The sequence below is a fragment of the Emydura macquarii genome, unplaced genomic scaffold (assembly GCF_026122565.2).
Source record: "Emydura macquarii macquarii isolate MOO-44397 ecotype Brisbane River unplaced genomic scaffold, CSIRO-AGI_Emac_v2 contig_573, whole genome shotgun sequence".
Classification (NCBI taxonomy): Eukaryota; Metazoa; Chordata; order Testudines; family Chelidae; genus Emydura; species Emydura macquarii.
In genome coordinates this window covers 257,801-316,532 of record NW_027130710.1, presented here as the reverse complement: position 1 = coordinate 316,532, position 58,732 = coordinate 257,801, and the positions used below count along the sequence as shown (strand labels likewise).

The 58,732-nt window shown below is 50.6% G+C and overlaps 3 protein-coding genes across 3 annotated transcripts; 2 read left to right on the top strand and 1 right to left on the bottom strand.

Moving 5' to 3' along the window:
• Positions 1 to 503: 503 nt before the first annotated feature.
• On the bottom strand, positions 504 to 8,928 carry CIAO1 (cytosolic iron-sulfur assembly component 1). The gene is made up of 7 exons (XM_067540276.1): positions 8,606 to 8,928; positions 8,289 to 8,437; positions 6,856 to 6,967; positions 4,679 to 4,767; positions 3,970 to 4,171; positions 3,117 to 3,204; positions 504 to 1,453 (listed from the first exon to the last, which is right to left on the bottom strand). The coding sequence occupies exons 1-7, from the start codon at positions 8,742 to 8,744 to the stop codon at positions 1,213 to 1,215; spliced, it is 1,020 nt and encodes a 339-aa protein (XP_067396377.1). The 5' UTR covers positions 8,745 to 8,928; the 3' UTR covers positions 504 to 1,212.
• Positions 8,929 to 9,511: 583 nt separating this feature from the next.
• Positions 9,512 to 26,948, top strand: TMEM127 (transmembrane protein 127). The gene is made up of 3 exons (XM_067540275.1): positions 9,512 to 10,036; positions 22,124 to 22,288; positions 23,382 to 26,948. The coding sequence occupies exons 1-3, from the start codon at positions 9,793 to 9,795 to the stop codon at positions 23,687 to 23,689; spliced, it is 717 nt and encodes a 238-aa protein (XP_067396376.1). The 5' UTR covers positions 9,512 to 9,792; the 3' UTR covers positions 23,690 to 26,948.
• A 3,552-nt stretch (positions 26,949 to 30,500) lies between these two features.
• Positions 30,501 to 55,600, top strand: STARD7 (StAR related lipid transfer domain containing 7). Its single transcript, XM_067540274.1, has 8 exons — positions 30,501 to 31,184; positions 42,727 to 42,929; positions 43,283 to 43,332; positions 46,930 to 47,040; positions 47,131 to 47,213; positions 49,205 to 49,304; positions 51,760 to 51,844; positions 55,159 to 55,600. The coding sequence occupies exons 1-8, from the start codon at positions 30,751 to 30,753 to the stop codon at positions 55,350 to 55,352; spliced, it is 1,260 nt and encodes a 419-aa protein (XP_067396375.1). The 5' UTR covers positions 30,501 to 30,750; the 3' UTR covers positions 55,353 to 55,600.
• The last annotated feature ends 3,132 nt before the right edge of the window (positions 55,601 to 58,732 follow it).

Here is a 58,732-nt window from a genome sequence, read left to right as displayed (position 1 = left end):
AGGAGACATCACAGCACCAGCTTCAGCTAAATCCTGAACTGGAATATTAGACTCCCCCGACCCCACCCTTCCTTGTCTGCCTCTTGTGCAAACTTCTGGTGTGAGTTTGCCAGGCCTCAGCAGAGCACAGCGGCCGGGTGCTGTGCCCATGTTTCTGCAGCAGCAGCAGCGCTGCATTGTCTCTCTCCTGTCCCCGCCAGGAAGCAGGCTCAGACTTTAACGGCTGGAGCCGTCTTCCATTACTGTGTTTTCTCCGAAGACGACCGGTCGGTAGCAGCTCCTAGCGAGGGCGGTTCTAGCCATGCAGACTAAAGGCACAGGAGAGGGGCACTGCTGCCCATGGAAGCGCGAGCTCCGTTACTTGCCGTGGCTTTACCAAAAGGTTAGAGTAGCGGGGGCGGTGACTCACCGCCCATGGAACCTGGCCCACACGGGGGGCAAAGGTTTTATCAGCGTGAGCATTGCTGGGTCCAACCCTCTCCCCTTTCACCACAGCCCATCTCAGGAGCAAGCCAGAGCTGGGTCCCACCGCCCGGCTTCTCACTCCCACAGGCCACTTCAGCACCATTATTGCCATCCAGCCTCCCTCCTGTCTAAGCCCACTTCACCCCCAGCAGAGCAATCAGCGGGGCCGGGATAGCAGAGGATTATTTATTCAAACTCTGGGTTCACACAGATTGACGGCAGCAGGCAGCCCCTTCCCCCAGCTCCAGGACATCCCCCCCCTGCCTGATTGTACATGGTCCCCGCCCAGCAAAACCCCCAGGCAGGAGATGCTGGTTTCAGGTAATGGGCAGCCCAGGAAGTGGCTCCAGAACTGGTGCTGGCCCCGTGCGAGGAGTTGCACAGAGCCTGCTGCTCTCAGCTCCCGCCAGGAAATCACTGGGCCCGTGCAGCCTGCGCCTGCCCCCTTCCCAGCCAGATGCCTCGGCAGAGCCTTTGCTGAGGGAAGCTGTGTGGAGACACCCCAAAGCGTTCCCATAACTCCTCCACGGCCCCAGTGCACCTGTAACTTCAGCTGGGGCTGGGATCCAAGGGGTGGAGCAATCCAGGCCCGGGGCAGGGGGGTGGAGAGGGGGGACTACTCCCCACCACACCCCAGTTTGGGGTTGCAGGGAACATTAGCCTGAGCAAAGCATTTAGCCGCCGCTGTGGCAGACGAGCCCCAGGCCAGGCCCATCGGGGGACGAGGGAGGCCCCAGAGCAGGTTTCTCAGCAAACCTCGGGCCGCTGGTACCGCCAAAAGGCCATTTCTCCATCGTCGCTGCAGGACGCCAGCAGCCCCGGCTCCTTGGGGTGCCAGGCCACGCAGTTCACGTCCTGCGAGTGAGCCCTGGGGACGTGGGCGGTCAGCGCGAAGGTGGGCTGCTGGGGGCTGGAGAGCTGCTCTTCCTCGAAGACGCGGATGGCATCGTCACCGCAGGCCGTGGCCAAGGCCCCGATCAGGGGACACCTGCGGAGGGCGAGCAGGGATGGGTGTTACTGCAGGCAGGCAGGGGGTGAAATGGTCTGGCCAGCCCGAGGGGAGCAGGGGTCCAGGGGGGGCACAATGAGCTAGCTGGGAAACCGGTTTGAGGAAGGAGAGAGGCAGGGGCATGAGCCCACCCTCAAGTCCTTTCCTCCACTGGGGCAGGCTTCGTGTAGCCAGCTTCCTTCCAAGGCCCCCAGGGGCATAGCCTGGCTGGAGCTAGGCACCTCGTGGCCCTGGGGAAGGCAGCTGGAGCCTGTCCCGGGGACCAGGGACAGATACTCCGGGGGGAATTCTGTGCAGATGTGAGCTGTGAAAACACCACAGTGTCATGCCACCCGTTCCGCTATTGTGGTGACGTGTTTCAAAGCACCAGCACGTGGGGACAACCCACCAGATTCCCCCAGGAGCAGAGCGTTAGACAGCCCTACGGCAGCCCCTTTCCTGTTTCTCTGTGATGCTTTTTGGTGGGTGCCTCAGTCTGGGCATGTCACAGGTGCCAGCCGGGCGTGTCTTGGGGAAAAACTCGGCCCCTTCGGTCTTTTAGTCGAGTCTCGGTTTTTCACCCTGGCCCGTATTTCAAGTGCCCCAATAAAGGACACGGCCAGGGGCAGGTGGAATTTGGGGAGTGCTGGAGGGGTGCGTGTGTACTGGCAGGGAGGATGTGGGGGGCACTGGAGGGGGCTGCATAGGACCCCCCAGCCCAGACACCTGCACCCCCTCTCCTCCCAAGGCCAGCCACAGGTTGCACCCTGCCCCAGATGCCCACCCCCCAACCCTTCTCAGCACAGCCCAGCTGCAGGCTCCGCTTCGCACAGCTTCGTTAGTGTCCCATCAGGCAGAGACCTGCTGATAGTGGGGGGGGGGCACGATTTAAAGGTTCGGTCATCCCTGGAACAGCTTGAGTCATGCCCCCCCACCCCTTCTCCCCAGTCTCCCCAGCTGGAAAGCAGCAGCCATTCCCCACAGCTCCCCGCTGTTGCTCGGAGGGAACCAGGCCGCACCATGTGACCGAGCTGGGGAGCCAGGCTCTGCCAGGTCCAGCAACCCCTAGTGGCTGCCAGCAGCTCTGCAGCACCAATTCTGCAGGGAAAAAAGGAAATTCTGCACAGAACATTAATTCTGGGTTGCGCAGTGGCACAGAATACCCCCAGGAGTCAACTGGAGTCTCTCTACTGCAGAGTCAGCACCATTTTAAACATCTGACAGCAGGGGCTAACCGGCCTGCCTCCCCCGCTGCTACATGGGACGGGTCCTGGGTCAAAAGCAATTGCGGTCACATCCTCCAGCCCTCAGAACAGCTCCGTGCCAATGCTTCTTGGTGCCCTCCAGCTCCACAAGGGGCCACTGCTGCCAGAAGGGAGCTCCTCAGAACTGCAGCCCTTCTGGCCTGCCCCAGCCCGCTCACCCAGTGCGCTAACTGGATCACAGTCCCACTGCCGGGGTGTTGGCCAGACCCCAACATTCCCATCATGCTCCAACTAGGGGAGTGGCTTGAAGCGGCTTCTGGCAGGCAGGGACTCAGCTGCATCGGCCTCAGCCCCTGCACTGCGTAGCCTGCAGTCCCAGCGCTCAGGGGGTCCCGGCAGAACAAACCCTCCCACCCTGCTGTGTGGATTGGACTGAACGTTCACAGCCCCAGGCTCACCACGCCACGTCGTAAATGGTCCTGGTGTGGAAGCCGGACAGGGTGCAGACGCATTTCCAGCTGGGGTCGGCGTCGCTGCAGACCACCCCTGAAACACACCAGACAGCAGTCAGAGCAGCTCGGCCTGCAGCTGCCCCAGAGGCATGAGCAGCCCTGGCTCCCAGGTTCCAGGCCGGGAAGACATTCGATCACACTAGCACTGCGCCAGGATCCGGTGGGCAGGGGCAGCAGAGTCCTTGTTACAGCACATGGGGAATGTCTGCCTGGACTCTCGGGCAGGGAACATAACTCCGGTCGAGAGGGTGTCGGCAGGCCCGGCTGACAGATTGCTGTCAGCGCTCCCCGCCCCAGGGGAGCTCTGGAGCTCTGGCCCGGAGCAGCGCAGCGGCACCGAGTGAACGGGAAGCAGAACAGGGCAGGCTGCAAACACCATGCGGGAGCCGGCTGCTCCCACAAGGAGGGGCGAGACCAGCAAAGCACAGGTAGGTTTCCTCGGAGGCGGGTCTGCAGAGGGGCTGGGTTAGCGGTGCTAGGCTGCACGTGCACTGGCAGAGGTGGCGGGGGAAGCTGGCACAGCACCCGCTGGAGCCGTCCGTCAGACTAGCCAGGGCTCTTTGTCGCTCAGCCAGCCAGCCTGACCCAGATCAACGCTACATGTGCAGGGGAGCGGATCTAACGGTTGGAGCTGGGGACGAGGCGTCCGCAGTCCTGCTTTCTGTTCTTAGCTCTGCCACCAACCCCTTGTGCGACCGTGGGCAGATCCTCTCCCATTTCCGCAGCTGTCCGTACTAGGGACGGTCCCGGCGCCCGGCTGTGGGGGAGGAGACCCTGCCCCCTAGTCCCGCCTGCTCACCTTGCTCGTTGCCCGCTTTGTACTGCCGCCAGATGCGCACCGTCTTGTCGTCGCTGCAGGAGGCCAGGCGCTCCCCGCTCTGGTCAAAGGCCAGGCTCCAGACGGTGGACTCGTGCCCCTCCAGCGTGGCGCAGCACACCCAGTCGTCCTCCTCTTCGCGGTACAGCTTCACCGTGTCGTCGTAGCTAGCGGAGGCCAGCAGCTGAAGCGGGAAGGGGAGGGACAAATGAACTCTGGAGCAAGACAGCCAGGACGGGGGGGCATCACCCGGGGCTTTGGGCACCCATGCAAACATGGCCTTCCAATGACCCCAGGCTGGAAGGAGAGAGACGGGCCAAGGGGAACACGGCCCTGGGAGGCCAAGCCTGGAGGAACATGCGGCGTCATCCCAGCAGGGCAGCGTTCCCTCTCGGGCAGAGCTACCCTACACTGGTGGGGCTGGGGTGTACACCTCTTGCTCAGGGAGATGGATGAAAGGAAGCCAGTCAGGTGATCGCCTCTGTGCCTCTGGATGCCTCCCCCCCCGAAGTCAGACCCGGTGGATTCCTCTCCCAGCTCTACCTGCACCACAGCACCCACTCCCTTTGGCTCCCGCCCAGGATCACGGCACCGCAGGCTCTGCACCGGGACGGCAGATGCCAGGAGCTACTGAAGAGCTGGCCGGGAGGGGGCTAGGGAGCCCTGTGGTGCCCGTGGGAGGAGCCCTCACCTCCTGGTTGGGATGCCAGACCACGTGCTTGACGTCCTGTGTGTGGGCGTTCAGGACACTCACACACTCGTATTCGTCCTCTTCGTCCACTGCGAGAGAGAAGGTTTGTGGGTGAAGGCAGCCAGGGACCTCCCCCAGCACCCTCCTGCACCCCTGTGACTGCCCAACGGAAGGGGCAGCCCTGCCCCCGCAGTGCCCCACCTGAATGGGTCAGCACAGATAACAGAGGCTAAGGGGCAGCCTTCCGCCTCCCCTTCCCAGACCCGTCCGTTCTGCCCACATCTTTCCCACGATCCCTCTGCTCTCAGGTCCCATCCCATGGTCCTTGACACACCTGGTGTGACATCAGTGCCAACTGGCAAAGGGTTCACAGGTCTTGCCAAGTAACTCCTGTCTCAGACCCAACAAACCCACTACCCCCAACACACCACTTCCTTGGTAGCACGTGAGGTCTCTACGGAAAGCCTGTCACTGATCGATACTCGTAACCACTGGGAGATGCACATACGGGCGCTAGTTAAGTTATACTGGAACTATATTGAGAATTACGCCTTCTGGTCTTGGAGTAAAAGTCAGCCACCGGGGAGCCGTATGTCTCGGTGACAGGCCATTCCAGCCGGAGGGAGCTGTCATCCCTGCCTGGTCAGCTGCTGACGTAATGCAAGGTTCAAGTTAGGGCTGTCAAACGATTAAAAAAATGAATAACGATTTCGTGACATTCTAATCGCACTGTGAAACAATAATCGGATTCCATTTGTTTAAATCTTTGGGGATGTTTTCCACATTTTAAAATATATTGATCTCGATTACACCACAGAACACGAAGCGCACAGCGCTCGCTTTATATTATTATTTGTATTACAAATATTTGCACTGTAAAAAAGAGGGAAGATGGTATTTTTCAGTTCAACTCATACAAGTAACTGTAGTGCAATCTCGGTGTAACTTACAAAGGTAGATTGTTTTTGTTACATAACTGCCCTCAAAAGCAAAACCATGTTCAGCTTTAGTCCACTCAGTCCTACTTCTTCAGCCAATCGCCCAACCAAACACGTGTGTTTACATTTACAGGAGATAATGGTGCCCATGTCTCATTTACAACGGCACCTGAGAGTGAGAATAGGTGTTCGCGCAGCACTGTTGTAGCCGGCACTACATGTTGTCATTGAAATCGCTGTATTTCACTGCTTCCCAACCTTTTCGGCTCGAGGGCCACAGGTATCGTTGTTACAACCCTGAAGGGCCACCAATCTCTGCCAGCAGCCCCCTCCTCACCCCCCCACTGCAGCCAGACGGAAGGAGTTCAGAGAGGGGGCTGCCTCCCTCCTCGCTGATCTCCCCTCCCCCTGGCTGCAGCAGAGAAACCACATGCGTCCTGTAGTCCCGTGCGCTCCACCTGGGTCCCTAGGCAGTGGCTCCCTTCTGCAGCCTGGGGGACGGGCGATCAGAGCTCCCCTCCCTCTGGCTCCAGCAGGGACCCCAGCGCCTAGGGACCCAGACACAGCGCTTTGCCGTGCTCCCTGCTACAGCCAGGGGGAGGGGAGCGCTGATCTCCCGTCCCCTTGGCTGCAGCCAGGAGCCTGCACCCGTCTTGTAGCCCCACGGCAACGCGCTCTGCCTGGCTCCTTAGGCCGCGGCTCCCTTCTGCAGCCAGCGGGAGGGGAGCTGCGGGCCACTTTAAAAGCCCCCGTGGGCCACTTTTGGCCCCAGGCTGGGAACCACTGCTCTACTGTAAAATGTAGAAACCACCCAACATATGGACATCAGTGGTGTTCGATTAGTGCTTTACAGTGCGATTAAAACGGCGATTCATTTTTTCAATCTCATGATTAACCCCGAGTCATGTTTTTAATCATTTGATGGCTCCACTTCCTCTGTTTTCTTGTAAGCGCTCACAGGGGCTGTGTGTTGGACGGGAATGGTGGTTTATGGTCAAACTGGCGAACCGGGCTCCGCTCCTTTGGGGGCAGAAGTTGTTATAGGAGTCCGGTGGGTAGCCAGTGTCGGGGCTGGATATCAGAGGGGAATACTTCAAAGGGCCCCGAGGCCTGGGGTGCCCCCAGCCGCCATGGGTGGGTAACAAGCTGGAGATAGGGGGCGAGAAAACCGTCACGCCTGGTTCCCCACGCATCTCCCATGGTGCTCCTACTACTCCCGCCCCCAGTCCCGTCTCTCACCTTCCCAGACCCAAACGCTTTTGTCTCGGCTGCAGGTGGCCAGGAGGCTGCCGGATGGGGCCCAGGAGACAGACTTCACCTCGTTCTCATGTCCCTCCAGGGTGGTCACACACTGTCAGAGGGAGAGAAGGAGCCGTGCGTAAACCAGCCCCAGGACGGGAGGAATGGGGGAGCTGTCCTGAGGCTGCCTAGCCCTGCCACACGCTCCCCTTGCCCCCTCGTTGTTCCTGGGGAGCCAGAGGGTGCTGGAGAAGAGGCGAGTGACTCACTGAAAGCAGAACAAGGAGGGCTCGGACAACCCACCGTGAGTGATTCAGAGCCCTGTGCCAGAGCCCCGGCAGCTGAAGGGAGAGAGGAACCCTTCTCCCAGGAAGAGCTGCAGCCAAGAATTCAAACAGGCGTTATGGGAACTCTCAATGCAGCTCTACACGCCAGGCCGCAGTGCTAGAGGGACCTGCCGTCTGTCCAGCCTGGCAATCCCTGCATCTCTGATGAGGGACGTTGGGGACGTCCCTGGGACTGTGCGGGACATGTCTGTATCCCACCACGAACTCCTGGTTGTACTGGATGCCGAACAAGTCCAAGCCAGCCCATGACACTGTATGTCGGACAGCACCCAGCCGAGGAAAGGGGCTCCATGCTAGCGCCGGACCAATAACTGATTCTGCGGTTTGCTGCACTTCCAACCAATTGAAAAAGGCAAGAGAAATTGTTTCAACGTTTTGTTCAACCCAAAGCAAAGCGTCCGGATTGACGTACCACCGCCACCTCGCGCTCAGCTTTTCCTCAGCACAGCTGAAAGCATTTCGTAACCTGTGACGTGTTTGTCATCCTTCCCCAACACCCCTGCAAAGGAAAGGCAGGCCCAGCTCCACAAAGCGGGGCTGGGGCACGTGTGCATGGCGGTTCGGCACCCCTGCGTCACTGGGTCCGAGCGAGAGAGAGAGACTCTGCAGCCCGGGGTCGGGGCATCCACTGGGGGCCGGGGACCTACCTTGAAGTCCCTGCTCCAGCGACCGGCTATCGGCAATGGCAGAGCCCTCACAGGGGAGCGGAGACTCGCTCCAGAGCATGGCACAGCCAGTGGCCAGGGCACCAGCACCACTGGGGGGGCCAGCCCTTGAAGCAGGGGGCCGGAGGGGGGGTCCCCAACCACGGCCTAAAGCCCGGGCCGGTCCCACCCCAGGTTGGCGGATGGCGCCGGGGGCTCAGAGCCTTGGGGGGGAGAAGGGGAAGAGTCACTCTGTGTCCTGGGGCGCAGGGGCCGGCGGGCGAGGCTCTGCCCGGTCCCTGCAGGGGGATCGCGGGGTGCGGACGGGCAGGGCCCGGTGGCCCCCAGCCGGGCGGGGGGAGGGTGGCGGGTCCCGCCGCTCTGTCCCCCGGGCGGGGGGCACCTGACCCCGGCCCCCCCGCAGCCCGCGGGGCCGCCTCACCTCGAAGCCGTCCGGGCCCTTCTTCCAGATGCAGGTGGTGGCGTCGAAGCTGGCCGAGGCCAGGTAGCTCCCGCACGGCGACCAGGCCACCTTCCGCACCGTCCGCTGGTGCCCGTCGCCCAGCACCGCCTTGCAGGCCCAGCCGGCCCCTGGGCGCAGCGGGAGAGAGGCGTCAGCCGGAGCGTCCCGGCCCCCGGCCCCGATCCCGGCCCGATCCTCGGCCCCGATCCCGGCCCAGCCCGCGGCCCCGATCCCGGCCCGATCCTCGGCCTCGACCCCGGCCCAGCCCCAGCCCGCGGCCCCGATCCCGGCCCTACCCTCCTTGCCCCAGAGGCGCACGCTGCGGTCCCCGCCGCAGGAGGCCAGCAGGGTCCCGGCGGGGTCCCAGGCCAGGAACCAGCAGCGCGAGTCCGGGTGCGCGGGGAGCCGCGCGAGCAGCGACAGCGCGTCCTTCATCCCGGCCCGGCGGCGCCTGCGCAGAGCGACCCCGAGCGGTCACCGCCCCTTGCGCCGCGCGCGCCCCCGGCCAGAGTGAGAGACCCCGGCCCCGGCTCCGCCCCCGCCGCCGCGCTGCCTGCTGGGAGCCGCCCGCGGGCCCGGCCAATGGGAGCCCCGCACACGCCGGCTCCCGGGTTGCCCCGGCGGGCGGGGTGTGACGCGAAACACACGTAGTGCGGCGTGACGCAACGTAACGCGGGGCTGGCCGGCCGGGGCTGAGGGAGGTAGCGCGGCGGAAGCGGAAGCGGCCGGGGCGTTCGGCGGCGGCTCCTCACTCTCTCGCTCTCGGGCCCAGGGAGGGTCGCTAATCGAGGGGGGACTCCGGAAGTGCGGACCGCAGGGGGAACTGTGAGGCGAGACCCTCCCGGGCCTGGGCTTCCCGGGCTTGAGGGGGAGGCGAGACCGTCACCTCGGGGACCCCGCCCCGTACGGAGCCCGGCCCCGGCTCGGCCCCGCTTCTCCCCGCCGCCTTCCCCCCCAGCGACCCCCGTAGGGACCGGCTCGGACCCCGCTGCGAACCCCGTAGGGAGCCCCCGGGACCGGCTCCTCCCCCCGCACTGGGACCCCTGGGGGACCCCCCATAGGAACCCCCCGGGGCCGGCTCAGACCCGTCTGTGCCCCCCGAACAGGGCCCCCCCGGGACCGGCTCGGATCTTGCTGCTCTGCTCTCCTCTCCCCAGTCGAGTCCCAGCCACCTGCCGCACCCACCAGCTGCCCACGGGTTGCCCACTCAGCGACCCCAGCACCCTCTGCTTCTGAGGCTGCCCGCAGTCTTCCCTCCTTCCCCAGTGCCTGGAGGGAGCCTGCGGCGCTGTGCCCCTCTGGCACCCCCCTCCGGCGCTGAGATTTCCTCCCTGAGCTTTGCCTCGGCCTGCCACGCACGCAGGTTGTCCTGGTTGGCGTTCATGCCCTGCTGAGGACCCAGAGCCGCGCTGTCCACGGCAGGTTGCACTGAGCTCCTTTGCGCCCCTCTGTGCTGGTTCCGTCGCGGGGAGAGGATTCTGGCATGTACACCCCAGGTGGCTCTGGCTTGCCCGGAGGGCGCAGGCGGAGAGGGCAGAGCGGAGGAGCCCTGCCAAAGCAGCCGGAGAGGAGCCTGGCCTCGGCGCTGCCCGGTGCCCTGTCTATCACCGCTCTGTGTACTGCGCTGGCGGAGCCTGCCTGGCTACGGATTCATGGGGGCACCTGCTCCCGTCAAGAGCTGGGCGTAGCTGATGTACTTGGCTACGTTGACCCAGAATTGCTTCGAGGTGAGAATGGGTTTATGCTGGGTTTCTCCTGGGATTGGAGGTGGGCAGGTATGTGATTGGGAAGGACCCCGGTCCAGTGAGCAGGCATTAGTGCCATATACTGTAACTTTAAAAGGGTTGGAAATCCCTGTAGAAGGACATCAGTCACTACATTCTCTCTATGACGTATTTGTACCATGAAGGCTGACATGGCTTGATCAAATCATCGTCTTTATTATGACTGGCTTCATCTCCCATCTGCTCGGCACCAAGAACTGAACAGCTTGAGCCTTGCCTTTAGACTTTGCTCTTGAGGCAAAATTCTGCACATTGATCGATCTGTCAAGTCTTTCCGCTCTAGTATTCTGCTTTTCGCTAAATTGCCTGTGGCATCAATGGCAGTTCCATGCATGTTGTTTTTAACTCTGTGCTGTGTAGCTCTGCAGGTGGAATTTTGCCCTAGGTTGGCCTGTAGCCAGTTTGGCTGAGTAGCAAAATGTTTGCATGCACCATAACTGGGAACCACATGTTCTTATTTTGATAAGATCGGTGCTATTTCACCCCAAGTTTTTAGTGACTCTCATTCAGTGTGTTCCATCAGAAATTAGACTGCGCTTTTTGGAGCAGAACCAGGATTTCATTCATGGTCCCTTTGAAAGTCCATGGCATTGACTTAATAGGGTTAGGATTCTGTATTCTAGTCTATTGCGATATTTAGAAAAGAGTTGACTAAGGGGTAATATGATAGAGGTCTATACAATCATGAATGATGTGGGAAAAGTGAATAGGGAAATGTCATTTACCTCTTCACATACCACAAGAACTATGGGTCACCCACTGAAATTAATAGGCAGCAGGTTTAAAACAAACAAAGGAAGTACTTGTTCACACAACTCCCAGTCAACCTGTGGAACTTGTTGACATGGGATGTCGTGCAAGCTAAAAGTATAACTGGGTTCAAAAAAGAATTAGATAAGTTATCTGAGGATAGGTCCATCAATGGCTATTAGCTAAGGTGGTCAGGGACATAACCCCAGGCTCTGGGCATCCCTAAACCTCAAACTGCCAGAAGCTAGGACTGGATGATGGGATGGATCACTCAAAATTGCCCTGTTTTGTTCATTTCTTCAGAAGCATCTGGCACTGACCACTGTCAGAGACAGGACACTGGGCCGTTGGTCTGGACTCATAATGGCTGTTCTCATGATCTTATACCACATTCATCACCCTAGTATCCAAGGTAGTGCATTAAACAACGCGTCTGACATCTGTCACATACAGTTCCCAGCAGGAGAAGCGTGTGCTGTGTAGTTTCTTGCTTTGGTAGGTTTTTAAATGTACATGTTGCTCTGTATTTATGCTAGAGAAGGGGGTTAAAAGAAATGCACCTTGCATGGAGAGGAAGGTGTTGAGGTTTGTGATGGTCCTTAGTTCCAGGGGGGAGTTCATTCCACAGGATTTCACCCCAGGTCTTTGCATTTCTCTACAGTGTCTGACCCGCTTCCGGGAGCTGTGTAATCACAGTGTAATGTGTAATTACACATCATTGGAAATTTGCATTAGGTTTAAAGACAGCACAATATATGACTTAAATTGTATAAAATGAGTGATATACCACTTCCTTGTTTAGTTTCTTTATTAGTGAAAAGTAAAGGTGGGGGAAAAAAATGGGGGAGAAAAATTGGTGAAAAACTTCAAAAAAAACCCAAAAAAACAAAAAAAAAACCCAGCAAAACTTAGTAACTTTCATTCCACGTTTTTAAAAGGAACTGTTTTTTCACTTTGAATTTTTTTTTATGGACATTTATATATTTTATTTGCAACAAAATTGTGTTTGGGGTTTCCGTCTCTCTCTTTGTCTCACCCCTTCCCATGGTTACCTGAGGAGGTTGTGGAATCCCCATCATTGGAGAATTTGAAGAATAGGTTACACAAACACCTTCAGAGATGGTCTAGGTGTACTTAACCCTATCTCAGCACAGGAGGTTGGGCTAGATGACCTCCTGAGATCCCTTCCCCCCATACATTTCTGAGATTCTAAAACATTCAGCTTCATAAAGGATCCACATTATCAACTTTTAAACCTTTATTAAACCTTCTGCTGAGTGTTATGTATTTCTACAAAGTGAATGCCGCAGTGGGTTGGTAAAGGGTCACCAATGGGTGTGTTCAATATTGTTTACTGCCTATCTCATAGCTACTTAGTTCATCTGTGTGAAATGAATCAATGCTTCTCTAACTAGATCCTAGTGGGCAAGTGTCTGTAGCACAAATGCCTCCCTTACTGTCAGACTTAACGGAGAGACCAAGGCCTGAATGGTCCATGGAGAACTGAGAAAGGATCCCTGTAGGTCTGGATTGAGGCATTTTAATGTGGGCAATTTGCTTTTTGTCTGTGTGTTCTGCATCTACTTTGGAGATAAATAGAGGACTTCATTTTCAGGTCTGTCAGTTCAGCACCTTTCACTAGCTCTAAATTCCTTTTAAATAAAAATCTGTCTGAAAAGTACCACTTCATATGATACATCCTTGGGATCAGCTTTGTTCTTGGCACTGGCTGGGAAAGCGGAAGGGGATGTTCTTAAGAAGCCAAGAAATACAGAAACCTTGGTGTAGTTGTTTTTTTTTAATTAATTTACTGTTTTAATCAAGCTGCTGTCTGATGTGGCTGAGAGGTTGTTTATATTGCTGTGTGATTATGTCATGTTTAGATCTGAATCCCTGTCTTCTATTGTATATCTGTTGTGTCTTGCTGCATGTTTCTGCAGATTGCGTCAAAGACATTAAGTTCCAGACATCCCGTTAGAGCAACCCCTATGGTTCAGGATATTAAGTCACTTGGAGTCTTTGACTCCTGTATTTTGCCCTGTTCCTCATTTTAAAAACTAGCATCCCCTGGGTGGGTGTCAGTCGTGAGATGTTATCTGTAGTGGTAAGTTTTGGAGTTGAGGCTGATCCAGCCAGCCCCAAAATCCAGATCCTAAGGTTGTGGCTTGTTTACACGGTGCATTAACGTGTACCAGTGGGGTGTGACTTCAAGTCCACACCAGCACGCTGTGCACTAACTGGCGCATGCTAACCGTTCCCTAGTGCGCAGTAACACGGTACTGGTTGAAATGGGACTGTATCAACGTGTGCTAGGGAACTTTTAGTGCATGTCAGCAGGGTTCACATGGGCCAGCTGGTGCAAGGCACACACTGGTGCGAATTAGAATTCACACCCCACTCTAGGTGCTAACATACTGTGTAAATAAGCCCTTTGGACTCATCACAAGTCACTTAGCTCTTGGGAGACGTTACCAGCATGAGAAGGCTACTTTAAACAGCTAGCCAGCAACTGCAAACTTCCAAATATGGATTTGCACTTGCCTCCTGGATCTGTGACCCTCCTCTCAATAGAAGCGATCCAATGTTAGCCAGGCCATGACTGCAAATGTGTTGCTAATAATTAAAAACTTGGGTTTTGAGAGTCCTAAAGTGGGGGAAACCTATATGTCTATTGTAAAACCATGTAATTAGCCTGGATTGATTTTCATAACAGAGAAATCTGAGCTGCAGCTGCCTGGTATCTGTGGCTCTTTCGGGTAGCGGAACCGTAAAGTGTGCGACTCAGAGTGCTGAGCATATTAAAGGGTGAATTTCAATAAAGTGCAGCACTGATTACGCTGCTTAACAATGGCTCCCCCCTTTTGGAATCCTATTAAAGAGCGTTATTTCGTTAAATATGCAGGTTCAGCTTTAAAGCATTAATCCACGACTTACTTATTAGCCACCATTTCCTTTGTATAAACTCACCCTCCGTGCTCCAGTAGCAGCCATATGTTTAGTGCTCCTGCAGTTGGGACGACCGCTGATCTTCTGAGCTGTGGTTTTAGGGAATCCAAAAGTGCAATGACTTCCTCACACTGTCAAAGGCCGCCATCACCTTTGTAAGGCTCACACTTCCAGCTGGACCAAGTAGCAAAGCTTCGAGGTTGCTTTGACTCCTCTGTGATAACACAACACCTAGTGCCACCTGTTTGGCCACTGTGCTAATTCAAGTGAGCAGTTTTTAAAAGCACAGCTTTAAAATTCTCCTAGGTGGCTTATCACTTCATAAAGCCCTGGGCTGCTTCTCGGGGCAGGAGGTGTTTTAGAAGTTTTGAAAGTGCTTCACAGTTAATAAGCTACAGTGTTTTTATAATATCTGTCTTCTGGGGGGCTTAGGAGACGACCGTAAAACTGCGCACAGGTGAGCCATGGAAGCAGAGATAACATCATAGAAATCTGCCCCATGGTGCATTGATTCCTGAGATCACGGGCACATGAACCCTGTAGTGTCCAGCAACAGAGTGTTGTGTATTTGCTTTCTGATGAGTTGAAGTGAAAAGTTAGGTCAAACAAAGAAAGGAAGAGTATTGTGTTTCTGATTTAAGCAGTGCAGCTCTGTGTCCTGCATCTAATCCTATGTTTTCATGGTTGAATTCTGCAGCTACAAACTTCAGTGTGAGAATTGCCTCAACACTGTTAAAATCCTAATCAAATCATACTCCCCAAGCTTTTCTCAACTCAATCATTCTGGCCTTTTGGGACCCATTTTTACCTCACGCCTATCATCTTTACTTATTCTGTGTGCGTGATCTGTTGTAAACTACATTCTTTATACCTATTTGCTTGTGTTGTTCATAACAAACTCTATGAGAATCCTGTAGCACCTTAAAGACTAACAAATTTCTGTGGGCATAAGCTTTCATGGGCTGCAACCCACTTCATCAGATGCATGAAATGGAAATCACAGATAGGTGTATATATATATACATCCAAGGGTAAGGAAAAACAATGGGGAGGGTAGGTGTTAGCAAAGTCCTTTCAGTTAGAATAGATGAGGCCTGTTCACAACCGTTGATCAGAAGGTGAGAATGTGTGAACAGTGACAATTACTTCTTGTAATGAGAGAACCATTCCAAGTCCCTATTCTGACCCAGTTTGATTGTGTCAAGTTTGCAGATCAGTTCCAGCTCTGCAGTTTCTCTTTGAAGTCTGTTTTTGAAGTTTTTTTGTAGAAGTATGGCAACTTTCAAGTCAGCTACAGAGTGTCCTGGGAGATTGAAGTGCTCTCCGACTGGTTTATGGCTGTTACCATTTTTTATGTCTGATTTGTGTCCATTTATTCGTTTGCGTAGTGACAGTCCGGTTTGGCCAATGTACATGGCACATATTACATTAATAGATGTGCAGGTGAATGAGCTCCTGATGGTGTGGCTGATGTGGTTAGGACCTGTGATGGTGTCACTAGAGTCAATGTGCGGGCAGAGTTGGCAACGGGGTTTGTTGCAGGGATAGGTTCCTGGGTTAGTGTTCTTGTTATATGGTGTATAGTTGCTGGTGAGTATTTGCTTCAGGTTGGGGGGCTGTCTGTAAGCAAGAATAGGCCTGCCTCCCACGGCTTGAGCAAGTGAGGGATTATCTGCTAGGATAGGTTGTAGATCCTTCATGATGTGTTGGAGAGATTTTAGTTGGGGACTGTAGGTGATGGCCAGTGGTGTTCTGTTGTTTTCTTTGTTGGGTCTGTCCTGTAGCAGGTGATTTCTGGGTAGCCGTCTGGCTCTGTCAATTTGTTTCTTCACCTCCCCAGGTGGGTATTGTAGTTTTAAGAATGTTTTATGGAGATCCTGTAGGTGTTTGTCTCTGTCTGAGGGATCGGAGCAAATCCGGTTGTATCTTAGGGCTTGGCTGTAGACAATGGATCGTGTAATGTGTCCAGGGTGGAAGCTGGAGGCATGAAGATACCTATTGCGGTCAGTTGGTTTTCGGTATAGAGTGGTATTAATGTGACCATCCTTTATTTGTATTGTAGTGTCCAGGAAGTGGATTTCTTGTGTGGACTGGTCCAGACTGAGGTTGATGGTGGGGTGGAAATTATTGAAATCCCAGTGGAATTCTTGGAGGGACTCTTTCCCATGGGTCCAGATGATGAAAATGTCATCAATGTAGCGTAGGTAAAGGAGAGGTGCTTGGGGACGAGTTTTGAGGAAGCGTTGTTCTAGGTCAGCCATAAAAACGTTGGCATACTGTGGGGCCATGAAGGTGCCCATCACTGTGCCACTGACTTGGAGGTATAAATTGCCTCCAAATCTGAAGTAGTTGTGGGTCAGGACAAAGTCACAAAGTTCAGCTACCAGGTGTGACATATGATCATCATCAGGGAAAATGTTCCTGCTGGCCTGTAGTCCATCTTTGTGTGGAATGTTGGTGTAGAGCTTCTACCTCCATAACAAACTCTGACTTTCCATCCGAGGATCTCCGTGAACTTGGGATGTGTGGCATGGCAGCTGTGGGAACTAGTGACACCCAGTGACATGGCGGTGTTGGGAATAGAACCCAGGTCTCCTGACTCCAGTTCACTTCTCTAACTTGTAGCCACCCGGTCCCATGTAGATATCACAAAGGATGACACAAACGCTTGTGTTTAAAAGAGCTCTCTCATTGCAAGCACTAGAGTGTAGTTCTGCTGGCTGGTTTCTTTGCAGATTGTAATCCAGATTTCTCTTTGGGAAATTGATTTCTGAGGAGGAGGATTCACCATTGATTCTCATTCTGTGAAATTTTTGTTTGCATCTTTCATTCTTGGGGCCTGTTGTATTAACTTAGGTGGATTATGGCAGCCCATCCATTCAAAGGTGTTAACATAACCCACTCACTCTCCAATATGAAATAGTTTTAAACAAGGTTTGGTGTACAGAGACCTCAGCCTGCGTAGTACCATGGCAAAGTGGCAAACACACCGTTAAAATCCTTTTTAACCTTTTATTAAAGATACTGAAGAAGACTGAACAACAGTTAAAGCATTTGAAATGTAAAGTACTAAATAAGGTAATCATTTTAACATCCCTTGTTCCCTTTCCCTTGTGCTGGAAAGAGTTTTTAGAAGAAGAAACCTAGTGTTTGACAGTCTTTTAGATGGCAACAATGTGTAATAACTGTCCTTTGGGGGAAAAGAGAAGTTTGTTTAGATGGGCTGGAGTTGTTACCGCTGTTGTTAAAATCTGATCCTGTTTCCTAAGAAGACGAGACAAGACAAAGCCACAAAAGGGGAGAGAAAAGAACAGCACAGGTAGAAAATGCACTTTCTGTCCCTGGTGTTGACTTTTAAGCTCAGTGCTGGAAAAAAATCAGGCACAGCATACAGTCTTATCAGCCACTCCAAGTCCTGGCAGACTTGTACCAGCATTGAGCTGGTTTAGGGCATTGCTTTTAGCTGCCTCTCCGATCACAGGCTTACAGCTGTGTTGCAAAATATGCAGTTTGGCTGGCTAAGACAGACTCTGTTAGACAGAAGGACAAAGGAGAGGCTAAGAAAGAGAAGACATAAGGTAGGGAAAGAAAAGAATACACAGAGGGGAGGGGGAGAAGAGAAAAACTTTTTCATCCCAGATGGTGTTTGGGATTCAGCCGGCATTGGTGGAGGTGGCGATGTCTCTGGCCCAGTCTGAGTGAAGACGTCTTTCAGGATTGGGATGAAGGTGGTCCAGGAGGCAGGGGGGTGGCAGACATGATGGTGAAGCTTGCTCCTTCCCCTTCTCCATCCTTCAGCCAGCCAGCTTCCCCCAAAAGTCTCTTTTTGAGGACCCTCAAAGTGAGAGGCAGAATACAGGAATAGCCCATCCTCTCATTAATTTGTCCACCAGTTAGACCTAGTTTCTGACACCAATTCTAGTTCACTGATTGCTGGTTCCACACTTTCTTGTTCACCCAGCATGATTTTAACATAGTCCTTGAGTTATATCGGTAGGCCTTTTAGGTTGGACTAATTTCATCTTTCTGTCTCACTTTTGCACCTTTTCCCATCTATGTTTGTTGTTATAGGCTATTGTGACGTTCCATGAACTTTTTATCACTTCTTACAATTATGCTCACAATTAGGATAAATTTATAGGCCCGGTTTTATAACCGTCTGATGGAGAACTTACTCTGACATAGGTTAAGTGACTGCTTGGCATCTGTGACTGGAATAACACTGTGCTCAATTTGGGTACTTACTTGTGGAATATGTTTTTATGCAGATTTATGTTGCCATGATGAAAGTGATATAAAGAAGAAGTGACTTGCCTGTGGAGTGTCTAGTCAGCTGGGAAGGGTATCCAAGACAGTTTCATGTGAAAGAGACTAGGCTAAAATAACTCATGTGCAAAGCCTCACACAGGTCAGAAATGCTGCTAGTCGAGTGGTCTATGCTGTAAACAACACCACTCACCTAGAAGGAGATAGGTTCCCCTGCAGAGGGGCAGTGAACAGCTGAGATGAGTCAAGAATCCTGCCACAAGGCACCAGAAGCAGTTTGTGACTGTTACCAAGACCATGTTAGAGCAATGGACCAGGGGCCTGGAGGTCTTGGGTTCTCACACAGGCTGTACCAGTGACTCACTGTGACCTTGGGCAATCACATCCCTTGGGCCTCCCTCAGTCCTCAATATCTGTAACACACACGGCTGTTAAAAAGCAGGTGCTGTGTGTGCCCTGATTTTTCTAAGGCAAATAAATATAAACAGAGCCTGAAGAAAGAGAACCTTGGTTATTACTGACCTGTACTTAGTGCAGGATAAGATCATCTACATAACATCTTCACAATATAGCTAGATTTTTATGTGCAGTGTAGACTGTGGTTCCCCTTCTCCACCATTTTACAATATCTTAATCTGAGACTCTCACTGTAGCAAGGAGATGAGAAATCCCACAATGGCCATTCCATATTAAATCGCCTCCTTTCTAATTCATACACTATCCCCGTTAGATCCACATGAGTTACCCCTTACATCCACACAGAGCATCATTTAATCTCAGCTCCTGTGCCACTGCTGTAATCATGGCCTTGTTAACTGTGAGTCACAAGCTGCTTCTGATGCCTTCTGACAGGATGTTTAACGTCACTGCAAGCGCTCACTTCCCCTCTGCAGGTGGCTCTCCCCCTAGTTTGATGGGGGTGGTGGTGTTTACAGGGGATGCCTTTGGGGATCCAACTGCATGATCTGGGCCTTATTCTGTATAGTCTTTCACACAAGCCATATTAACATACATCCCTTGCTTCCCAGCCTAACACGCCAGTACAATAACATCAGAGGGTGAGAGGAATTGAGTGATACAGGCAAGGGAGAAAAGTGAAGATCTGCAGTTGAAGTTAGGAAATGAGCTGGAGCGAGATACAGAAGGGCAGGTCCAGACTGCTGCTGCAAGAGCCTGCAGCTCCAAGATCATGGTCAGGGCCGGAGAGGAAGTTGGTGCTAGTTGAAAGAAGAAAGGATGCAGAAAGAGGGAACACGCTCATGAGTTCGGTTGGAACAAGTCTGTAGAGGATATAAAAATGTCTGGGTTGTGTAACTGGGTCAGGTTTTTGACACACAAAAACCAACCCCACCCCCAAGCCATTTCACTGCCTGTATCATTAAAACCTTCCACACCAGGTTGCACTGTTTCAGCCAGCTGACTTTTCCACATACCCAATTGCCTGGTATACTACAGAGAGGTGTGTGTCAGCTCCATCGGCAGAACGCTGAAAACAATTGCTGCAGGCAACATATAAAAATTCATGTCGGTTTTCAGACCGCGAACGTGTGGTTAAAATGTGATGCTTATGCAGTGTTAAATGATTGAAACCTTTGCTGGGGATGCTAGAACAAGAGTTGTTTCAGTCAGTTGCTAACAGTTCATTGTCATCAACAAAGAGGAGGAATTGCATCCAGTCTCTTCCGGGAGCTATAGTGTGTTGTGCTTACCAGTGTTGGTTAGCCGAAATACAAAATAAGCCACAGTGATCATTCTCTGCTACAACTGCTGCTGCTGCTGCTGGACTAAATGAGCTTGTCTGGTGCCAATGGGCACCTTCATTGGCAGTCTCAGAGGCTGAGAACTGACACAAACATGGAGACGGAACTGCCCTATCCTATCACCGCTCCAGGCCGAGCACGGCGGTGGTGGCCTTGGGGGAACTTGTCCTGTGTTCTCCAGGCTGTACTTAATCGGTGCACAGAAGGAGATGTATTCTTTTGGGCTGCCAGATTTCAGCATCGTAAAACTCACATGAAGGAAAACTTGCCAGCACAAGTGAGCGTAGATCATTATTGGACTAGTTAAGAGCAAATCACAGTTACCCTTTTAAGGAATGGCCACCCCTGGGCACTGCAGGGCATGCTCTGTTTCCACAGCACTCCGCATTCATCTAGACACAACGTTAGGAGCATTACCAGGAGGCTGTATTACTAACACAGGCTAATTTGCAGCCTCTTTTGTTATTTCCTGTTTCCCCGGCTGCCTTTGATTCTTCTGTGTATCCTGAGTCAGTTTTCATCAGCATAATAACTTCCTGTTAAATGTTTGAGTGATCTGGTTAACAGTTGAAGCATAAAGGCAATACGCTTTGAAATACTGCGGTAAATACAATGGGCAGTGTCTTGGTTTGGGCCTGTAACTGTTGTGTTTTGTTGTTGTGAGGTCATCAGCACCTCTTGAGAGACGCTGACTACCCACGCTCCTGACTGAAGTCAACAGGAGCTGAGTGTTCACAGCACCTGAGTTTGGGTGTAGATCTCTTTCACCATTGCTGTCCTGTGGGAAGAGCTTGGCTGGGTGACTGGGCTGGTGCAGAAGGCATCTGAGTTGATACTTCGATCTGGTCTGGCAGGCAAGCTGTGCTCCCATGAGGGATGTAAAAATTCATTTAAGAAGCCGTTTAAATGTTCTAAAAATAGAAGGTTTAAATGGTTAAACATGTCGGAGGGGGAGGGAGAGCTGTGCTGGGCTCAGTTCCTCCCTGCCAAATGAGAGCTGCGGCTCCCCTCACCACGCGTGCGGAGCTGTAGCTGGGCAGCTATCACTCGTGGGGAGCTGAGCTGAGCCGAGCCCAGCTGCGGCTCCCCACCCCTGTGCTGGGCTCCGCACCTCCCTGTGAACAAGAGCTGCCCAGCTGCTTTCACTGGTGGGGAGCTGAGCCCAGCTGCCACTCTCTGCCCCCCAGCTTAAAACATTTCAGCAGCTGCTTACCCTTTAAATGTTTAGGCCAGTGGCTCCCAACCCATGGCCCGGGGGTCTTTCAAAGTGGCCCTCCCCTCCCGCTGGCTGCAGAAGGGAGCTGCTGCTCAAGGACCCAGGCGGAGCGCGGTGCCATGGGGCTGCAAGACTGGTGCAGACTCCTTGCGGCACCCAAGGGGACAGGAGATCAGCACTGCCCTCCCCTGGGTCCCTAAGCAGAGGGGAGCACTGATCTCCTGATATCCCAGGCTGCAGAAACGAGCCACTGCCTAGGGACCCAAGCGGAGTGCACAGGTCTACAGGATGCGTGTGGTTTCCCTGCAGCAGCCAGGGGGACGGGAGATCAGCAAGGAGGCAGCCCCCCTTGCTGCACTCCTTCCGTCTGGCTGCAGTGGGGGGGAGGGGTTCAGAGCAGCCAGGACCCACCCTGCTTGAGGAGGGGCAGGACTCTAAAAATCAGGGCCTTCCGGTTCGTCCTGCACTTAGCAGCCCACCCACCCTGACTTAGCTGCTAGGCCATGTGCTTCAGTGTGTAGTGACAGTCACTCACCTACACTAGTGCTTTGTCTGAGAGTGTGAGACATACTGGGAGTGATTTGTAGGTGTGAAATAGTGAATGTCAAAATGAGCACAGTAGCCTCAAAATGTTTACTTTCAAAATGCAGTGATGTGTAGCCCTTTGTGGTGGATACGTCAATGCGTGTTTTATGAGTTGAGAGACTGGTGTAAAAATGATATTTGTGGCCCGTGAGCCAAAAAGACTGGGAACCACTGGTTTAGGCGTTTACATCCCTAGTTCCCCTGTCTGATAACTGATCAGTCATTCCTGCTGTGGCGGGGGGACAGAAGTGTGCTGTCTGGATAAAGAGTGTGAACATTAGCAGTAGAAATATGCTCTGCAGATCCCCAAATGAAGATGCCCCAGATAAAGTCCTGATAGATGAAGGATGATGCCTGTGTAGTCTCCTGCCTGGGTTCTGACGCATGGAAGGCTGTATGACTCTGTTCTGAAAAGCCCATGTCATTTTCTGAATGAGCCAAGAAGCTCAAAATCTATCATGAAACAGAGAGACTTTGAGGTTTGACACTTCGTATTTTCTTTCTCAGACTACTGCATGAACCCACAGACAGTTTTGTTGCTCCGGGTCATCGCTGCTTTCTGCTTCCTTGGAATAATCTGCAGCCTTTCCGCTTTCCTGCTGGATGTTTTTGGACCCAAGCATCCTGCGCTGAAGATCACTCGGCGCTATGCCTTTGCTCACATCCTCACAGGTAACTCCCAGGGCATTTGCACCGCGGTTGTGTGATGGTGTATGAGCATAGCAGTTAGCACAATCAACTGCAGCGTGGAAAGCTGAGTTAATATCTTACCCTGGGCCCTTTTACACCCTCAGCCAACTGTACCTCCGAGCATAGCAAATGGGATACAGTATTGCTATCCAAAGGGGATTGTCCTGCCTTTCTTGTGTCCCTGATTCCTGCCATGTCAGCATTCTCAACTGCAGAGCCCATGTACCTTTATCTTCCCCTCTACTGTCCACACAGAGCAGTGTTACAGGGGGGGGATGGTGTGTGCTTTGGCTGCAGGAATCTTGCTCCACATCGTGCAGCGGGGGTTACATCTGGGAGAAATTGAGGCCTAGGATGAAATTTATTATTAGTCTGTTACTCGGGTCTCATTTTCAGGGTGGCCGCTTAGCACAGACAGAATGAAAAGATAACCATGGCTCCCCCTTCCCCAAAGTCAGCGCGGTCATTGCCATTGATTTCAGTAGCAGCAGGCCTGTACCCACCACCTGCTGCGTGTCGCTCTCCGCACTGCGCCTGCTTTCTCTTCCAGCTCATGGTGACTAGGATTGTTATAAATCAGCCCTGGACATGTGCTGAAGATGTCGTGCAAAGATGCGTAACATGCATGAACCTTCAGCTTCCCTTCCTGCCTGCTGGCCTCCCATGTGCTCCTTCCCCCATTTGCGAAAGACGCATTTAGGGATTGAATGCTCTGGCCCCGATGCCCAGTCATTTTTAGCCCATTGCCCATGATTTCTTCCATCCTATTTTGGCTTTTATCTCAGGTGTCCGTTTCTCCCCTTCTAGTTGATGAATCCTCCCACCACATGCTCGAAATACGTTGTGCGGGTTACAGAAGTCTGTCTGAGGGCCGCATGCATTACTGTGCAGAGACAGAGGGCTGGCCCTGAAAATCTGGGCTTCTCTGTTTAGTTTGTGATGGTCTCATCCCAGTGGGTTTCCCATGCAGGCTCACTGATTTTTTTGCCTAACAAATAGAATCATTCTCTTTCTCCTTGGTCACTTACTTCTCTCTCTCTCTCTCTTTCATATCCTCCGCGGCTGCTGGTCTCAGTTTTGCAATGTGCCACCGTGATTGGATTCTGTTACTGGGCCTCGGAGCTGATTCTTGCACAACAGCAACAGCACAAAAAGTACCATGGCTCTCAGGTCTACGTCACCTTTGCTGTCAGCTTTTACCTGGTGGCGGGAGCTGGCGGAGCATCCATCCTTGCCACTGCTGCCAACCTGCTGCGCCACTACCCGACCGAGGAGGAGGAGCAGGCCCTGGAGCTCCTGTCCGAGATGGAGGAGAATGAGCCTTACCCAGCGGAGTACGAAGTGATCAACCAGTTCCACCCGCCGCCTGCTTACACGCCGTAATGCTGTCAGCGAGCCATAGGGGGCGGCAGCGAGGCTTTCTCCCAGCCCCCCGAAACTAACTGCCCACCACCTCTTGGGAATGCACTCCCTTGCCTCTGAAGGCCACACACCAGTGCTTCACTTCCCAGGCACCTTGCTCACTTCTTATGCTCTTCTCCCCACAAGGGACAGGACTTGCTTTAGAGAGTTGAATGACCAGCAGTTTCTTTTTACAGAGTCCCCCCAAAATGCCCTAGTTTTATGGACTTTGTTTTGTGATTTTTATCTCCCACTCCCATGCACTGTATGTATCTTGCATTGCTGAAATAGTACATGACCAGGGTGATTTCAGCAGCTCTCAACGTCCTGGGTAATCTCACGCTCGTCCTGCGCTGCCCTACTACTCCCACTCACTGACCAGCATAGTGTGGGAATACACAGCTGTGAAGGGGTGAAATCACACCTGTGAGTGACATGCATGTGCATACATGTGGGGGGCAGAGGGGGATTTCCACAATCTCACATGGTGATATTCAAGATCTCAGTCACGCTGGCGCGTACACCTACATGGAGGTGAAAATCACACAGGTACACGTGCCTGCATTAGAGGTGAATTGTACAAACTGCTGCTGTTATCCGTGCAAGCTGTCAAGCCTCTGTAGAGGTGAAGCTTAGTGATAAGCGCACCTGGAGAGGTGTGTTCCATAGGAGCACAATGACACCTACGTATCGGTGAAACTCCCACCACTATGAACTAGTGTGTAGAGGAGAAATTCCTTTATACCAATAGCATACTAGTTGAAAAGTCCAGCAAATCTGCCACCGCTGCTTTAGCCACTTCCACACTCTGATTCATGCTATTTACACAAGCATTTTGCACTTTATTCTCTGACCTCACAGCCCTTTTTTCCCCCAGACTTCTGGGGAACTGTGGAACTTGCTAGGACCAGCTGCTGTATACTGCTACCATTAAGCGGCCCTCAGATAAGTTTGCAAGCATTGGGCCAGAGCTGGGTGAAAGATTAACCCTGGCTTTAAAAGAAGCTGTGCTAATTTCAAGGGTGGTATAGAGGGAGCTGTCTATCTGTTCAGGTCCAGCTCCCATGGATAGCACAGCACAGTACCAGCCGGTGGCTCTATGACAGCTATTAGTCTGTTTAGTGTTTAAAAAAAAGAACAATATTCTGTACAGTGACCACTACTGACAACCTGTTCTGTGGTCTCCACTACACAATGTCACACATTGGCTAGAGATTGTACGCAAATTCTGTCCCCACCCAGACCTGCTCTGGTTTTAAGGCATTTTGTCCCCTTTTCTTTTAATCTAGAGGGTTTTCTCTCCCTTTTTGTCCTTGCCCGTTACAAAGACCATTCTCCCAGCTGAAGAGGATAGGCTACAGCCAATCAGCAATCTTCCTCTAGCAGCCCCAGGAAGCACTATAGAGCAACTCAAAGTGCTTTATCTCCACAAGGAGCACTGGACTGGGCTCCCTTCTCCCTACGCATGTGTAGTAGTGCAGTGAGCTAGCGCCAGGCCTGCTGAGAAGGAGCCAGTAACACCCATTCACATACTTGCACTGTGCCGGCCACCATCATCACAATGGTCGGGACAGCATATAACACTGAAAGACGTTGAAGGGGAAACGGTGAAACTCACTGCTGCAGGGCGGGGATCGTTTTTAAAGAGGTTTTAGAAGGTGACCTGCATGTCACTGAAATGCTGAGATGAGTTGGGTGTGGGCTTTGGCCATGTTCTTCAAATGGAAGATGGAGGCTCGGAGGGAAGGTTATGTCTCCAAGTGCTGGCTTGGCACTGATGGTGCAGTGGCTTGTCTGAGTCACCTTAGTACAGGCCTACTGCACTCTGTAACTCTTACACAGTTCCTTATTGAGTAAATGTTTCAAAAAATAACAAACAGGTAACCCATAGAGTTAAAGGGGCAAAGTTATAAAACATCCAGGGACAATATGCAGGTTATCGTTTGGAGGCACGGGGAGTGGTTGAAAGTCTGGGGAGAATAACAAGGGATAAGCTGCGGGGTCCTGGATAGGGGGTGATGGTGTGGGCGCTAAGAGATACAAGGGGATATATGGGAATGGGGGAACTTTACTAAGTATGTCTGTGGGTTACTTTTGGGGGTGTTTAACAAAGAGAGCAAATAAGTCCATACAAAGTGGTGCGTCCCTCATTAGGTCCGATGCATCCTCTCTTTCTCTTTGAATGTACATCTGATTTGTTACCAGCCGTTTTTTCAGCTCATTCCTTCCCCTCCCATATTTGCAGTGGCGTTGGCAACGCAAAAGAGATCTCCAGTGTAATCCAACGTCCAGCCCTCAGCTCACAGGTGCAACCCTGGAGTTTTTTCCTAGCAGAATGTAACGCATCCTCCCCCCCATGTCACCCGCTTAAGGGAAAGCAGCAAAGCCTGTAAATGGATTCTGGAGAGTTACTAAGGAATCTTCTCCACTAAAAGGCTTGGAGCAGCAGGAGGAACAAATAGATAAGGAGTCTGAGAAAGGCCTGTTAGAACTTAGAAGTAACTGAAGTGGGAAAAAGGCTGCCATTGGTAACAGGAATGGGGTCTTCTTCAGCAAGCAGCCAGTTGTCTCAGCTTTGCTCTTCTCTTCGGCTTCAATGTAATGGTCAGCTTAATGCCAGCGGTTCTACATGCAGCCACAGAGAGTATTGGTGAGGCCCCTAGCCTGTATCCTGATGGCTAATATGGTCTTGCCAGTACTCGGCAACCTTGCTCTGATATTGAACTACAATGCATTGACGTAGTGGATTCTAGTGACCCTTGCGTCTGGTTTGGGTGGAAAACATTCTGGGTTTCCCTGTACTGCTGGGAGGAGAGAGAGAGGGTTGGACTAAAAATACCCAATGCTTAAAAAATTGTATTTCTGTAAAAATACTTTAATTATCCCCAGCTAATAACTGACCCTCGGAGCTGGAGGAAATCTGGGGAAAACCTCATGCCCAGCCACTCCACGCAGCTTTCTCTTCCTCCTCTAGCCCTGGGGAGGGGAAGCAGAACAGGCGATGCATTGAGGTGCCAAAGGGACTTGGACCCGCTTTAGGAACAGTGGCCACCTCTGCTCAGCTGGTTTCTGCAGCTGGGACTTCACAACTGGTTTACAGGTGATCCATGCATTCAGTCTGTTAGTCTGATCCTTTTTACATCATTCACGTCATCTACAAGGCACTGGTGGCTTATGTAAATTCATCTCTCTGTTCTGATTTCTTTTTTTTCTAGAGAAAATAAAAAGAATGTAACTAGTCTCCCCTGGGAGTCCTCACTCTTTATTTCAGCCAAGATTAACTGTCACGGTGCTGAAGAACAAGAGAATTAGGGGGTCACTTTGACAGGAGTTGGTCCTTGTCATTTGTAAGCTCCGTTTAACAAGCCCTCTGCTGCTTCCGTGGCACAAGAAACTCTCCATTTCGTAGAAGGGAAATGATGAAAGAAGGTGACTTGCCCAAAACAAGAGATGCCGCGCGGGAGGTAGAGCTGGGGCGTTCCTTGTTGCTAGGCCTGTGATATAATCCACCAGTGGTGGTTGCTTTACATTCCACAGCTGGGACCAAGCAGAGCTGTAGCACTCCTGCTACAATAGGGGTGATTGAATCTCATGCTGCAGGCTGTGACCCTGCCAGGGGTCAGGACACTTCATTGCCAGTACTGCACGGCTGGCTGAGTGCCTGCCACGGGGGGGGTTTCATTAGAATGAAGCATCCAGGAGAGCCAACTGCTGGAGCCTTGATTCGACGCAGCCTGGATGAAGAACGGGTTTGCTGTGGCAGGATGGATGATCATCCAGGCTATCTGGACATGGAATACTGGTGCCGTTTGAGGTTTCCCATTTTAAAGGGAGTGCTTTACCTTCTCGGAAGAGGGCATTCGGTCTTAAGTTGGTTAATGGATAGCAGTCAGCCCCACATGGCCATGCTCTGGCCGGTGGCAGGAAGAAGGGAAGTCAGTTCTTCTTGGAGTGCTTGCTCATGTCCATTCCAATGTAGGTGTGTGTGTGTCGCATGCACCGCACCCAGAAGCCTTTTCCCCGGTGGTATCGTCCAGGTTGGCTCTAGTGTCCTCTGGAGTGGCACCTCCATGTCGAGGCATATAGGGAGCTGCCGCCCCCTCAGTTCCTTCTTTCCATCCACTTCTATCTTCTGTTTCTCCTCAGTGTTACCTACAAACAACTATACAGAGTTGTTAATAGTGGTCGTTCGCTAGGGTGAATAATGACAGTGAGTTCCCCACCCTGCGGACTCCTCCGGCCAGGCCCGGGGCATGGCTTCCGGCCAAGGCTGCAAAAGATGTGCCACTTGCCCCAACAAGATCCCAGTGAATGACCTGCACGAGAACTGTCTACAGTGCCTGGGAGAGGGGCACATTGCTGCTAAGTGCTGCATTTTGTGTGAACTTTAGCCCGAGAACTAAAAAGGAGAGACCGCGCAGGCTCAAGTTCCTGCTTTTGGAAGGGGCACTCTGTTGGGCCGCCAAGCGGACTTGGCACCGTCTAGCCTACCTCCTTGGCACGCAGTGCCCTGGCCTCAGTCAGAGATCCACAGCGCAGCTCAAGGTCCCTGGCCCCGACATTCCTCGCTGGCTCAGAGGACAATGGCGCTGACGGAATGGCACAGCTGGCCATCGCCGGTGCCCCCGAAAGAAGACGAGGAAGTCAGAGGTTGTTCCCTGGTGAAGAAAGCACAACGGGTGAGAGTCATGACAGATCACCCGCACCCAGGGACCTTGCAGTCGGTGCCTTTGACTCCGGCCTAGGCTGAAGGGCTGTCGAGTCCGGCACGCAGGGACTCCCCAACGGTGAGCCTTGCAGGGGATTCTACTTTGGCTCCCCCAACTACCCCGGAGACTCTGCTGACCCTCCCAATGCCTCTTCCCTCCCCAGAGCTGTGGGCTAGGGTGATCATCCCAGATGCTGCGGGAAGTAGCCGAGTCAAGGCAGGGCCTGAATACAGGGAAGCCGGCGGCACTGATGAAGCAACGTTCCCTATCTCAGGAGACCTCAAGGACCAAGCCACGGCACCAATCGAGCTCGGTCCTGGCATTTGAGATCTTGGCGCCGTTTTCACTCATGGCACTGATGGAGATCACAGAGCTAATCCCAGTCTCAGACCATTCACAGCACCGTTCTAGCTCAAGCCACGATCACGCAACCCGATGCCGTTCCCCCGGATCCCAATCTCCATCGCAATGCCGGGACACATCACAGCACTGTGCCCCATCATGTGTCCCCCTTATAGTCTTGGCCATCACAAAATCCTCTGACAAAGAATTCTACAGGTTCACCATGTGTAGTGTGAAGAAATACTTCCTTTTGTTTGTTTTAAACCTGTTAATTTCATTTGGTGACCCCTCGTTCTTGTGTTAGGAGGAGTAAATAACACTTCCTTATTCACTTTCTTTACACCAGCCATGATTTTATAGATCTCGACTGTGAGCTCGAGTCATCCCCTTTCCAAGCTCAAAAGTCCCAGTATCTTTACTCTCTCGTCAGCTGGAAGCTTTTCCATACCCCTAATAATTTAACCCCTAATAATTGTTGTTGCCCTTTTCTGTACCATTTCTAATTCTCTCTCTATATATTTTTTTTTTGAGATGAGGCACCCAGATCTGCAGGCACTATTCAAGATGTGGGTGTACCATAGATTTATAAAGAGGCAATATACTATTTTCTGTCTTATTATCTATCCCTTTTGTAAATGGATCACTTGATGATTAGCTGGTCTATTCATTCCCTCTGAAGCACCTAGTGTTGGCCACTAGCGGAAGATAAGACATGGGGCTAGATGGACCATTGGTCTGACCCAGTGCGGCCCTTCTGATGGTTCCTAGAGCTTCCCAACATTCTATGAGCGCTTTTTTCTGCTGCTGCTGCACAGTGAGTGGCTGTTTCCAGAGAACTATCCACAATGACGCCAAGATCTCTTCCGTGAGTGGGAGCTGCTAATTTAGAGCCCATCGTTTGGCATGCAGAGTGGGGTTTATGGTCCAATGTGCGTGCATTGCTTTGCATTTATCAACAGGGACTTGTAGAGGCCCAAGCAGGGACGGACATCGCCGGGAGGTGAGTGCGTGGCCAAGCAGAGGGTGTTGGCGGCAGGACTCTGGCAGTGTTGACCACGGCATGGCATTCTGCAAGGGAGGCCTGCTGGGCCGAGCAGGGTGAGGTTTGAGAGGAATGGCTCTGCTAGTGTAGCTGGGACAGTGGGAACCCCCCCTCCACACCCCACTGTCCTGGGGGACGAGCAGTAAGGCAGAGATCTGCCCCCCCCCCCCCCCGCCTCCTTCTGCTCTGCGCCCCTCGCAGCCGCAGGGTGCGGGGCTGGGCCTGGCAAACCCCACGCGCGGACCTAGGCCTGGTCGGGGGGCGGGGAGTCCCAATCCCCACCCGGGCCACCACAAGGTGGGGCGGGGGGGTCTCCCACTCCCAGGCGCGCCGCGCTCTCATGCCCGAGGCCAGGCGGGTTCCCCGGGGGCATGAGGGCAGCTGTGCCCGTGCCCCAGGCCGTGCGCGCCCGTTGCGCGCACCGCGCAGGCAGGCACCTCCGTGGGCAGCCCGGCGGGCGGCTTGCCGCGCAGGGGTCCTTCGTCTCCAAGGCGCCGGCGGCTGGCTCACAAGGCGGGGGGCGGAGCCGCGCCCCCGACTCCGCGACGCGCGCAGTGGGCGGGGCGGGCCCCTGCGCCACAGACCGACGGCGCTGCGCACCAATGGAGGGGCAGGGCCGGCCGGCGGGCGGCCAATGGGGGCGCGGGCCGGGGGCGGGGGCCGGCGCACGTGCGCGAGAGGGGCGGGGCCGGGCCCTGTGGCGTTGGCGGCCGGGCCGCCGGGGGACAGTCGCGGTAGCGGGCAGGGCGGACGGAGCGCGGCGGACCCGGAGCGGTAGGTGGCGGGGCTGCCTGAGGCGGCTGTCTCCGCAGGCCCGGCCGGTTCCTCAGCCCGTTCGGAGCCCGCGGCCCGAGGGCGCCTCCCCGCGGCCTGTCCCCGCCGCCGCCCCGGGGGCTGGGCCCGGCCCGGGCCGCGCGGCTGAGCTCGCTCCCGCCCTGCTCCCGCCAGGGATGTTCCACCCGCTGCAGCGCCGGCCGCCCGCCAGCCTCTGCTCCTACTACGCCAGCTCCGCCCGCTTCGCCGCCCGCCCGGCGGCGGCGGCGGGGCCGGGCTGGGGGCCCTGGGCGCAGGCCTGGCGCAGCCGCTGCCGGTGGCTGCTCGGCTGGTTCCAGACCCTGGCGCCGGAGACATGCCCCCGCAGGACGAGCCTGCTGTCGCTGCTGGCCAGCCAGTGCAGCTACGTGACCGGCCAGCGGGTGCGGCGCGCCCAGCAGATCGGCCAGCTCTACGGGGACATCTACTCGGAGCGCACCCGCTGGAGCCTGCTCAGCCGCCTGTGGCGCAAGCTGCAGGGCCGGCACGCCAGCGCCTGCCGCCTGATGGCCGCCCTGACCGGCGTCTTCCTGTGGGAAGAGGAGCGGATCAAGGAGGAGGAGTTACAGAGGTGGGTCTGTGCCTGGGTCCCCCCGCCTGGGGCCTGGCAGCCCCTGGTCCCGGGCCAGTGGTTACAGTAATCAGAACCTGTCAATGTCTTCCTTAAAGTTAGTGTCCGGCAACGGAAACTCTGCCTTAGCGCGCCAGGAAATCAGGGCCACCCTTCTGTGATGGATGGAGCGGGAGACTGGGTAGATCTTTTCCATCTCCAGGGTCTGATCCGAAATCCAGCCCTTCCCCAATAACGAGAGTAGGAGCGGTTCATCTTGTAGAATGGCTTTGTGAGTGTGGAGGGAGGGTAAGGGGGATGAATGTCTGACAGCTGCTAGGAGTTGAGTTAGAGAATTGCAGCCCTCGGTTGGCAGCTGTCCACATCAGACGTGCTGGTGGCTGATGCTGACACGGACTGGCGTCCTCACTGGAAGAGGGTGAAGACTGAATGGAGCTTGTGGAGTCAACCACTTCTTTGCCCATGGAAGCCGTTTCGCTGTAAGGTAGGTTAAGGTGTGAGGCTCACTGGCAGAGCAGCATTGGGAAGCTTATGTTGCTGCTGCCCAAGGATAGGCTCATTATGTTTTTAAGTGGCAGTAACTGCACTGATCAGGCATTCTTCACCTTAAGTTCATTCTTTCACCTCGGGGGAAGTTAGCTGCACTGACCTATTAATCCACACAGTCCTGGCTTGATAATGTCACTGTGTAAAGACTGCTTGAACCAGTGAGAAGATTTAAGGTTTAATCTGGGAAATATACTTGGGATGAAATGACTAGCTCCACTTCATATTCTGTGTTACACAAGCAGGCAGCCTTCCACCTCTCCTCCTCACAGGGAGGCCAGGTTGGTGATGGTGAGCTAAGACTGACATAAATGTCCTTGTCCTGAAATAGTGCAATCTTTGGCATTTGTTGGACACTAGTGCTCAGGATCCTGGAGCCTTTTGACCACCTTCCAGGATTTGATGGTCTTGGTCAAGAAAATGACATGGCCTGTGATTATTTGGGCCTCAGAAAAACATGAGGAGTGTGATGTGTGATAAGTTACTTAGCTTGAAACTGCCTGTAGAGTGAAGGATTTGAGGGAGGTACAGAGATTCTAGGTCATGCCTGTCTTAATGCCATTTTCTCCAAATGTTTAAACTTCTTTGCATCTTTTCTTAGAGGTTAAATACGTATTAAATATTACAGAAACTCTTAGAAGTGAAATAATGCTTACATTTTCATCCATCCTTGGTGCTTTGATGTCTATTAAAGGGTTAAACAAAACCCTTCATGGCTTTTGATATACTCATTATCTCAGATATATAACATCTGTTTTTTTCTATTTCTGTTGAGGAGCTCATGTGTGTATCGTGAGTTTTCTGAGGTCCCAGTATTGTAAACAGGCCCCACGTGGCTACATGATCTAGTGAAGTCAGGAATTTTTCTGTTGACTTAAATGGGTATTGGATCAGGCTTACTCATCAGAGTAGCCCTTCTTGATCAATGAGGCTACTCATGGGATAGTACGGTAGTTGTTAACACGCTTACATGTTTATGGGATTGGGCCTTTTAAAACTTAATTGAAGGGCTAATGTGGTGACTCTTCTAATAGACAAATCCCTTTTTATATTTGTTAGAGCCATTCTTTCATATCATGAATCTTATAAAACATGCCTTACAACTTAAAGATAAAATTAGTATATTCATAAACAACTATACATTGGCTTATGGAAGTCTGAAAAGCTGTATTGATGAGACTAACTGGCAGTCACTTTCTTCAGCTTTGTGGTATTGATCACACGTTGTGGTTGATGCTTTTCTACCCTGTCTTCTGTCTTGTCAGTTGAAGTCTTCTATTATCACATGTTTAGGTCTAAACTTCTTGTTTTTCTGACATTTAGATGCATAACTTGTTTGTTAGTTGTCCCATCAAAACTCTGTGATATTAAACTTGTTTCCTTTTTCTTCAAATCTGTTTTCCTTATTTTAATACTTTAATGTTCAGTTTAATTTTGACTATTGTTTAAAATAAATTCTCTTCCTTAGTATTTATTTTAAAGTTTTCAAACTATCAGATTTGGTAACGAGAGAAACTGTTCCAGTAAACTCCAAAAAGTTCCAAGAGATTTCTAAGTAGTTATCTTTTTTTCTTCTCTATAGAACTGCCTGGGTGAGGAACTTTTACTAGTACCAGAATTTTGTACTAGAGTGGATGATAAAAAATATTTAAATCAGATGTTTTTGATTTTATTTAAATTGTTTTCTTTTAAAAAATAAACCTGTTTAAAATCTGAATTTAATACAAAATATGTTAACGCCTAAACTTACTCTAATCTCTTAAAACATTTACTTAAAAAATAAATATGCTGAATCCATAAGTCTCTATCAAAAACTTTGCGTTAAAGGCTGCTTTTCTCTGTAAAGAAAGATGGTTTTCCCCTGTTTCTAACTGTTGAGGTCAAACTTTATAAATGTGGCTCAATAGCTCAGCCTAAGTATTTTAGGAGACTTTCATTTTCAAGAGGCTTGGGCAAGTAGGCACTTAAGTTCCAGTCACTTCCACTTAGACATATTTGAAAGATTTCCTAGGCTGATTCACTGACTACAATTAATCCCCCTGTTTAATAAATCATTTATTTGTAAATGTGAAACATGTTTTGGAGACATAAACTTCTCTCAGAAAAAAACACGTAGTTAATTTATTAATAAAAATAAACTTTATATGCTGCTGTTGGCCTATAGGTTTTGTTTATCCTGGAGATCATGTGAAGCTTGATTCCACAAGTTTGATACTGTTATCCAATACATCAGGTTTTTAATGCGACTAGCTTGGTAATAATGCTTAATGTCTGGTAAAGCCAAGTCCCTTTTACCATGGCCCGCTTGTAAAGTAGATTGCTTAACCCTGAGTTTATTTCCCCAAATGAATTTGTTTATCATGGATTACCATTGATCCAAGAGGCTTGCTGGGACTGAAACGGGGGGTGTTTGGGGAAAATTAATTTGGGAGGTCAGGTCTCCTTTTTAACTCCATAGAGTGAGTCGAATATGTTGTACAAATCTATTTGCTTTTGTTTTTAAAAAATCTGAATTTCTCTCAGTCAGGATCAGTTGCTTGAGGTCTATGATGTCATAGTTTTACTAGTTTTTGTGGATGAGGTAGACGAGATTTAATTTTTAAATGTTGAAATTGTTTTTTCATATCCTAAAGATGCACAAAAAAAGGGGAGTGGGCAGGGTAAAGACTCTTTTTCTGGGGTCCCTTTGCAGGCCACCTTTAAAGCCAGTTTCTAGTACAGTAAGAATTACTATTGCTGTACCCTTTCTTGAAGGGGAGGGTGTGTGAGGGGAATAATTCTTCAATGAAATCAGCTGCATATAGACTTTCTTGCTCAGTGTTTTTCACTTGGTTTTAACTGGGAACTGCAGGAGCTTTAAAAAGCAGATTTAAAAAACCCTAGCCTTTTTCACTGCATGGCCAGTATTTGCCTTTGTATTACCTCTGAAATGCTCTTCAACAACCAACATACACAGAGCTGGGATTTTTTCATCTGAGACCTCAGAGTGCTTTACAATGGCATGAATGTGTCATTCCCCTTTTACAGATAGATTGACCTCAAACAGGAAGTCTGACCAAGTCAGGAGTGGAACCCAGGATTCAGGGTGGATTGATTTAAATCAGATATGTTTAAAATCATGGTTGAACTCAGCAAGAAAACCTTGATTTAAATAATCAATTTTAATCTTAATTATTTTCCTAAAGGAAGGTTGATTCTCATTGCTACCTAATGTAGCCTTCACTAACTGATTTATTAAACAAAGGACTATTATCTGTAGTCAGTGAAAGGAAGGGATTGTTTCTGGACTCCATGTTCCTCACGATTTCAGAACCAGTAGATCTCATCCTCACACCTCACTTTTATTCATGGACTGGAAGAGGAAACCAGCTTTCCTGCTTTTTTAACTCCAAATCAGTTTCTCAAATTTTAATAAACTACTAATTGAACTGAACTAATTGAATAAACTGAAATGAAGAAAACATTCTTTCTGCATGTGCAGAAAAAGCTTCTGCTGTCAAAAGCTGGGTTAGCATTTCAAACTCTGGTTCCAGGTGCTTAGCCAGTGACTTGCACCAGCTAATTAGTTTGACTTTCTTTAAAACTTCAGCAGCAAACATGTACTGCTTGAATATTTTTATTTAAATAATGTTAATGTTATAATAAATTCAGGCCTTAATATATGTTCATAACTTCAAATTTAATTTTAAATTGGTTTATTAAAAAAAAAGTATTAGATTTAAATAAAAATCTGATTTAAATTTTTAAAAAATCTATTTTTTATCCACTTCTGAACAGTCCTCTTCCATTTCCGTGCTGACATTGCATTTTTACTAGATGGTCCTGCATGTACCCTTCCAAGAGCTATGATTTTACGCACAAGCCTCTCTCTGTCTGCTGAATACTCTTATGTGAATGTGTTTCTCTGCATAATCAAGTTTTACTGTCAAATTTCTTATGAAGTTTTAGAGCAGCTTAAATAAAAACAAATATCTATTCATTAATAAGTGATCTAAAACATTAAGAGGGTGTCTGACACTGTTGTATCAAATCTAAATATGGATCTCGGACAAGAATTAATAGTTGCATTTTAAGACCGTGTAATCCTGTCACAACTTCTAAGAAGGGGCACTTTAAAGAGTGTCAACATGCACTGATTATCATGTTAGGAAGAAATGCAAACATAGGTTTTTATGTGTAGTACAGCACTAAGCTATATATAAACTTATTTTTTTAAATCATGAACAAGCAATCCAATTACCACAAATATTATAGGTGGTGGTGACTGGTACTAAACAAGCCTTATTCTTGGTCTTATTCTTGGTTCCGTCACTGTATTTGCTGTGTTACCTTGAGCAAATCACTTAGGCCAAGATTTTCAAAAGTGACTAGTTATTTTTAGTCTCCAGCTGGAGACACCTTTAAAGGAGCTGCTTCTCAGAAAGTGCCAAGCACCCATTCTTTTAAAAAATCAGGCCACTTCACCCCAAAAAATGAAGTACTCCAAATCACGAATTACTTTTGGAAAATTTCGCTTTAGTGCCTGTTTTCTACCTTTTAGATGAGAGTAATAGTTGTTAGAATTTCAGGGTAACTGCACCTGTATTCCTAAGCCGTGGTCCCTCAAGGACACCCACTCAGAGTTTCAGGCTTCCAGCCGTCACCTCTTGTGGGCAGAGACCAGCGTCTGTCTCCCTCCTGACTGGGTGTTTTAAGGCTGCACAGCTCTTTGATCTACATTGTGATATTCCCAACAAGCCAGCCTGCCTAAAGGCCAACCCCTGGGCTGTGCTTTACCTCCAAGGATGTTTTTACCAGTGACCACACAGCTCTTCCGAGCAAGCACATTTATTAATTGAGCAAAAGCATTTCAGAGAAAACAATAAACACAGAGGCAGAAAAGATGGGAGGGGAGTGGAGTAATCCTTGTAATTTTGGTGAAGGTTCAGAAGTCCAAGACGCTGATGTTCTTAGTATTGATAATGTTATCTGTGTTCTGTCCCAAGTAAGGTAGATCAGTTATGAAATCCTGTTCAGCACAGCAGTCCAGAAATAAAGATTTAACTCATGTTGGTAAAGTACTTGGCGCTCTTCACATGAAAGGTACTATCAAAGGGCAGGGTATGATCCACTGTTAAGCAGTACGGCAAAGCTGTTCAATATGTTTTTAGCCATATACTGCGCTTGTCCATACACTGAATTCCTGTTAGTGTTTGGAGGTTATATTATGGAATAACTGTCAGTTGTTAGGCTTTCTCTGTTAGAGGAGAAATTTTGGGTGATTTGCAGGGGGCTGATATGTGAGATGCTGCCTCTGGTCTGTACCATGATGGCAGGGCAGTTGGGTCTCTGACGTGTAAGTAATAGGTAGTTTTGCAATTTGGAGATTTTAATCTGCGATAGTGGGGCTTGTGTGTTGAGTTAAAAAAGCTAGATTGTGTAGGGTGATCGCAGATAACGAGACAGAGCTAAGATTGGAATTTGAAACCTTAATTCAGTCCAGATGTTTAGTTTTCAAACTATAGTGTTCTATTTAAGTTCTCCTTCCATAGTGCATGTTCTTTGTATGGGAATTAGATGAGTTGGTCTGTAAATTATGTATTTTAAGTGAGGCTAGGCAGTGAAAACCATGAGACTGCCTTAGAATCATTGCAGCAATTTCTCAGTAGTGTAGATCAGAACATAAACAGTAGTGTAGGTCAGAATCTGTTACAAAACTTGTCTCGAGTGGCTAAGAAAGAGCAATCCTCTTTCTCTGTTTGCAGTCAGTGCATCTAAAGCTTTTTTCTGTTACTATCTATATCTGATAGTGATAAGAGGTTTTTACCACTCGCTCTCCACTGGCCCCTAGAATGCCTTTGACTGACATCTACTGTGTAGCTTGGTGTAGGGAAATGCATGGTGGATTTAAAACATCTTCACTCTGGACCAGTTGTGTCCTCTGTTTTGCTTTCAGCTCACTTTCTCCTGCTCATCTCTCGGTAATGAGCTAGAACGCCAGTAACACCACAGCCTCCTTTACCCTCCCAAAGTTAATGGTCCATTTAGGTCTGCCTGCTTATCTCTCTCTAGCATCTGTAGCATTTATTAATTTTTTCCTCTTCAGTGCCTGAATTATGTGCATGACTGTGAGAATAATATGCTGGCTGGCACATATTATGTAATAACAGGAATGCCCTGTGAGCACGTCCAACAAAAGCGTTACTGTTCCACATAATGTCTTACTGGCAAGAAGATGCCTGCACCACTGACATAAGTAGGACATTACATAGAAAGAATGGTGCTTTTGCAAGTAATGATCTGCCTGTACGGTGTGGTCCTTCTTGGCAAGCCGCTGAACAGCGATGTGTTTGCCTGTTGCACATAATTCACAAGTCCTATTCTGTAAGGCTCTGTTCCAGTGCCTCCCTCTAAAAGATATGGAAGAACAGCATGAGTGAGGATTAGAGTCAGCCTTCTCAAACTCTCGGCGTGGATCACTGTGTGTTCTGTGGAACCTCTCTTCCTGCACCTAATTGCGTGGGCGACTTCCCCTTTCATACCACATTTGCAATCCCATATTGTCCTGCAGTACCTACAGCAAATGCTTACCTGGAAAAGTAGCATTAGGGCAGCATTGTATTTTGAGTTACCTCTTTGTGAAAAGTAGCAGGTGGAGATGAGGAGGAGCCAGCACTGTGTGATCATCCAGCTCCCTCGGCCACTAGCAGGTGCCCCGGGGCCATCATTTGGGAGCCAGTGAGCTAGAGTGGCAGGCTTTACCCTGGATTTCCTTGGTTCTAGAACTCAGACCTTTGATACTAACTTAGTACTGAATGTAAGGCCTTTCACAGAGAATAAATGACTGGCTAGAAAACAGCCTGAGTTGAGGGTTGTATAAAAAACCTTACATAGGTCTGTACTGAGTATTCATTAGAAATCATGTTTCTTCTCCCTTCTTCCTTCAAAATTTTCCCTCTGCAGTAGCATCTGATTATCTTCTTGTGTGCTTTTTCTTTCTAAATGGACTATTCGTGAACAGACACTGATCTTAGCCACAGCTGAGGATGTAATGGAGAGAGATAAACAGGGTGTACAGATGATGTGACCTATATTCCCAGTGAGAGATGGTGTGAGTGACAGATCGTTTGTTACATACTTGGGAGCTTGAATTATCTGAAAGCTCAGCAGTGGAAGCATCCAAAACTGACTGTCTTGAAATCTGACTGTTAGTCCCAAGTTAGCTGCCCCTCATGTCGTGTGGGATGTGCTGTAGGATATACGATCTGCTAGAGATGAGTGCTTCACAGGTGGTACTGTCTGTGGAGTGGTAGGCGAGAAGCGTTTTCATAAATTGGCCAGGCAGTCTGGTGTCCGTCCCATGTCCCCCCCCCCCCCTCTCCCCCCATGGAACCAGAAACTCCCAGCTAGGAAATGCAGAACTCCTGGCATTTTGTTTGCAAGCTCTTAGGGTTTGCATGTCTGCTCTACTCCGGGTATATTTTTAGGTTGTAAATGCTGTGTCCTGTTCGCTGGAAACAAGTAAACAAGTGGTGCAGCAGGAACTGATTCACCAGCCCGAAATGATTTTCGCACAGGGGGAGCTATAGGGAACGTAGGCAGCTGGCACACATTGGTAGTGTGACTGGCCTTTCAGATTGCTGCTAGGCAAGCAGGGAGGAAGGAGCCTAGTTTGAGAACCTTCCAAACTGATTCTGCCAAGTTGATTTTGTGGACACTTTATCTGTTCCAGGTGCCTGCTGAAGTCTGGTGCCAAGGTCAGCAGTGACTTGTAGGATTGTAGAAATACAGACTGCAGCCAGGCTTCTCCCCTCCCTCCAAAAAACAGATTAAAAGGGAATTTTTAAGGCAACTTAGCCTTCCTGCTGTCCTGGCTAAATTTTATTTTAGGTAACTGCGTCCTGCCTACCTACAACTCTCCCTTCAGTTAAATAAGATTCAGAGATTCCAAGGCCAGAAGGGACGATTGTGGTCATCTAGTCTGATCTCCTGTATAGCACAGGCCAGAGAGCTGCCCTGAATTAATTCCTAGAGCAGAGCTCTTGGAAAAACATCCACTCTGTATTCAGAAATAGTCACTGATAGAAAATTCACCAAGGGGCATGGTGAACTGGTGCACTGGTTACCCTCACTATTAAAAAGGTACATCTTATTTCTAGTCTGAATTTGTCTAGCTTCAACTTCTAGCCATTGGTGTATCATATTATACCTTTCTCTGCTAGACTGAAGAGTCCTTATTACATTTGTTCCTGTGTCAATACTTAGACTGTGATCAAGTCACCCCTTAGCCTTCTCTTTGTTAAGATAAACACACTGAGCTCTTTGACAGTCACTATAAAGTAGATTTTCTAATCCTTTAGTCATTCTTGTGGCTCTCCTGTGAACTGTCTCCAGTTGTGTCCACAGGTCAAAAAGGATGTTGGCACAGAACTAGATACCAGTGCCAAATACAGAGATTGAATAACCCTAGTCTACCCCACTCAAGAGTCCCCAGTTTGGGATTGCATTAGCTCTTCTGGCCACAGCATAAGATTGGGAGCTCATGGTCATCTGGTTATCCACCATGACTCCCAAATCTTTTTCTAGTCACTGCTTCACAGGATAGCATCCCCCTCCTGCAAGTGTAGCCTACGATTTTTGATTCTAGATGTATACATTGACATTTAGCCATATTAACATGTATATGGTTTGCTTGTACCTGTGGGCGCGGGGACAAAGGATGTCAGCGCTGGGCCACATTCCTGGGGGGCTGGGAGTTGGGCCCAGGCTTTGGACACACAGTGTCCTCTGCGGGACCCCTGACTTGGGCTAAAAAGGCCATATACTACACAAGCAATAATCATGTGCAAACCACAGCAACTTTCTAGCCTTGAAGTCAGGGAAGGAGGGAGCAAATCAGAGCAACTTTCTAGCAGTGTCCAGAACAGGGCAAACCTGCCCATAGGCACCATGGTAACGGGTCGTAATACAGGCAGGCTATGTTTCGTGGCAGAGGGGGTCTCCCCCAAGGATGGCATGCAGATCTTTGTAAAAGCGCATGTCTGCGGCTCCACCCCAGAGTGACTACTAGCCTCTAGTACCTTCTGGTACGCCTGCCACAGCTTCTTGGCTTTCATGTGGCACTGCTGCGGGTCTCTCTTACAGCCCTTCTCCTCCACGCGATCTGCTCATAGATGTTGACGTTTCTATGGCTGGATTGGAACTGTGCCTGCACCATCTCTTCTCCTGCATGGTCAGCTGGGCAGTTGCTAGGTGAGCCCTCCACGCTGAGCAAACAGGAAGTGGCATTTCAAAAATTTGCAGGGCTTCAAAAGGGACGGGGCTTTAATCTGGCCACCATGCAGCGGAGTTCAAAACGGTGACTAGGGCGGTCGCAGTTTAGCATTGTGGGACAGCTCCTGGAGGCCACTAAAGTTGACGTAAGTAACACAGTATCTACATCAGACTGCACTGGCCTAAGTACATCCACCAAAGCTCAGTGCCTCTCGCAGGGGAGAAGCTACCAAGTCAGCATAGCCGGCGAGTCACATTGTGAGCGATGTTCTAGTGTAGACACTTCAAGTTAGGTCAACATAAGCTGCCTTGCGTTGACCTATGTCTGTAGTGTGCACCAGGCCGTGCTTTGTTTCAGTAATCAGTTTGGCTGTTAAGTGCTTGGGCTGTTCTGTAACCAGCTCTGGAACTACATCTGTCATGTGCAGGACTATTGCTTGAAAAGTATGTGTAATGGCATAGATTTTGATGTAGCAAGCAGGGAGCCATCAAATTCTCATCCGCTATTTTAGATTCACTTCTCTGCTCACTGCAGGTATGCTGTATTCTTTTACAAACAAACCAGTCCTCAGGCCGTGTGGGGACAAATCCAACATAAACAGACCATTGTCAGGTGTGGGGTTTAGTTCTCTGCTGCACTGTGGGATCTTATGGGGTTCCATTTTTACGTGAATATACATCATGCTAATAGAACAGGCAACAACCGGTCCTAGATTGTCTGGGGCAGCTAGCTACACTTCTCTGGCTTAGAGTGCACCTGGGCCTAGCTGCGGCCTGTCCTGTCTCACTGCTGCATCGTCTCGAGGAATGGCTTAGTTCCTGAAGTTTCACCTCCTTCCAAAGAGGTTTTTTCCCTTGGCAAGTCTTTTTCCTTTAGCAGTTTATCCCTTGCACAGGAGCAGTCTCTATTCAATCATCCCTTCTGAGGGATAACCCCAGAGCCGGTGTTGCTGCTGGCTGCCTCTGCAGCTTTTTACTGGAAGCTTCATTTTCAAGAGCTGAGTGATGCAATTGAGCTCCCAGCTAAGTCTGACTTCCACGTGTGAACTTTTGAGCCATCTCCACAGGTGAAAGGCTGCTGCATGTAACTCTCTGGGCTAAAGAGCCCTCACTGTGGGTGGTCTAGGCTAGTCTGTTGTAAGGGTTCTGACCCTTCTCGTGGGACTAAAAATGTGCAGAGAATGCTAGGAAATACTGCTTGCTTGAGTGTATTCCTCTCGAGGGGAAAGTATTCCTGGCATTGGGGAAAGCTCCAGTCCATCTGTACGAGGAATAGGCACTTCTGCAATTGCCTCTCCCTCTCCAGGCAGTTTAGCTTCCTAAGGAGCAGTGCTGGCCTTAGTCACTGGCCCCCCTTTTCCCTTCTCTCCTCCCCCAAGAGAAGATCAGTGCAGTCCCAATCAGTGCTGACACAGGCTTTCTTTCACTTGGAATCCTGCCGGGTCTGGGGGCAGCATGAAGAGCTCTGACCAGGGAGGGGGAAAGAGCGAACAGTGGGAGCTGCCGTTCCTTCTCCCTGCCTGGCTTCTCTGAGTTTTGTTCCCTTGGTCAGGGAGTGTTGGGCCCATTGTTGGCTCCTTTGGGGAATCCGATTGTATCATAGCAGCTGCTGGGATAAGTGATGCCTGAAGACACTCAGCTGGCCTGGTAGGCTGTGTCTGTAGCAGAATACTAGATGCCCTGGACCTCTTCTCTGGTGAGCCCTTAGCACTGACTGGTGTTGCCTTTTCTGTTCCCACCCCAGGTCTGCAGAGGAGATGAAGCACATGGAGGAGGTCTCCAGGCTATTCCATGGCAGCGGGGGAGAGCACCAGAAGCTGGGTCCCAAATCCCACATAGATATAACGGCCACTCGCGAGGAGCAGCCCTGGGAGATGGTGATGGACAAGAAACACTTCAAGCTGTGGAGGCGCCCGATAGAAGGGACCCACCTGTATCAGTACAGAGGTAATTCCTCCATCCCCCTTGCCTGACTGGCTTGTCGGTCGCTGTATGATGCCTGTTGAGAGTCTGTGCATGGCGTGCCTGGCTTTCAAATGCTGAGCATAAATTCAGTCCTAAAATCTATTTCCTTCTTCCTCTCCTGACATCACACTGCTCCCTCTCCCAGCTTCTCACTGGGATTCTCCCTCCTCCCCCATATTGTCCCTCGTTCTGGTCACATCCCCTCCTCTCCCTGTTGTGATTCCAACCCTGATAGCTGCTTCTGAAAAAGACCTTTCCCATGTGACCCCACTGAACTGAGTTACAAACTGGCTTATACCTGTGGTCCAAAGACTCTTTGTTTCCCTTTACTGCAGTCTTTGGGACATATACAGATGTGACTCCCAGGCAGTTCTTCAATGTGCAGGTGAGTGTTTCGTGAGTGTCCATATCTCTTCAGTCCAGGATACATGATGTATTGGAAATAAAATAGGACTGTCCATCCCCAGCACTTGACATAACACCCACATAGGAGGGACAGATGTGGCAGCCACTGCGTGCAGGTCCCAGCACTTGCTTTGTTGTGATGCCCGCAGGGGAATGATTTGCTCTGTATCATCAATCCAGTTGTTTTCGTTCACCAGGCAGTCTGTGAGCTTGTTTTGCTTTGCTTCTGTTCACCTACTGTTAGCTTTATGCCCTGGCTGGCTGGTAATCTCTTTTGGATCTGAAAGTCAGTAAATCCCTGGTATGAACTTCATGTTCCCTCTTCCCATTTATTTTATGTCCTGGTATGTTTTTTCTGGTGAATCAAAAGTACTTGGCAGGATAGATAAACTAGTTGAGACGCTATTTTCCTTCCTGGTAGCCGTCTTGCTCCAGCAGATGGGGTGTGGCATTTGGATTCAGGAGACGTGAGTTCTGAATAAAAGATACCTTTCCTTACAACGTATAATCAGACTGACACTTGCTGCCATAGGATGTTGAGGCCAAAAACTTAACAAGGTTCAGAAAAGGAATGGACATTTGATATGGATAGCAAGGATATCCAGAGTTGCAATTGTTAATGCTACCCAACTTTGAAAGCAATTTTCAATGGTTTAAACCAATCTAACTATTAAATGGCAAAAACATTATTAACACAGAGGTAAGGTTGCCTCAAGCCCTTCCAGAGGGTTGAGTTCTGCAAAACTCAAGATTTCTGAAACCCAGGAAATACAGAATTAAGGCAGATGCCGGCACAGCCTTAACTCTGACCTCTTGGAGCAACACCCCAAAACACCCCTGCCTGCACTCTGCCTTTTCACAGGCACTGCCTGTATCTGCCCTATGCTCAAACATTGAGCCTTCTCCCCCAATAAAATACCACCCTTGTGAAATTTAACAACCACTTCAGACCCTTTTACAACCCCTCTACACTTGCACATGGGATACTGCCTAAACTTACATTTTTCCCTCCTTAAATCCACACTGCTCATATCCCACCACACTGCTGTCACTCCTAGTATTAGAGAGACAAGGTGGGTGAGGTAGGATCTTTTACTGGACCAACTTCTTTTGGTGAAAGAGAAGCTTTCGAGCCACACAGAGCTCATCTTTAGTTCTGGGAAAGGCGCTCAAGGCAAGTCTGCACTACAAAATTATATTAACCTAAGTTACATCAACGTACAGCCACCTCAGTGTAATTAAGCTGCTTCTCCATGTCCACACTATGCAGCTTGTGCTGGCGGAGCACATCTTCATCCAGGAGCACTTGCACTGATTTAACTGTCAGTGTGGGGCATTGTGGGACGGCTTCTGAAAGGCAGTAACAGTTGATGTAAGCAACGCAGCGTCTACACTGGCACTGTGCTGACCTAACTACATGGACTTAAGCACTACGCCTCTTGCGGAGGTGGAGTTATGATGTCCGTGCAGTGGGTGAGTTACATCGGTGGGAGCTGTATTTCAGTGTAGACAATTAGAGTTGGGTAGATGCTTTCATGGACCTAACTCTGTAGTGTAGACCAGGGCTTGGTGTCTCAGCTAAATACAGGGTGGAACAGATTGTTTAGCATAAGTAGTTAGCACGGATTGTAAGAGATCATTCAGAGTTAGTGGCCTGTGAACACCTTTGCAGTCGTAGAATAAAAAAGGGGGGTTAGTGGGTTACAGATGGTTGTAAAAAGTCATAAATCCAGTATGTCTTCAGACTGATTTTTAGTGTCTAGCCAAGTTACGAATTTAAGTTCCCAGGCTCATAATGTGAAGATGTGCAGGTTTTGTCCGAGCATGAGGACTGAGAGGTCAGATATGTGACTGTTCTGTGAAAAATATTTGCCCACAGGTGATATGGTGGTTTTTGTCTTTCCATTTTTCTGTGAGAGTGGAATGGGGGTTGGTTGCCAAGAAGATTCTATTATTAGCCTAAAACTTTTTCTCTGTGATGGTCTGTTGTACGGCTCTAGAGTCTGACTCTAGGGCCGTCTATCCCAACTCCCCCACAGTACAGCATAGAATCAGAGAAGATTAGAGTTGGAAGGGACCTCGGGGTATCTAGTCCAACCCCCTGCTAAAAGTAGGACCAACCCCAGTTAAATCATCCCAGCCAGGGCTTTGTCAAGCCGCAGCTTAAAAACCTCTAAGGATGGAGACTCCACCACCTCCCTAGGTAACCCATTCCAGTGCTTCACCACCCGCCTAGTGAGAAACTTTTTCCTGATATCCAACCTAGACCTGCCCCACTGCAACTTGAGACCATTGCTCCTAGTTCTGTCACCTGCCACCACTGAGAACAGCCTAGCTCCATCCTCCCTGGAACCCCCTTCAGGTAGTTGAAGGCCACTGTCAAATCGCCCCTCATTCTTCTCTGCAGACTAAACCAGCCCAGTTCCCCCAGCCTCTCCTCATAAGTCATGCACTCCAGCCCCCTAATCATTTTCGTTGCCGTCCACTGGACTCTCTCCACATCTTTTCTGTAGTGGGGGGCCCAAATCTGGACCCAATACCCCAAATGCGGCCTCACCAGCGCCGAATAGAGGGGAATAATCACTGCCCTCCCTCTGCTGGCAATGCTCCTACTAATGCAGCCCAATATGCTATTAGCCTTCTTGGCAACCAGGGCACACTGCTGACTCATATCCAGCTTCTTATCCACTGTTACCCCCAGGTCCTTTTCTGCAGAACTGCTGCCTAGCCCGTCAGTCCCCAGTCTGTAGCTGTGCATGGGATTCTTCTGTCCTAAGTGCAGGACTCTGCACTTGTCCTTGTTGAACCTCATCAGATTTCTTTTGGCCCAATCCTCCAATTTGTCTAGGTCACTCTGTATCCTATCCCTACCTTCCAGGGTATCTATCACTCCCCCCAGCTTAGCATCATCCACAGACTTGCTGAGGGTGCAATCCACGCCATCCTGCAGATCATTAATGAGGATGTTGAACAAAACCGGCCCAGGACTGACCCCTGGGGCACTCCGCTTGTTACGGGCTGCCAGCTAGACATGGAGCCATCGATCACTACCCATTTAGCCCGATGACCTAGCCAGCTCTCTATCCATTTTATAGTCCATTCATCCAACCCATACTTCCTTAACTCGCTGGCAAGTATACTGTTGGAGACTGTATCAAAAGCTTTGCTAAAGTCAAGATACATCATGTCCACTGCTTTCCCCACATCCATAGAGACAGTCACCTCATCATAGAAGGCAGGCATCTGCTACCCAAAGCAGCCTTAGAGAGGGGAAAAGCTCTCAAGTCCTGTGTCCAATGCTGCAGTAGCCATCCCCTCCACTGTATATTTTGTTTCAGCAGGAGCATGGTGGGGCTCATACACTTCCCATAATAATGTCTCGATCCTGAAAGCATTATTTTTTGGCAGTAGAGCTTGGCCTTTCCACAGTGTCAGGAACTGCTCGTTTGTTCGGCTTAATGAGGTGGGGCAGAGGGAAGGGATACCTTTCCTCCAGCCTTTAGCTCGACTATACAAGGAACATGCTACAGCTTCATGCCGTGACATGATTGTCATAAGTTCTTCCCTTGTTCTGTAGCTGGACACAGAGTACAGGAAAAAATGGGATGCACTGGTCATCAAACTTGATGTGGTTGAGAGAGACCTGACCACTGGCTCGGAGGTAGTTCACTGGGTAACTCACTTCCCGGTGAGTGTTCCTTCCTTCCCCCACCCCTTGCTTTTTTACGGCCTGTCTGATGTTGGGAAGGAACTGATTTGCATGTCTTTGTTCTTTTAGTACCCGATGTATTCACGGGACTACGTGTATGTTCGGCGCTACAACGTGGACCAGGAAAACAACCTGATGGTGCTGGTGTCACGGTATGTATCGCCAGTGCAGTCTAGCTATTCCTGCCGCACCTACTGCCATGGTGTGAGGATGCGGCTGTCCTTAGATCCACTGTTACAGACAGCATTGGCGTTTTCTTTCATAGGCACTGCACCTTTGCCATACTTCCTGCTTTAACTGGGTTAGTGGGTGGTTATAGGGGCTACCAGCCTTACCCATAAATAATTGTTTGCCTAACATTTCCTATTCTCAGACCCTGTTTTCAAATTTGCCGTGCTGGGTGTCTGCGCAGGCTGACGTGTTTTAGAAAACTTCATCCAAATGGTTCAGCTGTTTCTGAGAACGAGGCTGGGGGGAAAACGTTCCGTCGTATTCGATTCTGATGATCTGTTCTCTGAAAAGCTCTAGCGCTCCTGCATCTTGGAGGAGGGACTTGCCATTTTTCAGGAAGGGTGGATTTTGTATCAAGGATGATGTGCTTTTTGTTGATCCTGTGCAAATCTGCCTTAATTTGGCCAAATTATAACTCTGAAAATCCTCCGTTCACACGTGCTCAGTGGAGAGACTTGATTTTTTGTTACGCTAAAATCTCCAAAGATGTCCTGTTCCCTGAGCATCTCCAGCTCCTGGTGCTGACCGGGTTGTGCATGTGTCAGTCCCACAGTGTGGCTGAGCCAGACCCTGGAGCTGGAGCGAGTGAAGCTGGACTTTCCCCGTTGTTGGCAGCTTTGTGCCAGGGTTGGGATGGGCACCAGAGCTCAGAGCAAGGAGAGTCTCTCTCTCCTGTGTGTTCAGTGACCCTCCGGCTGGCACCCAGGCATGTGGAGGAGGAAGCCATGTGACTCACATGTGGGAAGAGCTGGACCTGGGGGGTGAGGGGAGTAGGCTGGAGCAAGAAGCCTTGAAGTGGAGGTGGGGGACAGACTGGAGGCTGGCCCAGGAGTTAGGGGGCATGGAAGAGACTGGATGAGAAATCCAAGGAGATCCTGAGGCCCTTCCGATCTAGGTTTGATGGCAGATGTGGGCATGAGAGTGAGGGGGAAGTGCAGACAGTGACGGCCCAAGAGGTTACTCTTCATTTTGGGGTGGGTGTGTGTGTGTTTCACTTCTTTGTTAAGTTGGTGCAGGGGAGCTTGCTTGTGGGCTTTGAAGAGATATTTGAAGAAGAATTTGCACAGAGCACAGAAGGGAGAAGGTCCTTCCAGACCTAGAGGAGAGCAAGGGAGATGCGTGTGGGAGAAGGGCATGAAGGCAGCTGGAACCGAGTGAGCACAAGGCCAAGTGGTGGTGCTCAGACTCTGCTATGCTTTGTGTGCCTCCTGCCCTGAGACCCATGGAACGGCCTCCGCTCGGCTGGCTGTAGGATGAGCTATGTTCTTGATCTGATAGTGGAGGAAGAGTAAGAGCTCCGCAGGGCGTTGCTGGGGGATGTGGCTCCAAAACTGGAAGGGCTGAAGTTTCTCAGGTCCCTTGTCAGATGCCTTCTGTCATAGCTAGCGTGGTGAGGAAGAGCCAGCGTCTGGATACCGCGGGGTAGGAGAGTACCCTGGAGAAGGGCTATCTTGTGTGTGTGTGTTAGTCGCACATGTGTTGATGCCTGGTTCATACACACAATGATTATTTTAAAATGCTTTACAAATAGCAGGGTGAAAATGGGTAGGCAGTTCAGTTTCCTCTTCTTCCACAGACTACCTGTGCGAAATTGGGCAAGTCTCTGCATGTCTCCGCTTCAGTTTCCCCATCAGTAAAATAGCGATGATATTGTCCTCTTTTGTAAGACACTGTGAGTTAGGTGGTATTATTAATGGCTGTTTGAGCCTCTCTAAATGGCTGCAAAATGTTAAGAGGCTCTCTAAGAATAGTTTGGGTTTTCTGCACTGTAGAGAGAGTCTGTATTTTATCATGTCATGGCTAATACAGTCTGTGTCAGTATCTATCCAGTGTTAGACCCAGGTCTCAGGATAATCTGAGGAGCGGCCAGCCAGGATTATAAATACCCTTTCCCATCATGCCTCTGTTCCAGAGCGGTGGAGCACCCAGGCATCCCAGAAAATCCGGAGTTCGTGCGGGTTCGAACCTATGAATCCCAGATGGTTATCCGACCACACAAGTCATTCGATGAGGTGGGTTCCTGGCCAGCCTGGGAAAACCAGTGGAAAAGTCACCTGCCATTGTGAGGCCTCCACTGGTGGAGTCAGAGTCAGAACAGTAGCTCTTCTGAAAGGTGCTAACCGAATGTGCTGCTAAAACTCTGCGCTCTGGAGCTGCTGTGACACACCATGGATACACTGTAATTCGAAGCGGTGTGGATTGCCCTACCCTAATGACAAGAAACCACTGTGATGGGACCCAAGATTGAAGCCCCTTGCAGTCACCTGCCCCTAGCGTGAGGAAGTCTTGTCTCTGCCTGCTGTGGATCAGCTCCCTGAAACCACCAGCCCTGGCAGCACAAGTTCAGCCTTCCAAGCCTCCGCAGGCCTCGCGCTGTCTGTACAGGGATAGGCACACCCCTAACTCCCAGTCCTCCGAGTGTTCCCTGCAATGTCCCGCCCCTTCGCCTCAGAATTACCAGGCCAGCTGTTCCCAAAGGGACAGGACACCCCAGCTTGTCAGATTCAACTCAGGATCACCACTTAGCTTAACACCACAGCACTGAGCTAGATTTACAGCAAAAACAAGAATTAGTTTGTTGTTAAAGAGTGGAAATTCAAGTGATAGTAAGAATGTTGGAAAAAATGTGTATATATAAAATAGACCATAATGCTTTCTGAAGACTAACGTAACTAGTTATCCTCTTGTCTAAAGAAGCTTTTTACCTAAATTTCTCTCCAGCTTTTTTCAGTCAAGCCTAGCTGAGATCCCACTTTCATGAAGCAAATTCACTGTCCACTTACTTCCTAGGTGAGGGATGGTCTTTTGCCCCCCCCCAAATATAGTAGAACAAACCTTTGATGTTCACCTCCAGATAGGGTTCATGCTCTCTCACACCCTTGTTCTCTTCCTGTTAGCGTCTCTTTGAAATTCCTTACAATCCTTCATTAGCATTCAGTTCAGATTGGTGATTGGTGACCTGTTGTGAAACATACAATACTTAATGTACATTTAAACAGTCAGACAGGTGAACATCTCGTCCGACAGAAAACTTGTGGTTCACCTTTGCTGGTGACCAGTGGCTAGGCAGACTTTAAGAACATATTTTCAGTAGTATCCGTACATACATATTACAATGATATTGATGACCAGAGGGACACAGGCTTTTATTATATGATGCTCTTTTGGTGAGCTACCATGTAAATGCTATACTCAGGAGATTTCTGTAACCCATCTGCACCCCCTCTGTGCTCTGTGCCAGTTGTCAGTAAGAAGTTCCTGGATCACAACCACAGAGCCATGACTTCCTTGGTGTCACCTGGGTTTTTCTATTTAGTTAAGTACCCATAGTCAAAGGTGGGAGCTTAGCCAAGGTTTTCATGGATTTCAAGGCCAGAAGAGACCCGTGATCATGTACTCTGACCTGCACAACACAGGCACTTTCAAAAGTAATATAACACTTTCATAAGTGACTGACTTTTGGTTGCTCACCTTGAGACTCCTCCTAAAGTGGCCTGATGTTCAGAAAGTGCTGAGCACTCTCTCTCTCTGAAAATCAGGTCGCTTTAAGGAGTCTCTGGCACCGAAAATCACTAGTCACTCTTGGAAATCTTGGCCCTTGTGCTTCATCCACTTGGGAAGAACTTTTATCTGGTCTTAGCAGAATATATAGCAGCCTAGATCTGCCCCTTGAAACTCTGTTTCCTCAACCCACATAGCATCTAGCTGATGGGAACTAATATTTGAGAGTAATTCCTTCCCATTTGTATTTTATGATCTTACTACTTCATCCAATAACTCTCTAATTTTATTGCTGCTAGGCATTGTTCCAAAGGCCTCTTATCTGCTGCCTCTCCTGGATCCTCTTCCTGCTCAGGGTTTTGTAGCATGGTCAGGGTAAATGACACATTTAACACTTCACAAACGAACCCTCAGCTGTCCCTGGAGGGAGCTGGGTAAATATAGTCATATGGGGAAAACGGAGCAAACGTGTGAAGCAACTTGCCCAAGACCCTTGGAGTTGGGGGTAGATCTCATGATTTCCATACTCTGAGCCCAATGCTTTCTTCCTCCATGTAGCTCTGTCTTGGTGTTTCTGTGCATCTCCATCAAAGCCCTGTCCGTGTTGATGTAATGCACACTGACTGAGGGTGTCTGCCTTCTGCTGCAATTGAAAAGAGACTGGAGGAGGAAAATGGTTCAGACTTAAAACATATAATTCCAGTTGGTATCTGCAGAGACTCGAGCCACGGTTCTTATGCTGTGACTTTCAGTCCTCGTGTTTCCTGGTTATAAGTGGTGGTCAGGAAGAAAGGTCCTTCTGTGGTATAGTGCTGTGGAATTAGAACGCCTTCCTGTGAGTCCTCTGACACTAGAGGCTGGCTGAGACGGGGCAGCTGTCTGTCTCGTTTAGGTAGTGGCTTTGTAAGATCAGCCTGAGAGGTGCCTGTGACAGGTCAGATATCACTAAACTTATTCCTCTTTCAGAACGGCTTTGATTACCTGCTGACGTACAGCGACAATCCACAGACAGTGTTCCCGCGCTACTGTGTCAGCTGGATGGTCTCTAGTGGTGAGTGGCTGGCCCTAACCCGTCAGCGGTTAGAAGAAAGATCTGTGATGGCTTGTAAGAAGGTGCATGCACCTGGTTATGGGGTCTGTCTGCTTTGAGCAGCCTGTTGGCTAGCAACATGAGCACCCCTGCCTCCTAGGTTCTGGAATGAAAGCAGTGGGTGGAGGTTTGGGGAGAAACTTGCCCTGTGTTGGTCAGATGGACCTTCTTTTTTAGGAACTGCAGAGAGACTTCAGTGCACAAACAGGTGTGGGGGATCTGGGGACGCTTGGTGAAGGGCCTCAGACTTTGCTGTTGGTTTCTCCCTCTCTGTGGGGAGAGGGAGTCGTGGGTCTGTGCATGGGGCTGAAGGTAACTGTGGGAGAGCTGCCCAGCGGTGCTGGTTCTCACTAATTCCCCTTGAACAGCAACCAAGGGGAAACGGGAATTGGGAGCCTTGTCGTGGCCTCATGTCTGCCTGACACTTGAGGCGTTTCTTTAACCTACGTTCCCCTTGCTGCATTGGTACTTCTTCCACTCATTGCACTCTGGATTGTTGTTCCTTCCCCCTCACCTGGCGATCTGCCTGCCCCATGGGCAGCTAAAGGCACACTGCCAAGGTTGTGACCCATGCACTGCAACTTGCCATTAAAAAAAATCACTACTTGTAAGGTCAGGGAGAAGCTGAACAAACTATCATCCCCTCCGAAACCCCTCCCGGGGTGACCTGCAGAGCACCTGAGCGAGCTCCTGGCTCACTGGCTGTTACAGATGCACCTGGTGTGTTTGTCTCCCCTCGAGCGTGGGTGACAACTTAAAAGGCTGCCTGCTCCTGGGGTCGGAGTGGAAGGGCTGTGCGACAAGGTGATTTATCTCCTAAGCTCTGCTCTGTTCACATGTTCTGTTCAGAGCCTCTGAGCACTGCTGAGACATGATCCATCCATTCAGTAGCTTAATCAGCCTGCTACCAATTAAAGGACTCTAGTTCTCCATCCCCAGACTCTGTCCACAGCGGCCAAATGGATTCTATAAAGCTTGGGCTCTTTCAGTCCAGCGGCACGAGGGAATTCTAGAGACAAGGACCTTCACTGAAAACACTGCTACCAGCTGTCTCCTGGGTCTGTTAGTTTGAGACCCTCTGCTGATGTCTGCAGAACATGGCAGCGCAGACTGGGGGGGAAAAACACTGGTAGGCATCTTTGCAAACTCTTCCATAGCGGTAAATCTCATTTGCACAGAGCGATGGAATTCATGTATCTGTGGAATGAAATCTCACAGCAGCTAAAGACCATCACAAACCTCCTCACCTTCCACTCCAAGTGCTAGGTGCACGCCTCTGACTGACTGTCTCTAATAGAAGCACCCTGCCACCAGCCTTCACACTGGACACACAGCTCTCCTGGGGAGAGGGGGAGAGAATGACCCGCACACGTGACCACGCTGGCTGGTCACTTTGCATAATACATGATTGCGAGCACTAGGATACAACACTTACGAGGGTGGGATAAGAAGTCCTGTAGAAATACATTAAAACATGAAGATTGCAAAGTCAAACGCTCAAGTAGGGAAATGCAGAATTAAGGTTGTCCTTGTGCATCTGCACTATAACAAAATGAGGGGATGTAATTAAATACTTCCCCCCCAGTACCCTGTCTCCTTCAGTGAGTGAGTAGTTATTCAATATTTCGATCCTCCTCATTTAATATATGCGCCAGGCTTCGCTTACCGCACACCATCCAAACCCTGCACTGGATAGATACAGAACTTTTTCAGTTTCCTGCTGGGTTTTTTTTATGGTGCTCTTTCTATAGTATTTGAGTGCTTCACAAACATTAATGAATCTATCTTCACCACACCCCTGTGAGAGTAGGTGATGGTATCCCTGTTTTTGCAACTCAGGCATAGAATAAGACCAAAATTGTCAGGTGTCCACTAATTTTGGGTGCCCAGCTTGTGACACCTAAGGTCTAATTTTTTTTTCTAGAACACTTACTATTTTTATAGCACTCTGTATGATGAAAGAACAGCTCCACTCCATTTCAGCTGCAGTTCTGCAAATCTGGACCTGCCTGTGTCCTAGCATCCGGAAAACAAGGAAGACACAGCTAGTGGCCAACCGAATGCTTTGGCTGACGTCTCTTACCCAGCGTCCCATTGAACCCTGTGGCAGAAGCAGGGACAGAATCCAGATCTCCAGGTTGATGATCAGCTTCTGGAATAGAGACTGGACTTTATCTTCTTGTAATCCCCTGCCTCATTCACTGCACACCTAACTTTTACGACAAATGAGGTGGAGGTCCTACAGAGTGCCTGTTTTACTACACAGCCATGACTCGTTCCCAGAGCACAGTGAGGCATGGATCCTTTGGGGAAAAAATCGGATGTGACCATGTAACTAAAGACTGTCATAATATAGGGGGCCAATGAAGGCTGCATGGGCAACCTTAATTCTGTCGTTTCCTGACTTTGACTTTGCATCTTTAACATTCTTTTTTTGGATGTAACTTCAACAAAAGCTGATCAAACCACTTGCTCACTGTAGAATCAGACTGAGCCGCACATGGGCCATAGCAGGGTTCAGACCTTTACAAACACAGCCCTCGGCTGCTTGAGCTGGCAGATTACAATTACTCCAAGTGGACCCACGCTAGAAGGGGAGGAGGCCTGCTTTGCCAGTGGGTTTCACAGAACTTGCTGACAGCGGAGGAGTATGGAGACTGAGAACGCCAGGCTCTGGAGACGTGTGCTCTAATGACTATAGACCATTCTGTTCCTATACCCTAGCCTGCTGCTTCCCACCCTCCAGTTCCCATCACCCAAAGTGCTAAAGTTTGGCAGATTTTATAAACCACTGAAAACAGGGTCCTGGAATGGGAAGTGTTGGGCAACCTACATCTAGCTCCACCTAGGACAGAACAGGAAATGTACTGCCGTGGCCTGCTCAAGTCCTTGATTTGATGGCATCTCTGTGAACAGGAGCGTACAGCTTGCTGTGTAAGTGCAAAGTGTTCCTGTGTGTGCTTTCCCTCTCCACCCCAGGGCACCATTGACCCTGCTCTGGGGAAACTGGGCAAGGGAGCTCACCTCTCTGTCTCGTGATCACACAGCCAGTCAGTGGCAGAGCTGAGAACTTAGGAGTTTCTGGCTCCCGTGCTTATTTCTGCCTCTTAATTAGTCAGATGGCTCGCTAGCATCCGTGGGGCATGGAGGGACCTAGGTCTTGTGAGGCTGGCTGCTCGCTTTGTATGCTAGACCCTGCCTGTTTCTGGAGCAGTCCAGATGTCCCTTCCCTGCACGTCCTTGTTACTCACTGTGTCCCCTGCCTCTCCGGCCAGGCATGCCAGACTTCCTGGAGAAGCTGCACACAGCGGCTCTGAAAGCCAAGAGGATGGAGATCGAAGTGCGGGACTACATCTCTGCTGTGCCCCTGGAGAACGGCAGCAGCGGTGGTGAGGGGAAGGCGAGCATGCCCAGTGCAGAGCGCAAGAGCGAAGACACCCACAGCCCTGCTCAGCTTGAGTACGCCTAGGGGCTGGCTGTGTCTCCTGAATCAGTACCCGCCTCTGCTCGGTGCACCCAGGAGCAGGGCAGATGGGGAGCTGAGCTTGGGAGAGGCGCCCGAGACGTCAGTGTGCTCATGGGAGCTTAGTTCAGATGTTCTCTGTTTGTCCCCAAACCCATCCTCACCTCTGTCCTCTGCGGTGAGGGGTCTTTCCCCTGTGTGATCTCTGTCCTTGGCGAGGCCTGGCCATTGAAATGCAGTGTTGTTATATCCTTTCTGTGCTGGTGTTTTTTCCCTTGTGAAGGGATGTGCTAGAAAAACACGGTATGGACAACGTTCCCCCCCCCTCGCTCCCCCCTTTTGTGCTGTTGTGGGCACAGATGCCCCTGCTTCCTTATGACGCCCCGAGGCAGATCAGCTCTGCAGTGCCAGACCCCTTTTATAGCGTAGTGCCTAGAGAACCGCAGTGGCAGGGTTCACATGCTGCTCCGCAGCCAGCCCCAGACGGATTATGCTGGTGTGTGGGGGCGGGGGGCATGGGATCTGTGTCCCAGCAGCATGGGGCTGTGCGCTAAGCGTTCGCTGCAGGGTTCCCACTGTTGTCTCTGCCACGTGAGTGACCGTGTTCCGCGGCTGTCCAAGTGCCTTTCCCTGGAGCCCCTCTGGCCACGGCTGGATGCTGAGCTGGCCGTGGAGAGCCGCAGGGGTGCGCAGTGTCGCCCACTGGCACGGGATAATGCCTCCTCGATTCAGTGTGAACTGACGCCACTTCACCCTGTCCCCATCTCTTTGCCTCTGGTTTCCTGGTGGGAAGGACTCAGGACTCTCAATGCAATGTTGCCCGGAGCCCTGCCGGCTGGAGAGTTTCCCTGGGGCAGGGGGTGTGGATTAGGAGGCCTGGTCCAGCTGCCGTTTAGACACTGGTGCCGCCTTATTGCTTGGGTGGGTTTTGGTTGTTTTCCCTTGGCGGGCACAGCTCCTGCTGCCGTAACAGCCAAGGGACAGAAACCTGCCTGCAGCTGCCTCTTACGCAGAGTTGGCTGCATCTGTGTCGTGTGGGATCAGAGAGCTGCAGTCTTGGCCCCTGACCAGCTTCACCTGCGTGCAGCATTGCCTGGGTGGGGAGGGGTCCGGAGCAATCTACAGAAGTGGTTAAACTGTAATAAATGAAGATGCTCTTGTAGCAGTGACAGCACTGCCTCTTGGGTCAGGCCGAGTGTGTGCATGCACCCCAGAGGTTCCCGGTCTGGAATGTAGCCCTGGTTTGGATCTAGGGGAGAGGCCCAGAGCTTCCTGTGTCTTGTGTTTTTCCTGTTACCCAGAATGTAATAGCCAATGTGTTTCAGCCTGGTCCTCCTTGTGAGCGGCCGAGTTTGGGAGAGGGGCTTTCTCCCCGTGTCCAGTCCCTGCCCTGGGCGGGAGGAATGGGGAGCACACAGACCAAGTGCTCTTCCGTGGTGCTAGTGCGTCTTGCTTTAGCAACCCTGACTGCACCGTCACAGGGAAGGACTCCAGGAATTCTCCCGGTGCTGTAGGGAGTCCCTGCTTATGGCATTTGCCTGGTGGAGCTCCCCTCTCAGTGCAGGGAGTTGGGGGGCCACCTCCACTTCAAGATATACCTGGTCCCAAGGACCCAGAATTCTGTGCTGGCAAACCCTGTGGTCAGGTACCCCTCCACGTTCCCTTTCTTAAAACGTGGTTTGAAGTCCCATGTAGGACAGACAGCATGGGCCAGGTGTGCTCCCATGAGCAGGAAGCACCTCTTCTCACCTTCCCTTTCCTAGCGCATGGAACAGTGAGTGACTGGGAGGTCGACAGTCACCAAAGTGCAGTCGAGGGGTGCTGTGCATTGGAAACCTCACGGCCGCTCAGTTCCTGTTTGTGCCATCGGGGCCCCTTAACCCAGCCACTCTGGATTTGTTACAACTTCAGTGAAACCTGCCATTGCTACGCAAACAGACGTGTGAATAAACTTGGACTGGTACAAACCCTCATCGAGTCGGAGCATCCTTACAGCGGGAGAGGGAGGGTGGAGCTAGGGGTTGGCGGGGCGGAGCTCTCCCCTGTAGAGCCCTGCGCAGATACAAATATGTGGAGCTGCATCCACTGTAGTAAACTTTTACCCGACCTGCAGTCTGCCTTTCCTCTTTTAACCACAGCTGTACAACAGCTGTTTTGGAGCCAGCAGCCCCCCAACAGCTGATGAGCCCTCACAGCTGTCCCTCCTGCCTAACAGCTGGTGTTGAGTCCCGCCCTGCCACCTAACAGCTGATGAGCTGTTTGCTGCATCCCTGGCCGGCAGCTGCTCCAGCCCTGCCCCAGAAGTCACAGAGGTCCCGACTCCCATGACCATCCGACCCAGGATCCACAAGAAATGGTCCATGCGGATGTGGATATAAAATAAATCTGCGGATTTGCAGGGTTCTACTTACCTGGCCTCTGTGGGCACCGGGAAGAAATTGCCTCTGGCTCTGGCCAGCTGCTTCTCAAAGGAATGCAGGGCCAGGCTGAGGAGGGGGAGTGTGTCCTCCAAGGCATGGGGAACAGCAGCAGTTGGTGTACTGCCAGGTTCTTCGAGTGATTGCTCACGTCCGTTCCACTATAGGTGAGTGCACGCCTCCGTGCACGGCTACTGGAACGTTTTTCCCCTTAGCACATCCTGCAGGGCCGGCTCTGGCGCCCCCTGGAATCCCACACACATGCTGCAGTATATGAGGTACTGCCGGCCCTACGCCCCCTCAGTTCCTTCTTTCCACCCGTGGCAGTTACTGGCACTGCCTGCGCTTCCAGTGCAAGCGCTTTATTCCCCGTGTTTAAACGTTGAACTAGGATTTTTTGTTAGTTAGATTAGTAACTGCTGTAGTGGTCGTTAGACACTTGATAGTCTAGTTTTTACCGGGAGCAGGAATGCTCCGGTGTCATGGCTTCACGCAATGTTTTAAGAACACGTTTCCAGCACCCCCACTAACTATACACAACGTGTCCATCCATCACACGATGACGGTCCTGACCAGCAGACCACATGTGATCCCTGACAAGACACACTTTCGCTAAACATTCAGGCAACAGCGTGTGCCCTTTGCCAGTTGGCACAGAGGAGCTCTTAGAGTCACGCCCTAGCCAGAGCCCATTTGATCCTTTCCATTGCTGCTGGGATGGCCAACAAAGGCTGCGGAGGGTTGTTAAGGCTGCCAAGTGCTGTTGTTTCTGGAGGCCTGGTGTTAGTGGCACAGACAGAGAGTGCAGCTGGCTGGTGCAGCATTGGGCATAAAGACAGACCACAGGCACGGCTCGGCGGCAAAAGTGCTCAGCCAGCTCCTAGTGCCTGCTAGTTTGAACAAGCCATTTCCACCCAACATCCTGCCAGCCCCAGGGGTTGGTGTGTGACGCTGGTGGGATTAGGGGGC

What these genes read in the sequence shown, in the direction of transcription:
- CIAO1 (XM_067540276.1), bottom strand. Translation starts at nt 8,744, where the DNA reads ATGAAGGACGCGCTGTCGCTGCTCGCGCGGCTCCCCGCGCACCCGGAC. An exon ending in AAGCGTTTGGGTCTGGGAAG is followed by an intron (nt 4,768 to 6,855) that starts GTGAGAGACGGG and finishes TCTCTCTCGCAG; the next exon opens with TGGACGAAGAGGACGAATAC. An exon ending in CAAAGCGGGCAACGAGCAAG is followed by an intron (nt 3,205 to 3,969) that starts GTGAGCAGGCGG and finishes GGTGTGTTTCAG; the next exon opens with GGGTGGTCTGCAGCGACGCC.
- TMEM127 (XM_067540275.1), top strand. Translation starts at nt 9,793, where the DNA reads ATGTACACCCCAGGTGGCTCTGGCTTGCCCGGAGGGCGCAGGCGGAGA. An exon ending in TGACCCAGAATTGCTTCGAG is followed by an intron (nt 10,037 to 22,123) that starts GTGAGAATGGGT and finishes TTTCTTTCTCAG; the next exon opens with ACTACTGCATGAACCCACAG. An exon ending in CTTTGCTCACATCCTCACAG is followed by an intron (nt 22,289 to 23,381) that starts GTAACTCCCAGG and finishes TGCTGGTCTCAG; the next exon opens with TTTTGCAATGTGCCACCGTG.
- STARD7 (XM_067540274.1), top strand. Translation starts at nt 30,751, where the DNA reads ATGTTCCACCCGCTGCAGCGCCGGCCGCCCGCCAGCCTCTGCTCCTAC. An exon ending in AAGGAGGAGGAGTTACAGAG is followed by an intron (nt 31,185 to 42,726) that starts GTGGGTCTGTGC and finishes TTCCCACCCCAG; the next exon opens with GTCTGCAGAGGAGATGAAGC. An exon ending in CACACAAGTCATTCGATGAG is followed by an intron (nt 49,305 to 51,759) that starts GTGGGTTCCTGG and finishes TTCCTCTTTCAG; the next exon opens with AACGGCTTTGATTACCTGCT.